This window comes from Lonchura striata, chromosome 21, assembly GCF_050655825.1.
Source record: "Lonchura striata isolate lonStrDom1 chromosome 21, ASM5065582v1, whole genome shotgun sequence".
NCBI classification, from domain to species: Eukaryota; Metazoa; Chordata; class Aves; order Passeriformes; family Estrildidae; genus Lonchura; species Lonchura striata.
The window spans coordinates 9,204,492-9,275,910 of record NC_140723.1 but is presented as its reverse complement, the minus strand read 5'-3'; the positions used below and the strand labels follow the sequence as shown (position 1 = coordinate 9,275,910).

The 71,419-nt window shown below is 47.6% G+C and overlaps 1 protein-coding gene across 1 annotated transcript; it reads left to right on the top strand.

Annotated features, from left to right (window-relative positions):
* Positions 1-25,669: 25,669 nt before the first annotated feature.
* ZBTB40 (zinc finger and BTB domain containing 40) lies at positions 25,670-65,098 on the top strand. Its single transcript, XM_085559092.1, is given in 22 exon segments — positions 25,670-25,685; positions 27,134-27,233; positions 29,230-29,824; positions 29,826-29,907; positions 30,504-30,637; positions 35,914-36,139; positions 36,641-36,736; positions 36,739-36,782; positions 44,973-45,061; positions 45,063-45,154; positions 50,357-50,405; positions 50,407-50,492; positions 54,328-54,585; positions 54,588-54,787; positions 54,789-54,835; positions 54,837-54,859; positions 56,158-56,337; positions 57,831-57,925; positions 59,407-59,614; positions 59,617-59,914; positions 60,483-60,578; positions 60,580-65,098. Coding segments are annotated over 22 exon segments (3,045 nt in total). The 3' UTR covers positions 60,611-65,098.
* The last annotated feature ends 6,321 nt before the right edge of the window (positions 65,099-71,419 follow it).

Here is a 71,419-nt window from a genome sequence, read left to right as displayed (position 1 = left end):
ATTTCATCAGCAATCCACCAGCCTCTGCCCAGGCTGCCCATCAGCAGACATGGGGCACAGGCTGCCCTGTGCTGTTCATGGATGAGAAAATGCAATTTATGGTCCACCAAACAGTTCACACAGTCTCAGCCCACCCCTCTCCTGGCCACATGCAGAGCCAAGTGGGAGACAGTAAAGGGCTCTGGGCTCAGACTGGTGGCTCTGGAACCCATCCAGCTTCTCTGCTGAAATCTAGCAGGTTGCCTATGGCTTCACAAGGGCTTGGGTTTGACACTGTCCTCTCAGCAATACAGCTCAAACAGGTACAATCCAGGTGACATTTCCATGCTCCTCCCTTGGCAAAGTACTTCATTCAAGGTCACCTCTTAACATCAAAGATATTTCTAAGTGCATTATTAAGAGGCAACAAAACCTCTTAAATACTTTGATAACTAAGAGACTTAACAGTGAGATGGGAAGGATCCCTGTGAGATGTGTAGTGAAGGGAGATGGAGGCAAATGTGAGCACCTGGGAGGGGAACAAGGGGTAACCACAGTCACAGTGCCTAGGGTGGGGTACACAGCAATGCTGCTGCCCTGGTTCCAGACATCCTGGGCCTGCAGGAGGATCCTGGGCTCTCCTAAAAGGTACATGCATGAATGGTGGACCAAGAATTTTGGGGGCTTGGAAGGCTGCATTTCATTGACTGTACAGCTTCCTAAGGAAACAATCTACATCTTCCTCACAAGTGTCAGTGGAGGGGCTGTTGCTGATCTCTACTCTCTGGTTACAGTGACAGGACCTTTCCCCAGAGGGTCGTGGAGCACTGCCCAGGCTCCCCAGGGAAGGGTCATGGCCCCAAGGCTGCCAGAGCTCCAGGAGCATTTGAACAATACTCTCAGGCACGGGGTGGGATCGTTGGGGTGTCTATGTAGGTCTAGGGGTTGGACTTCATGATCCCTGTGGGTCCCTTCCAGCTCAGAATATTCTGTGATTCCCTAGTTCTGTTATTCTTGTTTGCTAACTGAAAAATTTGACTTTGTCATTTGGCTTTGCCTCACTTTGCTGCCTAGTCTAGAAACTCTCTGGGAGTCTCTGCAGCTGGAGAAGAAATGTGGATCCCTCCAAATGGAAGGTCCTTTCAGTTCCTTTCAGTACTTTAGATGGTTTTTCAGAGTGGGATGCACTGTTTCTGCCAAGCCCATTATGCCCTTCCCAGAATGCAAATATTTGACTGTCAGTGATGCTACCTAAAACATTCTCATTTTAGAAATACCTAACTTAATGCTACAGAAATCACCTGGTCTGTACTGCAATGGGATAGCACAGATTTTCTTTCTCTTTTGGAAGCAACTGGTCTGCTGCAAGAACAAGAACATCAGGGGAAAATCTTGTTTATGGGATTACTGACAGCACATAATGGTTGTCTGGGATGGGATAAAACCTTATCTAAAGAAAAACACAGACAGATACTTGGTGGTAGAGGAAGAAATCAAGCTGGAGGGATGAGGGGTCCAGAGGGACTGGAATACAGAAAATCAGGGACACTTCAGTCAATATTTAACAATGGCTTGATATGAGATGTGCAGGCCACTCTGCCATGAGGGAATAGGGAGAACAGGGACTCCTATGAGGGTTCAGGCTTCAGCTGAAACCCAAGAACAGACAGTTACACTGCCACTAGGCTAGGCAGGACCTTGACATGCACAGACTGAGTAACATGGAGGTGGCACTGCTCCTGCACATGATTTTAGTGACATCATCTTATGCTTGAGAGTGACACTGAAAACTTGGAAAAGACTCAGGAAATAATGAGAAAATTATGCCAGGGCTAGAAATCATTCTCAGTGAGAGACAAGTGGAACATGAACTGTTTATTTTATCTAGTTTTTAAGAGGTGATTTAATTGTGGTCTGTGAAAACTGATGTGGGGGAGTACTTAGAGTGCAAAGGCTCTTTAAGAAGGCAGACAAAGACAGAAAAAGATCCAGGGATTGGAAAGAAAAGCTGGTGGTTGTTGGGCTTGAGATAAAGGAACTTTTTTAACAGTAGGAATAACTGACCATTGGAACAAGGGGCTGAGAGATGTGGTAAACTCTTCATCTCATACAGCCTTGGAATGCAGACTGGCCACTTTCCTGAGGATATGAACTGAATCATAAGCTGTTGGTCTTGATGAAGTTAAAAATGTGAATTTTCAGCTAAGAAAACCTGAAATGACCCATGGTGGTATGAGAGAGATATTCCATCCCTATCAGGCTGAGATGGTGGCAGGGCCAGGCTTACCTCCAGCTGACATTGGCAAAGGCAGACAAGCACAAATCTGCTCTTCCTGTGCACCGAAGTCCTACCTGAGACTGCAAGATTAACCTTCCTTGTAATACTTTCTTCTTTTCCATTAATGCAGTGTTCCTGGGTGCTTGTTCAAAAACTGGCAAATGTGAAAGAATACCTTTCTGCAGCTAACTGATATTTTGAAAATATATTTTCATGAGGAGAAAGTTCTATACAACACTTGAACAAAACTTGGTGAAATAGGAATGCCGTGGCTGGGACTTCTGGCAGTTCAGTTGCTCCTTCTCACACTCAGCCCAGCTTACAGGAGTGAACTGCTGTTACATGTTTCAGCCCAGCCTGACAAAGTTGATAACAGGAAGGTATTAAGGGCAGGATTTGATGAATATTCAGAGTGTCACCTTTGGAGAGGATTCTGGCTGATGACCCGTGGAAGGGAGAGTCCTCCTTTCCCTCAGCATGCAATACAGTTAATTTCCCCAGGCACTTCTGCAAGGCAGTCCCAAGGTTTCATTACTCCCAAACACACTGGGTTGCCTCATTTGAAATTTTCTGTAATTCTCCTAAAAGGCAGATCTAGAACAACAGAACCATACCTTATTCTAGGAATGCAACAGGTTAGGCTTCTCAGAACAAAACTGGAAATAACTTTCCTTAATTAAAATATTAAATTAGTTCAGCCTGAGCTTCTCTTGACATTGTCTGCTCAAGGATCAGCAGAGGGGATGCTGGGTCCTGCAGATACCCAGAACACACTTAGCTCAGGAATTCCCTCTTCCCAGTTTTATTAGGAGGGTTAATGATATTTTCATTTGGGGATTATGTCCTCCTACCCTTAGAAAGGAAAAATACATTTTTCATGAGTGTGGTGATGAAAACTGCTGGGCTGCAGCTGACACAGCAGAAGCTGCTTTGGCCCTGGAGGAGTCAGTGGACTCATCACTTCTCCAGGCACCTTCTGTGGCATCACAACAAATCAGAGTTTCTGAAATAGGGAGACTAGGAGATACTGCAGGAACTATCAGGGCATTGCTGGATGATATTACAACAATCACAGCATACAAATAATGTAGCTCTGCTCGGTGGGCATGGAGTCCCTCCTCTGTGTCTTAAGGTTCTAAGAGGGTTACAGCACTGCCACCAAAAGATATCTTCTGGTCAGTGAGATGAAGGTTTGTGTAGGTGGTCTTTGCATCTCAAACACCCTTTCTCTGATGTGGGAGGGCTCAGGCAAGCATCATAACAGGAATATGGCATCTGACATTAATGCAACTTAAATTGCAGGCTCCCCACATGGCAGCCAAGCTGGCCACCTTTCTGGTGCTCTGTCCAGCATGGAAGCTCATGCAAAGAGCAACCGTGGATGCTGGCACTGGCTGCAGGACAGAACAAACACACATCTGTGCTGGCTGCACCCACCTTCCTTCTGTTTGTGAAGATTCAGGCCCACCCAATCCATGATCACAGGCCACTGCATGTGGCCAAGCAGCCCACTCAGACAGTGTGGTGAATGAACAGCAAATAAGCAAAAAATATTCTCACAATAGTTTGAGGCTAAATATTGTTTGTCCAAGTTACTTGACCAAGACTCCTGACTGAGGGAGTCTCTGCCAGGAACTGAGGTCACCTGGGAAGGATTCGGAAGAGAGGGAAATTCATCAGCAGCTTTGTCTCACTGAACAATGGCAGCTTTTATTCCTGGCCAATCACATTTTGAAATGCATTTCACGCCTGAAAACAGGACCTTTCCCCAGTGGATGCTTTGGTCAAACTGAAAACCGGGGCTTGAACTGAACCCCTCCACTCACTGCTGCAGACAATTTTCACCTAAACATGTTACTGAAGCTGTGAGGAGTCCTGAATCCTGATACAGATGTGAAAAAACACAGCTGAATCCTTACACACAAGTTTCTGTGGCCTGGGAAGGACTTAAAATCTTCTAAATTACTCATCTGTGTAACTAGGAATATGTTGGAAACTGAGAGATGAAGACAGAACCTTCTTCCTAATCAAACCAAACCAATTTTACCCATCCCTAGCTGCTTCCTACATAACCTTATGAGCACTTTCTTGTCAAGGAACACTTGGAGTGAGATGGGTGCTCACTTGGCCGGGAAGATGGTTCATTATTATGATACCCTAGGTCTGTCTGAACATCACACCATGCCCCCTGTTCAGGAGACTCACAAAATCACATAACGGTTTATGCTGGATGGGACTTTAAAGACCCTCTTATTTCAGCTCTCTGCCATGGGCAGGGACACCTTCTACTAGACCAGGTTGTTCCAAGTCCCATCCAAAGTGTTCCAAATAATTTGGGAGAAACATATTGGAAAAGCAGATGGGTTATTTGCCTCTGCAAAGACCCTGAAAAGAAAAACCAAAAACTTCATGGCCTGCATGAGTCTGTATGGTATGTGGTACACACTCTGCTCATGGGTGTGCAGGATTTGTGCAACAATTGTATGTCCCCAGTGGACTCATACTGGTACAGATCTTGTCTGGACCTGGACAGCTTTAACCAGGGCCCGCATATTCTTTTTCAGGACGTGCTTGGGTTCCACCCTGGGCTTGCATCTTCCAAACAGAAGCACAGCAAGGGTCTGGTTCCAGTACATGACACAGGCAGTTCAGGGCTGTGCAGGCAAGAATCAAGCTGCCAAGGGCGTTACATATTTGTAGCTGAAGGAGGATGGTCTCACTGCCTGGACACAGGCACAGCACATGCTTCCCATCTGTTCCATCCCTATCAATAGGAGCTTGTCCTCATCATTATGAGGGTGGAGATTATCCCATGGGCTCAGTGCTGTTGCTGGGATGCCCCATTAGATGAGTGCTAACTAATGGAAAAATCCTGCAAAAGAAAATTGGAACAGAAAAGGGAATAGGAACCTCACTGGATCAGAGCTACAGCTGGTGTTGCCTGCATCTAGCAAAGGCAATAGGAGATGCTGTTTTGGGGGAGCCTTTTGCTGCCTAAGCACCTCCTACTTCAGCATTCATGGTCACTGGGCTTCAGACAGCAGAAGGCATATGTCTGACTGTTCCCTCTGATATTCCCTTATGGACCTGCTCTTCATTAGCTGGTCTAATCCCTTTCTGTCCATGCTGACAGCCTCTCGTGGCAGCAAATTCTTGAGATTTTACTCACTGCATGAAGAAATCTTTCCTTTTCTGTTTCAGATTGATAGCCTTCCAGTGCCACTGACTGCCCCTAGCTCTTGGCCTTGGGATTGATTTCAATTTCACCTGATTCACTCCCTTCAGTCACCTCAGTCATATCCCTCCTGGTTTTCTTATCTTCAGACTGATGAATACCAACCTTTTCAGTGCTTTTCACAAGACAACCCCTCCAGCCTCTTGATCATTTTAATTATTAATTGAACCACCCTTAGTATATGAAAATTAGAGACTGCAGGTTTGTTTCTATCCTCTGTTTAACTTAAGAGAAGATCTGGAGGATCTTCTCTTGGGCTCCAGCTGTGGTGTGTGAACATTCAGCTGCTTGAAAACATATCCTTGATGTGAGAACTCTAGCCTTGTTTTGGGGCTACATGTGGTGGTGAAATTCCTCCTCCAACCCGTGCTTCTAAAGAAAAACTCTGCAGGCTTAGCTGTTCAGTCTCAAGGCAGTTTATTGCTAGTTATCTAACAGATTATGTTCTTGGACTGCAGCTATTTGATCAGTGGCCTGGGTAGAGGCACACACACACCTTGACATCCTCTCTATCTGCTGTCTTCTTCGTCTCTCTCTTCGCCCAGGGTTGCTGCTATCTTTTATAAGATATATTACGTATAACATGTTTACAATTATTCCCCAATACCTACTACCTACGTTGCTAAGTGTTTTTCTACTCTAAACCAAACTGTGAGTGCCAACATCACCAAGAACATGGAGGTAAGGAAGAAGAAGGAAGAAGGATGGGTTCAGCCCACTTTCCTCCATCTTAGAACTTCTGACCCCCATGTACAAAGTGAAAACCCCTCTGTACATGTGCTAAAACCCCCCTGTACAATACTAAAAAAATTCCCCCTCTACTTCGTAACTACTTATACTATACTATCTAACCTTTTGTGATTGCTTGTTCTACCTCCAAAGTTGGTAATTCATTCCATGGCTCAAACTCAAAATCACAGTTGTTTTTTAGCTGTCTGCCAGGGTCTAGAATGCTTCTGACTAAGGCCTGGAACCTCTAAAAATGTCTGAGAGACATTTTGAGTTCCCACACTTAAAATATCAAATGCCTGGTTCGTAGGGTTGGCTACAGTAATTCTGAATTTATAGTTTCTTTACAGTGCATTGTTCTTGCTCCAGAAACCTGCATTAGTAGTTGCAGATGCAATTGACCTGCTGCTACAGCAAATGTCAGGAATTCTCTCAGCTCTGCAGAAAGGTCTTTTGTGGTTTAACCTCAAGGTGAGGAACAGCAAAATTGTGACAGCAACCTTAGATCAAATATCTCACAGGCCAATGTCCATGGCGGTTTACCATAAACATGCATTTATTTAACACTGGGGTGCATGTGGTCTTGGAGCATTTGCAGGAGAACGGGTATGTGTCTCACCCTGTTTCCAGAGTTGTCTGAAGATCCCAAGACTTTGCTCTGCAGGATTCTCAAGGCTCACTACAAAGGTTAAGTTGTATCAAAGGAAGATGTTTTTCCAGGGTCAGGGTCAAAGGACAGAGCTCTGGTTCACCAGCACACTTAAGTGTGGTTGTGATGGTCCATAAGAAGGACTTTGGGACAGAGAAGCTGAACATTTATTTGTAAAGCTTCTTTTCTCCTGAAATGCTCAGTGCCAAGAGAATGAATAAAAACCAATTCCCTGCCATGTTACATCTGCTTCAGCTTCTGCAAAAGCACAGATGATGGGGTAAGGTCATCTTGAGAATGGCATCAAGCTAAGCATCTTGCTGGCTTTATGTTCATCCCACAGCCCCTGCTCTGTCCTGGTCTCATGCTAGTATGGTCCTTCCCCTGTCAAAACCAGGCAGAGCTTGCAGTTGGCTCCTGAGCCTGGTGTCCACAGTGGCAGCTCTCCAGTGCAGATTCTGGTGGCTGGACACAGATGACCCTGTCCATTGCACGCAGCACAGTGTGTGCAGGACACCATGGGGCAGGAGGGGGGCACATCAGCTGCCCACTCTTTGCAAAAACCAGGTATGCAAGCAGGTGAGAGGAACCACTGCAGCGTGCAGGGACCATGGCACAGGGACTGCAGTGAAGGGACTCTTCCCATCAAGTGCTCTGTCCTGCATGCTTAGCCATGGCAGGTAAGCACCTCCATGGGCAGAAGATGTCTTGATCATCAGGGTCATAACTCTTGCAAAGCCCTTTTGCCACGGTCATTGACCCCATGGAGCAGAGCATGGCAGTTGAGGAAGTACCCATCTGGCCTATTCCCCTGCTTGGAGACTTCTGTGTCCCCTGTGGATAGATGCAGGCCAGACCTTGCTGTCCCCATGCAGACCCTGTGCAGCACAAGCAGTATACTGACCTCTCCCTGCACAAGGTTGGGCACAGCCTGTGCTCTGGGACCTGCTGACTCATGTATCTGAACTCACTCCAAGGCTGAATTTCCATTGCCATGAGTTAGTCTGTCCTGCCAACTCAAAAGACCTCCATCCATGTGGATCCTCTCCCTGGGGCAAGGACACTCAGCCCTGCACAGGTGAGCAGCAGGAGCACCAAGAATCACAGAAGTGTCTGACAAATTACAAATGGGTTCATGGTTTGGCTGCTGTGTGCCCTGCACACAGGTATAGCCTCTACTGGCTACCTGCTCCCTAGGCAGGGTAGCTCAAGAGCCCCACTTCAGCCTCTAGGGATAGCTCCCAGGAGGAAGCTGCCTGGGACAGGTGCTGTCTGACTGTTCCCACTTGCAGCTGCACAGCCTCAGCCCAGGGCTCCAGTCGGAGGTGTGCTCTGCTCCAGGCTGGCCACACACACCACCAGTGGAACACCTGGCTGGTGCTGCCTGGTGCTACAGACTGGCCTTTCTGCTCTCCCCTCTGCGACACGTGGGGACACATAGAGCAATTTGCCTTCCTCCTCAGGAAAGGATGCAGAGCCTTGCCCAGGTGGCAAAAGAGGCAGAGCTCAGGAAGAAAGGAGTGACCAGGATAGATGTGTGCCAGCCCAGAACTTGCTCTGGCTGCCTGGTAAGTGTGGATCACCTTGCCTTAGGATTTCCAGTGCACCCCGTGCTCCAAAGTGCATCTCACCAGAGATATCCCAGCACTTAGGAGATGCACAGTTGTCCAGGAAGGTGTCCTTCCAACAGGTCCCTGTGCTTGTTGTGAGAAACAGTTCTTCCCTTGGGATGAAAGAAAAGGATCCACCCCAAATCAAGAGAGTGCAGGATCGGCCCTTCATTTGTCCCTGCTGGTCTCAGGACTGAGGCCTCTTTAGCCTAGCTGTGTTCCCAGCATTGTTGGAGCAGCAAACCCACTGTGCTGAGGAGGGAGGACACACTGGGTCATGCTGAGCTGATTTGAGTTCAGTAGTAGGATCTCTGGGATGCTTGTAGTGCTGTCCTGGCACCTGCCAGCCCATACTGCCTGACACTTCACTGCTCAAAATGCTCACCAGACTGCAGTAACATTGAGAAGCTTGGTGCTGCTCCTGGGGCCTGGGAGGCTCTCCTGGGAGGATGATCAAATGCTCACTATCCATCTGGTCTGTTGTTCCTATGCCTGTCCTCTCCTATAGGTCAATATTAGGAAGAAATATCCTCAGCTGCTAGGTTAGGGCAAACAGAAAAATGTCTCTGAACATCTGTAGAGAGGATGACCTCTGATTCACAGCACCCTCCCAAGCTGCCCAGATAAATGAGCACAGGTTTGGTTTCTTCTGCTGACCCATTATGGTTATCTCTTTGATCTCTATTGTGCCCCCAGACAAGGCAGTCTTACCCACATATTTATGCAATTGTTGCTAGAGAGATGTCCACCACTGCTTGCAGAGGGATTACATGAATTTGAAATTTTGAAATTGAGTTGAATTTGAAACCATTTTACCATGACTGAACCAATTTCTCTTTCTGGAGGTCCCCATCCCAGGAGATCAGGCTAAATCTAGGTCTCTGCTTTTCACCTAGTGACCTTTCACATCCAAAAGCAGTGATCCAGCCCACCAAACATGTGGGTTCGACATATTCAACAACACTTCATCCTGGAGTAAAAGACCTGCAGAGGTTGACCCACAGGCTTGATAAGAAATGCTTAATCCACATAACCCACCTGGAGCCTTGCAAGCTTGCTGGAAACCTTTCACCACCCTATTTCTGAGTCTCCCCTCCATTTTTCCAGGTGGTGCAGGTGCCTGTGAAGTACAGAGGAGGTGCCAATGGAATTTTTACCAGAGGATGATTGTTGCTGGGTCTTGCATATTAGAAGACAGTGCAGCATGCAGCCAGCACATTGTTAGTGCTGCTCTGGGCCAGCTGTACTGGGGTGGGTGGTCATGCACAACCTGTCCCCAGTGCATGGGGACAGGCCTAAAACACTTTCCTTGCAAAGAGCTCTGTGACAGACAGACCTTTTCCATGTCTGCCCTGCTGGGAGAGATCCCAAAATAAATAACTCTGAGGCCTGAAGGCCCAAGGGAGACAAGCATGAGCAGGGAGTGGGCCCAGGCCAGAGCACTCAGCCCCACACACAGGGCAGCCATACAAATCTGTGCTGTTGACAGAGCCAAGAATAATTCCAGCATCTCTATTTAATGCTATTTAGAAAAACCTCCTGCTCCAAAATTGTGAACTTCCCCAAAGACAGGATCAATATTTATAAATGCCATGACTTCCATGCCCTTGTGATTTATCTCAGATCCAAGTTGGGCAGGGCTGCTGCAGCCCTGGCTGGGCCTGTGGGCAGGGACAGTATCCATAATTTTGGTTGTTCCCAGGGGAGCAGGATGGAGGCAGGCTGAGGAGGAGGTCTGGACTGTTCAGGGAGACTGCTGGGCAGCAGTAGCTCACAGAGAGCCTGAATTTCCCACATGAAAACATAATGAACTTTTGAGGGAATTCAGTGCCAACCCAATCAGGATAAAGTTGCCCTGTGTGGCTGGCTGGTTTCCCACATCAGAAAGGGCTGGGGGCTCCTCTGTGATAGCAGAAGGAGTGGGTGGTAACCGTGGATACAGGAAATTGACTTCATCCTCTCACATCCAGGCTTCAGGTCAGCTTTCTCCTTACCAGGAGCATGTTTTCTTGGAGGACAAAGATGATTTTACTAATTTCTCTCCTCTCTCTCATGCCTCGTCATCCCTGACACTGTTCCCATCCAGCTGACTGTGCCTGCTGTAGAAAGCAGATGGGGGTTATATTTACCCCTTCCTTGCTCTTAAATCTTCTCTAGGACTCAATCTTTAGCCCAAAGGAGTGAGCAGATGGCAGGGACATTACACTGTGGTTGAAGATGGAGAGATGATAATCAGGAACCCCATAAACTGATTTTTAAATAAAGCTTGCACTGCAACACCACTTCCCAAAATGTCCAGCCTGGCATTTGGACTGGGATAGTCAAGGGACAATATATGGGTGCATGTTGCTCTGCCTGCATCAGTTAGGGATGGATCTTACTTTGCTAGATGCCACCCATCAGGACCTCTCCCACTGGGCCTGCATGCATCCTATAACAGGACAGGTCCTGGTCCACAAGAAAGGACCCTTGTGAAGTGTTTGAGGTACTACTCCTCTGTGATGGAGGCCTGGAGGCTTGATGCTCCCCAGGCAGGTGCACAGGGCACAGATTCACCTGCTTGTCTGAGTGATGGAGAACATCCCTCTTGACAGGACTAGAAGGAATGGCTTTAAGCTGAAGGAGGATAGATTTAGGTTGGATGATAGGAAGAGATTTTCCCTATGACCGTGATGAGGCCCTGGCACTGGAAGCCCAAAGAAGTTGTAGCTGTCCCATCCCTGGAAGTGTTCAAGACAAGGCTAGACAGAGCTTGGAGCAATGTGGGATAGTTCCTGCCCATGAAAGGGGGGTGGAACAGAATGAGCTTTAAGCTATAACCCTTCCAACCCAAACTATTCTGTGATTCCATGATAAAACCCTTCTCTGTTCTGCAGCTCAACACTGCTGCCCAGAGAGGAGCTTCTGATCCAAATCATGGCACTACCTTGGAACCATCAGGGCACTGCAGGTGATTCCATCCTCTGCTCCTCCTGCTGAAAAAGCAAAGCACAAGCACAGAAAGCTGAGCATGCTCCCCGCTCCCAGCCAGCAGCCGGCACTGGTGTGCAGCTGCCTCCCTTTGCTGAGGGCCAAAAAGGGATTGGAAGTGCTCTGCCCCAGCAGGAACATGGTCCATGCCACGGCTAGGTTGGGACGTGCAGAGGGACATGTGCCATGGGGGGTAGTTTGGAGGGAGAGCAACTAAATCAGCAAGGGAACGCATGGCTGGAGCCCTGCCAGCACCTGCCACCTCTGGAAATAGCTCTTACAGAGTCCCAGGGTACAGGCATGAAGTCCCCTTCCCTTGGGTTATTACACAGCACAGGATACATGAAATATGTTGGCAGCAGTCAGTCTAGGGAGAATTAAGCACAGGAGGGAGGTAGATTAATAGGAAAACAAATCAGCACCTAGAAACAGAGCAAATGAACAACACATAGGGACCCAGACCACCAGGGATGCTGGATCACAGACAAACCCAGGCACATGCATGGAAGGAAACACAGGCTGCGAGAAGAGCTGGCCACCCAGAGCAAAGACAGGAAAATGAAAACACTTTATTATCTAAATGGGGATACGATTTCTGGAAGAACAGACTCTTCAGCCCAGGAATGGTGTTTGAAGCACTAGAACAGCTGAGAGAGGTGTTGATGGGGGCTGTCACCAGAAAAAACGAGTGTACGGAGATACTGTTTTTTACATAAAGCCAAGGCACGGGAGAAGAAATAGATACTCGGTTCTGAAGCCAGGAACTCTGCAGCAGCAAGGATCTGCAAAGGGAATAAAACAGTGGAAGAAGTGCTTGTGGTCAGTGCCCAGGGCAGTCTGCAGCTTGCAGATCTTGGAGCAGGGATCCTGCCAAGCCAGCAGTTTGCTGCTCTGCTAACAGCAGTGACAGAGAGGAGGGAGGTTGTGCTCACACAGAACAGGAGCTGTTGACTGCAGTCTCTGGCATGGGAGAACTGCCCAGTTCACTGCAGCACAGACGCTGAGCCATCCCTGCTTACCATGAAGCCCCTCTTGAGGAGTCTTGGAAAGAGGAAAGAGTTCAAGTGGAGCTGGGCATCCCTTTCACCACAAACAGATGAATCTTCAGTCCATTAGCTTGTGATAGTAGTGGTGTGGCTGGCAGGAGAGGCCCAAGGGATGTTTCAAAGATCCCAACAGACATGGATACTGAGGCAGGACAATAATTTGTACAGCAAGGTTGGTGAGATCACAACGAAAATCAATGTGACAGGTACCAATAGCTGCCTGTAGCAGGTAAGAGGTGAAGTCTGTGCCACATTTAATGTGGGATTTTGCTTAAGAGGCCAGGCACTCAATAGCAGGGGACTGGAGAGCTGACATCATGTATGGATGCCTAAGCATGCTGTGAGTGGAGGATGAAGGTATGCCTGGAGTGGTGCCAGGGCTGGATATTGATGCTTAGCTAAAGACAAGTGCTGTGCCCCATCCTGGAAGGAATCTCTGCAGCCTCCTGAAACTCCAACCTGTCTGTGGAAAGACTGGAAGAAACCTGATCGCATTTAGTAATGGACCACAGATACGTGATAGCTGCAATAGCAACCACGGAGCCTGGGAACTAGACCTTCTAGAGGCTACAGAAGTCAGAATCTGGTGGAGAAGCAGAAGATGGCCTTAAGAAAGCCTGATCTAAACATGTTCTGCTCAAACTGGACCACCACACTCAGCAACAGAATGAATACAGTTCATTATCCTGTGGGAAGCTGAACATAAGACTTCTTTCCCTATGGCAAATACCATGGAGATGGTCTCTCCAGGGAATTACTGCAATACAAAGTAATCAAGTCAAAAGCCAAGACAATTCATGGACCAGGAACTACAAGAAGGCATTACCAAGTCAGCCTGGGTGCCAGCAGTCCATGTCTTCAGGGAAACTTCACTTTGGCTGGAGAAACACAGAAGTAAAATATTTAAAATCCATTTACAGTCTTTGCTTCTTAATGGGAGCAGGGACTTCCCTTCCCCAAGACACCATCCAACTCAGTTTTGAGGGCAATTTAGGTAAAATAACAGGGCAACTTACAGTCTCTGAGTGCAAGCCTGGTATGTGCTGGCAAAGGCAAGAGTATGGTGCAAAGGGGGCCAGAAACTCCTCTGCCATGAACCAGCTGCTCCAGGGGCAGGAAGGAGAAGGACCAGGGTGGAAGGAAATTTGATTTGGTACCTGGAGAGTGTGCTTTGCTTGGTAACTCCCAGTGTGCCCTCTGGGACAACTTGGAGGGGTTGTGAATGGTGTTCCGCTCCATTAGCAATTCCTTTATGCCAGCACATGTAAATAATTATTCTGGCACAGGCTCCCAGTAGAGAGCTGTATGCAACCCTTCAGAGCCAGTACAGCACTGACCCCCATCACAGCCTGTGCTGCTGCCTTTCTTGGAGACTGGCACCATAAGCAAGGAGATTTGTGTTCACACACGGACAGGCTGCATGCCCCTGCATCATCAGTGCTTCTGAAAAATCAAATAATCTGTGCAGGTGAAGTATAACTCCATGTTATCAAACTCTCTGCATCCCTTCAAGAAGTTCATTGTGCAGCCCAGCCTTTTTTCTGAGATCTGACCCTCATGAGAGAAACCTTGGGGTTAAAGAGATAGGAGAAATATTTACAGGAAAAAAATAAGATCAAAGAAGTACACATGACTTGATATTTTTTGTGAAAGGTTTTGCCCAAAACAGAGCATGCAGGCCAAAGCTACAAACCCCTAAGAACAGAAGCCACAAAACTGATGTGCCTCTGCATGGTAAAACACTGAACAAGTATTTCGCCCCAGGAATCTGCCTCTTTCCAAACTCCAACAGTGCCCTCAAGTGCTCAAAGGAGAAGTCGCAAGCCAGGGATGGATTTTGCTACCACCCAGGCTGCGAGGCAGAGGAGACTTACGAACGTGGAGGGGAGGGAGGTGGTTGCATGACGTTAAGCGTGGCTCACTGCTCTCCCTGCCTGAGATAAGGTGAAATGTCTGTGTTTTTTCCTACTTCTTTTCCTCGAATGGGTAGAGCTGTGCCGATAGCCCATCTGTCACCAAGAGAAGCTCCAAGAGCATCAGAAACAGATTTAATGTCTGTGTTGCCTGGAAGAGATGCACACGTCACAAGCTTGTGGAAACAGCATAGTTTGGATTTGGCCACTGGAGTGATCCCACACAGGCAGACCTCCTGGATCCACTCCTTCTGAAGACATGACCTCGGGAGAGCAGAGGACTGCATCTCAGTGTCCCAGCTACAGAGGGGAGGTTGGGTTTCACCCCATCTGACTCCCTGCCGTGAGCTTTCCAAGCTGTGTGGATGCTGTTTTGGCAGAGCTATGCAGATCTGTTCTCACTTCTTCAGTGAGCTGGGTCTCTCAGAAGACACTCTTTCAAGGGACAGGAGATAAAGCCTGTTTGGATATGTGGGACTTCTGCCTGCTCCCAGTGAGAATGGTGGCTGGAAACATGGTACATGGTCACCTGCACTCCTTTGTGGGACACACAGGTGATCCCTAGCAGGATACTGAACTCAAGTCCAGCTCACCTTGCTCAGGTCATTCCCTGCGGGTTCCCTGGAGAGTCACCTGGTAGAGCTTTATCCTGCAGTCCTACACCTTGGGGAAAGGAAGCACTCAATGGTACAGCTCCACTCACCAGGACTTGCTGTATAAGAATTAAGATGTTTTCAAGGGACAACTGAATGTTACTGTGCTGGGAATTGACAAAGCTACACTGGGGACCTGAAGAGGTCCTATACCTGTTTCCTCACCCTTTTTCATATTTGGGGAGACTCCTGGATAACGGCATTGGTTTGATTTACATGGCATGGACAAAAATCCCATTGAGTTAAGCAGCAGAGGGCACAGAAACAGGGACATGGGGACAGGAACTTCTGAGTCTGTTTTTGTCCCTGTAGACAGAATGTCATGGTTCCTCTGACCACCTTACCGCAGCCTTTTCTCTGAAGGCATGTGTGTTCTCTTCCATCGCTGCTCATCATGCCACAGTCCAGTCACCTTCACACATCACCATCCATCCCCTCCAAGGTAGAAGACTGCTTTTCTAGCAGACCACTGTCATTCCATTGGGACCCCATGAATCACAGACGCCACCCAACAAACACCAATTTCAGTTCCAGAGCTGGTTTCAGCAAAGACCCACCCCTTTATGACTTTTTGTTTTACTGCCTTGATCTGAGCAGGGACATTCATCTTCTTCTTTTCTCTTATTCTGGCAAAAAAGCTGTTCCCACCAGTGCCTGCTACAGGTGCTTGTAGGAAGTAGTATCACAACACCAAAGACAGGCAGGCTCACAAACCTCACCCATTTTAGTGCCAGAGCTGCAAGTAGCTTGCATAAGGAACAATACTCAAGGTATCATGTCGGAATCTGAGGTATTAATGATTCCGAGGTTGTAGAAAGTCTCTGTCTTTCTGCCCCGCTGCCAAAGCAGAAGCCATAATTGGTCTGTGCTGGTTTCCAGGTTGTTTATTCTGTTTATCTCTCACATGTTCTGCTGCCCTGCCCAGCTCTGTCCTGCAGGGCAGCGTGTGGGGCTCTGCCCTCAGTGGGATGTGACAAACATTAAATACCAGAAACTCCCTGGGCTGCATTTACAAGAACGTGCCAATATCTGTCACCTACGTTGGACAGTGTGTCCCCAGCCTGAACCAACAGAAAAATGCCAACACCACAGTGAAACATGCAGGGCATGAAGAAGGAGAAAAAGGACAAGACACACCCAATTTCCTCCATCTTGACCCCTTTGGACCCCTCATCTAGAATCCTAAAATTTTACTTTTGCACCCATGCCACACTTAATTATTACTCATATCAAACACTCAGAGCTGGTAATTCATGCTGTAAGATTGAAAACTCTTTTCCATGGACAGGGATCACAGCCAGTGTCTCTGGGGGCTCTGTCCAGGGGGGTTCCTGACCCCCTGCCAGGGTCCCAGACCTTCCAGGGCAGCTAGAGGGAAGCTCTGAATTCCCACAGTATCAGAGATATCAGGACTCTTCTCTGCCATTAAGGATGGCCTTGCAGGAAAAGTTTTGCTTCTTCAGGGAAAGCACCTACTGCAACACACAGCTCCTGTTCTGCTGTGGCTCAGCATGCCTCAGACAGCATGAGATGGCCCTGCAGCAAGTGTAGATCTGATAGTGATGAAGATGTTGCTTTTAGTGTGGCAGCCACTGTCCTTCATCTCATCAATACTCTTTGGCAAAAGCCAGCCTGTCCCCCAGCAGCCTGGAGCAGGTCATTCTCACAGCTGGAGTGTCATCTCCAGGTCAGCTGCTGTCATCAGCCATAGAGCAAGAGTCACTGGTGACTTCTCAAGGTATCACCCTGCTGGTGATATCATTGGTGACTTCAAGGCATCACCTTGCTTTGATCACTAGCCTGGGGCTAAAAATAACCAGATCTGCGTCCAGGTCTCTCACAGGGATCTCTTCAACACATAGAATAAGAACACTCAGGAGAACTCGTGGAGTGACAATTGACAGCTGTAGCAAAGACAGCTTAGTGCAGGAGACTGGCAAAGGACCATAGTCTGAGCAAGTCCCCATGAACCTCTCTCTACACCTCCACAAGAAAACAGCCTGTCCTGCTTTTGTTGCATTCACCAAAAGTGACCTTGAAACCTGCTGCTGCGATGCCATTTCTATTATAACAGCAGAATAGCTGCCATGCCACTCTCAGCTGACAGGCTCACTAAAGAGGCATTTCCTTGGAAGAGCAGAGGCCCCAGAGCAGAACAGGTCTCATCATGAAATTGTGGTTTTCTAATTAATGCCCATTTGTCTGTAAGATGATTTACTTGACTACATGCCCGCCTCAGAATTTCATCATCTTCCCTGAGGACAGGGTTTGGCAGTTGCCAAGACCCGCAGTCCTAGGCCCTACTGCCTGCCTGCTGCTGGTCACCAGGTCACACACAGCCCAGGATATCACTCTCCACACCTCTGGACACCTATCTCAAAATTAGCACTTGTTCATGCAAATGAATCAGTTCATTGGCTCTCCTCTGCAATCTATCAATAGATGGAACAGATAACGCCCTTCCAGGCCTGGGAATGTGAATGACAACTACCTTGCTACTCTATGTACTGCCTGGTGAGATAGCATGGGGTTTTTTTATTATTTTTATTATTTTTCATATAAATTTCAGCCAAAATCTTTCTTCTTCTTCAATGACACAAGTCAGACAAAACCTCCCCAGATCTCTGCTAGAGCTGAGTACAGAGGGACCAGCAGCTTTCAGGTGTGCAACCATACAGAGAGCAGAGAATGCCTACTCCACTTTAGTGGGAGAGGAGTCTCTATGAGCCGGCCAGGGCACAGTCCCCATACAGCTGTGGCTTAGTGAGGCCACCGGGGACACTCGCTGCACTGGCTGTTGGTAGCAGGGCCAGTCCCACTCACTGAGGCCATCTGGAAGCTCTCAGAGCTGCTGAAAAAAATGCTGCTGGAGGCCCTTTGTGAGCCATAGGCTGGGTCAGGTTACCGACAGAGGGACAGGGAACAGAAATACAGCAAGGTCTCCTGGAGGAGCAAGGAGCTCTCCTACAATGGCAGAAATACAGATGGGGTCTCAGGGAGGAACAAGGAGTACCTCTGCTGTGGCAGAAACACAGACTGGGGTCTTGGGGAGGAACAAGGAGCATCCTTGCTATGGCAGAAATATAGACTGGGGTCTTGGGAAGGAACAAGGAGCACCCCTGCTATGACAGAAATATGGATCAGGGTCTTGTCACCCCTGCCCCAAGAACAGGAAGCTGGCAGAAGCTGGCATGTGGGCTGTGAGAACAGCCTGGTCCTACCCTGCATCCTGTTGCACACAGACTGACACATGGGCTGACATGCACAAAACATGGGCAAGCATGGTGGCATTCAACATCAGGGGGCTTCTTAGCTATTTGCATATCCTAGGGGCAGCCACACACCCCAGGGTCTCTGCCTGTGACACACGCAACCTTCAGCACCCCAATTCTAGACCTGCTGCCCCAGGTGACCCTGGTGCCTCAGGTGTCCTCCCCAGCACACCATAGTGAGATGCTGCCAGGAAGATGCAGGGAGCTGTGCCTGCAGCATGCAGGGGCAGGAAAAGGCTGGAAACCAGGCAAGCAGGTAATAGAGCAGCAGATCAGGACCAACAGCCACGGCTGTGTCCACCTTCCCCCTGTCCTGCAGCCAACACCCTAAAGTACACCCAGAGTGTGGGCTGGAAGGTCCAGCACTGCCCAAGCATTCCCTTGGCCCAGGCCAAGGCAGGTGACCCTGAGGCAGACATGTTTCCTGCTGCCTCAGCCCCACATGCCCCTCACTGCTGGCTGCTTGCCCACAGCCTGCACCCAGCCACCACTACCACCTCACCAGGGAATAAACCCTGGCTCTAACACAGGAAGGTGATATTTCATTACAGAATCACATGCCTCAGAGACCAAGTCCAACCTGTGATCTAACACCACCTTGTCAACTAGACCACGGCACTAAGCACAATGTCCAGTGTTTCCTTAAACAGCTCTAGAAACAGTGACTCCATAGCTTCCCTGGGCAACCCCTTGCAGAGTCCAATGGCAGCAGCATCATGAGGGCATGAGGTGGGGGTGTGACAGCAGTCAGCCATGGCCAGCGGGTCCCTCAGGGCTGCCTGGGAATGGGGCACCAGTGTTACTGGTTTAAGGAGCTCCCAAAACACAGACAAAACATCTAGCTCATAAAGGAGACATTGTTTAATCTGCACATGGTTTAAGATGGAGGTTTCCACAAATTAGGTACACCAAAGGGTAAGAAGCCGTATCTTTTATGCACTAACATTCACATGAACCTGCCTATCTAACACATATTCTCTGCCTACCTAAAGCATATTTAATTTTGGTGATGTGACTGTGCAATGCTTGAAACACAGAGTTATTTTCTTCATTAAGCAACTTCTGTTGTAGAAGTTATCTGATTACATCAGTTACATTTACAAAAGGTGAGAAAATTCAGCCAGGGGACATAAAATTCGGCTGGAAGACAGCAGGGCAGAGGCCGCGAGAGGCCCTGCTGTGGCCCTGTGATGGCGGTGCTGTGATGAGGAAACAGCCTGGACAGGGGAGGCCGTTGTTGAAGCTTTATTGTTCCCGCTGCTGCCGCTGCTGCCCGCTGTGTCCACTGCGCTGGGTCCAGTAAAGGCAAAACCATGGCTGGGGCTGCTCGGCATTGGGGGGTCAGGGCGGCTCGGCTCGGCTCCCCCGACGCCGCCGGCTGCCCCGGCTCCAGCCGCCCCTCGTGCCCCACCTTGGAGCCAGACCCGCGCAGGGGTTGGGGCGCTTCGCCTCGTGCTGGGGAGCCAGGGAGCCAGGCGGCGGGACGGACGGTGCCTCCCCCACTCGCAGAGAGGGACCAGCCCCTACGAAGCCTCTCCGGTGGATGAGGAGGTTGAGGGGGGCTGAAGGGTGCCTCTGCCTTCAACCTGGCCGGGTTCAGGGACCTCACACTCCACACATGTTAAATCAAAGTCAGTCTTGTAGGAGCTGACTACAAAAAATGCAGTCCTTCTCATTTTAAACACTCCCCACATCCCATCTGCCATCATTGCCTTGTGGCAGGGGACTTTCCTTTTGAAACCTACACATAAAAGTTGTTTCCTCTGAAATTTTGTCTCTTACCAGTGAGCCAAAGCCTGTCTGCTGGGTTCCATTACCCTCCAAAAGTGCTATATTACCTGTGCATTAGGGCTGTGCCACTGCTTGGGCAGGCGTGACCCTCCAAGAAGTTTTTAAAAGAGATGCATGGAAGGGGTTATCTTGTGCTTTGGTCACAGCAGATACTTCTCCTTGCTTTGAACCACTGCTCACATCTGTTCTTTGAGATGATCTATCAAGACTGACCCATCAAGAGACAAGTGAACAGTTTTTTTTTTTCACTACACCAAAAAAATGAGGAGTCTCATTTGGTTTCCTCTGTGATCTCCAGCTCTTCTGAGCTGCTGCAGGGGAGCAGGGAGAAGAGAGCTTCAGGGCTGTGTCTGTCCCCAGGCCAGGTGAGATGTGTTACCGAGAGATGCTGTGGTGGGTCCTGACTAGGACCCACCTCCTCCCTGCAGAGGGAGAAGCTGCACAGTGAGGTGAGGCTCAGGGGCAGTTTCTTCTACTGCACTGGTCAGGAAGGCTGACACACTTGATTTATGGGCCAGACATAACATAAGGCAGCAGGGTCCTGCAGGGTTTTGGTTAAGATATGCCAAGTGTTGTTGTATTGTGTTTTTATGTTTTATGCACGTATGCTGTAATGGTTTGCTCCTCTACCTCCCACTTACCCACAATAGTTTACCCCAAGTTCTCCCACTTCTTTCCCCAATGTCAATCATCCCCAAAACTGTCAATTCATTCCCCTGTCCCTTCCTTGGTTCCTTGTCTGTAACTTGGCTCCCCATCCCACTTCTCCAGAATATTCTTCCCTGGGTGTTGAGTGATTGGGCGAGAGCTAGGGGCCCCTCCCTTGCATTCCTCCCATGGGACCCTGTATATGCCTGTTCTCCCACCTTCCACTCCCCCAGATCCCTTCATTGGTCAGTGGGTGACCCCTTCCCCCTGTTTACACCCCCTCTTTATAAGTTGTTGCCAGAGCTTACTCTGGGCTCTTCTTCAGTTGTATCCTTCAGAGTAGACTCTGTACTTTTACCCTGATACAGCATCTGCTCCCTTCTTTCACAGATTGTCGCCTTGTCTCCTCTGTGTTAGGGCTGACTGCGTTGGTGCTCAGCCCTAGCTGGTCCCCCAGCCTCGTGCAGGCACAGGGGAGTGTCCCCCACAGCCAGCCATGCCTGAGCTGGTGGGCAAAGCCAGGGGGCTTCAGGTGGACACAGCAGCAAAGTGTCTCATGTTTGAGGAGGAATTTGGGTTTACACCCTTGTTCAAAGACAGGGTGGTGCAGGAACAACCTGTTGGAGTATGGACCAGAACAGAGAGGTCCTTTCCCAGCCTCCATGCCCTACTTATTCACTCTTGTTTCCTCTCTTTCCAGTATATTGTAACTGCCTGGATGTGCCACTTAAAGAAGGTGGCCAAAATGTCCCTGTTGTCCCTCAAAAAGCAGCTCAGCAATTATAAAATTCTTCCAGGAGATGGAGGAGGGCGTGTTGGCTTTGTGAGGCGAACCCTACTTGGCTTTCACAATGCTGCATCTTCCTCTGCTGTTTTGGAGCAGCTGCCCTCACATTTGAAGAGTTATTGGAAGTCCTTCTGTCTTAGTGGAGTTTTAGGGCTGAGGAGGTGCCTCTCTGATAGCCTGATGCAGGACGTGACAGTGATGGAACTCCAGGCGTCTTGAGAGACTCAGCTCCCAGTAAATCTGTGTACTTACTGAGAAGTCTGAGGGAATCAGACCCATTTAGGGGTAACCATGCCTGAGAAGTATAATTTTAAAGGCCTTTGCATCAAAGCGTCCTAGGGGTGTGTAAGAGCCATGTCTGCCCTTGGCTGTGGAACAAATGGCTCTTATACTTCTGCTGATGCAAAATGAGTCACAAAAACTGATCAAAGTAGTGTAGTTTTGTTTTTCTTAATAAGTCACTAAGCAATTGCAACATGCTGTGATGTAAACCTACCTGACAAAAAGCAGTTCAGATGCCCAGCTTTAGGTTTTTTGAGGATGTTCAGGGAACCTGCAAAATACAGTTAGCACTTTTGGTGTTCTTGGTCACAGTGATCCATGGCTGAGCAGTGACTGGAGCAAACTGTGGCTGTTTCTTTGGGTTTGTGCAGGTTTTCAATTGCACAATCTTTGCTTTTTGGGGCAACTCTTGGTTTGAAGAAAATTTGCCATTAAGAGTTGTAGCAGACCTGTTTGCTTTTTGATGTGTTGTATTTCTATTCAGAGCATCAGTGCAGACAGCCAGCCAAAATGTATGGGGTTTGAGTGGTATATTCTGCTGCCTTTAAAGACTGTGGAGTGCTGAATTTAGTCAAAAGTGTTGCTTATTTTCCTCTGTTACTAGTCTGCACTGATGATCTGAACTGCAACAAAATAGATTGAAAAACAAATTGGTATGCCCTGGTTCCTTGCGCTGGATTTAACATTATCCTTTGGGTGAGCTGCCTGTTCTGCCCCTTTAGAGCACCCCAGAGACAAGTAATGACCCCTTAGCCTCTTTCAGCACTTCAAAGGCTGAATTACTTTTTGTGGGAGAGGTAAGAAAATCGAATTGCAGTCCTTGATTTTCTGGCTTTCCAATAACCCTCAGTGTAAGATCATCATCTTGGTAACAAGAAAACAGGAAACTGGTAAAGAGGTGCAGAAAGTATTCAGATTGTGATTTAAGGCTGTCACAGCTCTTACCTCCCCAGAGCTAAAAACAGAACATTGCCCCCTCCCTCAGAGGCCATTGTCACTATATGCCCAAGGGACTTCAGGCCTGAGCAACAGAAGAGATGTATCCCAGCTTTTGGTCCTACTTCCTTCACTGATTTTGTGAGGGTTGTGAAATGAGCCTTTGATTGAGTTCAAATGGGCTGGGATGTGGCGACTTCTCACAGGGCAGGTAGCCTTCCTGGGCTGGCAAACACTCTCCTGCAATGACCACTTTGGATTTTAGCTCCCTAAGCAGAGAGCTGAGTATGGGGAACAGGAGGGTTGTGGGAGTGCTCCTATGAGCCCCTCTGCTGAGCTCCAACAAAAGTGGCATTAACTGAGGACGGATAAGTTGGATTCTTTCATTTTGCTTATCTCTTTCTGTCCTCTTTTTCCCCCTGCCTTCTTAATTTTAGCTTTTTAGAGCTTGCATAGGACTCCCCATCTTCTAGTTTTGCACCATGTGTGCAGGGTGATTTTATTCAGCATCATTATCCATGTGAGCACTGTAAGTTCTCTGTCTCTGTATGGCTGCTGCAGAGCAGTAGGTTGTGGGTCTGTGCCACACAGAACAAGTATGCTTGGACAGCTTCATCATTTGGCAGTGAGACAATAGTTGTTGGGTTTTTAATTTTTTTTTTGTTTGCTTTTTTAAAGCTGCAAAAAGCCCGCTCCATGTGCATCTCTGGTGAGAATTTCAGACACGGAATACATCCTCAAGCTAGCCACTGAGATGGATACAGGAAGAGCTTTTGTTGTTATGTTACTAATGACAGCAGCTGTGTTGAGCACACTTTGTAAAAGTCCTTAATTATATAGCAAGGGTTACACAGAATCCTTTTGCTTAAACCTTAGAGGCATTACATTTCTTCCTGTGCCTTGTGATGGATGTTCTGAAGGTATGGGTACTGTGGCAGCAGGAACTGTGAGGGAGGGATAGTCTCATCCGTGCACCTTTGGAGCACCTGTCTCTGTAGAGTCTGATTGCTAAAGTGCTTGGTCTTAAATTTCAATTATCTTTTGATGGACCTGGTGATGTGCATGGCTTTTGAGTCTGTTTGATCTAGGTGCAAGTAATTACATGAATAATGAAGAGAAGTGATTTAATTTGGGCACACTTTTCAGTTCTGTGGGTATAACTGGGTATCCCCTTTCCTCCTTCATTCTTCCTTCAACTTCCCCGAAGAAAGAAAGTTTGCTGCCTATCTATTCTGTTGTAGAAGATCTTTTTCCTCTTCTAATTTAGTTTAAAGAAAACAACATGATAGCCTCAAACTATGGAAGTGTGGGAGGAAGAAATAAGTGGAAAAAAAGCATAAAGAGCTGAAACTGGACAGTGGAGGGTGATGTTTTCTGCAGAAATCTTCTGGACCTCCTATACTTCTGCAGTTCGGAAGGAAAAGGGTAATGTTTGCTGAAGTGGGTGTCCTGAGAGCAGCTGCAGATGACAACTATTGCTGCTGAAGTATCAGTTACCTGCTCTCAGAGAGATTCCCACTTCTTCCCAGTCCCCCAGCCAAATCTCACAAAATCATCTAGAGGATGGCTGGGAGACATAGTCTCACAAACTCAGGTGAGAAGCCAGACATAAATTAACAGTGTAGCGATGGAGGGTACTCCACTTAAAAATCAGTTATCATGATTGGGCTCCTTACTGGAAGAGAGACATTAGCCAAACCTAAGTTACTGAGCCTGGAAATCTGGGAGGCAGTGATGAATGCGCAAGCAGATTGCTGATGGTGGTCCCCTCTGGCTCTTGGGTCCTCTGAATAGGGTGCAAATGCCTTGGGCCTGGTCTTGGCCAACACCCCTTGTTATAAATGCCTGTTCTCTTTGATGGTACTGAATGGTTTGGGTCCCTATAATTAAAGAAATAAAATGTATTTAAACAAATATATCTGTACTAATTACTCAGGGCACCTTTTCCAGTGCTCTGAGTTGCTGTCATGAAGAAGGTGAAATGCTAGCAGGCTGCTTAGAGCTTCACTGTTTTGAGCATTCATGAGCAAATATGTCTTCTGTATTCCTGCCAGGAATAGAGGGAGCAGACAGTGCTTGCCAGCAGTGCAAGCAATAAATTTCATGCAGGAGGCTATTCATGGCAAAGTGAGCAGATGTCTCTTCCAGGACATTTTTCCTGCTTATCATTTTGTAGGAAGAGCTGTAGCTATTATTATTTAATCAGCAGACCCAATTTCAACTCATCTGAAGAACTTCTAGTTGAAGTACTCCAGGGAAGGAGTGAGTGGACTAAAACCGCTATTACATGGAGTCTGGTAAAATAATCGGGTCTGTCTCTTCTCCCACAACCAGGAGCAACTCTGCTGATGGCAGCTTGGTTCCTTTTGATTTAAAATGGTGTGGGAGGAGAGCAGAGCCTGTGTGTTGGATTGAGGAAGCACAGGTGATTGGCCTTGTGCATGGGGGAGGGGGTGGATCTGGTACTTGGAAAGATGCGTGCTCGCCCTGACCACAGATCTTGAATCCACTCAGCCCCAGCTAGCTCTCCAAGGGGCGAGTAGGGCAGTGAGAAGCACTCCCTGTGGGACCCGGATGGGCTTTAGGGAGTGCCTCCATGGGTCCTGAGGTGTAGCTGACCCCACCAGCAAGTAACAGAGAGTCTCTTGTCAGGGGTAGAACTTCACAGCTTTATTGAGACTCCAAAGAGCCCAACCACATTTGAACACAACCTCCTGACAAGAACAGCAGGAGATGCATACCACAGATTAAGTACAGAGAGGGAGGGGAATCAACTAGCCAATGGGAAAACAGTAGGGAGTGGCTCTTGTACAAACTGACACCTATGATATCCAATGGGGGAGGAACAGGGGAGGGGCCCCAGGCCCTCATCCAACCTCCTGGCACCCGGGATGGAAGCTTCCAGATGTAAGGGAAGGGATGCCGAGTGATGGACAAGGCACCTGGGAGGAGACAGGGGAATGACTCTGCTCTTTTAGGGTGATAGACACATGAGGAGAGGTGGGAAAACTAGGGACAAACCAAAGGGGTACAGAGGGGTACAAGGGGATAAACCATTCTAAAATTGAAGTACAGTGAAAATACAATAAAGTATAAAAACACAACTCCACAGATGAGTTTCAGATCAGCCAGCCTTTGATAGTAATATGCCTGACGAAGCTGTGGGTCTGGGGGGGCAGTAGGGTGGGCCCACTCAGGTTTTTCTGCCTTCCAGAGAAGGATCCACTAACCCTGTGCTCTTGCTTCAGAAGTACTCAGAAGTACTGAGGAGTGTTACACATCTGCTTTGAGGTGATGTCAAAACCATTTGTGATCTTCTCCTGGTGCTTGAAAAACAAGTTTCATAGCACTTCATCTTTAAAGCCTGAGGGAGCCCTTGGCTGCACACGAGAGCTCTCCTACATTTCTGGTATGAACCAACCTTGTTGTTCAGCCTTCTGTAGCTCGGGATGAGGTGATGTCTCTACTCTCTTCTATTCTTCTATTCTCTGTGTTCCCACAGCCACCACAGGGAGTGCCATGCAAAAGGACGGCTGGGGTCCTGCCTGCCTGTGGACAGGAAGTCCTGCTTCCCACAAAAACTGAGCTCCAGAGGAGGTGGTGCCTTGAAGAAGTGAGATGTCGGCTCAGTCTGCACCCAACATCTGCTTATGTGATTTGGTACGAGCTGGGAGTTGCACTGAGCCTGATTTCATGCGAGGCAGAGCTTTGAGATTGGTGTATGTACATTGGAAGGTTAAAGCTCATAGCCTGGTGATAGGCTATACTAGTCCTGTTATCTATAAGAGGGCAGGAAGCTGAGTGCAAAATTGTTAAATGTTGAAGGTCATGTAATTCATGACTATCCAGGTGCTCTTTCTCTATTGCTCATACTGTTCTGTTTTGCCTACCATGCCAGTGTTAGGCATCCTAGTGTGTGCACAAGGCAGTAACATCTTTATCTTGTCTACCTTAGATTAAAAACTCCAGATGACCCACTGATAAAAATTCTATTAGCAGATGTCCTATCTGTTTTCCTTCCTGCAATGGGGTGGGGAAGGGTGGAGGTTAAAGAGGGGCTCTGGTAGATAGGATTAGGTTTATGGACTTCTCCCAAAAATTATATTTTAGGGGAAAAGACTCATAAATGAATGAGCTGAGACCATGGTGTGCTAAGAAAGGGATGCTGAAGGCCTTGGGCAGAGCCCTGTCTCTAATGTTCACGTGGCCCTGCTCATCTTACCAGTGATTTGGGGGAGAAAATGAACTGGTCCCAAATCCCTTAGTGCTTTGTAGGTTCCAGCTAACACCTCAGATTCTCCTCTGTGTTTGGGAGATGATCTGAACAGGTCTTCATGCTCTGCTTCCTGTTCCAGCACGTGTCCAACTGCTGGTGATCTCTCTGACGGGGCTAGCAGCAGAACAGCTGGAGATGGGTCACAACAAGTGGTGGAGAATGCGGGCACCCAACATGAGGTACTGAAGAGCATCAACCCCTCAGCAAATGTGGGGTATTGAGGATGGCACAGAGAGACTTCCAACGTGAGGTCCTAGAATACTGTGGGCTCTGGTACTTGGGAGCAAGGTTTTGTGAGGACGAGCAGAGAAGAGAGGGGATGTAAGCTTTCAATTTTAAGTCTTGCTTCCATTTAAAAGCTGCCAAAGAAGACCCTAAAACCATTACATCAACACTTTAAGATCAAAATAATCAACCCCCACTCCCCTCTAGAATTTTTCTTAAACAATTGATTTATTTTCAGATGCATTTATTGTGTTGTTGTTTTGTTACATTGTTAGGATGCTAAGAGATTATTTTTCATTTCAATAGGCAACAATCATTTCAATTTTCATTTTAATTGTACAATATTTAACAGACTTCCTTTCCCAGTTTTCGCATTCTGACCCCCATGTCCTTGAACCTACTGACCCTGAGAACAGAATGGGAGATGGAACCTGCCATAGAGCACATGCGAGCCACTTGCCGTCTGCCATCTCCCCTCCTTTTCTGTCCCCTACCCAGGACAGCACTGGCCACGCTGCCCTGCATTCTACCCTAACCTGCTTTCCATCAGCCCTCAACCCTACCCCCATTTTCCTGTTATATTAAATTGGCAGTTCCCGATTTTTGTTATAATTCATGTTGCAGAGATTGCCAATCTTTCCTGTTTAATTATGTCGGTGAGCCTCAGAGTTAGGCCAGTCTGCCCATTTGTTTAATTATTTTATTTATTTGGGTGATCCTCGGAGTTAGTCCAGTTGACCATTTGTTTATTTATTTAACTTTGCATCATGAACCCATCTGTTTAATTGTAAAGTTTATTTACAGTATTCTACATATTTTCGTTCTCAAGTTTAGCTAAATTGATTGCAAAGTCCATTAAGTAGAGTGTAGTTTTAGTTAAAATAAGACTATTATTTTTACTGTAATTGTTATACTTTTACATTTTAAATAAAAGAGGGGGAAGATGTGCAAGCTTGTCCTGGAGGGAACAGGATAGGGACTGGCCACACAGCCACACCCCAGACAACCAACATCAGGTGTCAAGAAAGACAAAGCCACAACTGATGACATCCAGGCAGCTTATGGTGAGAAGCAAAGGACTCGCAAAAGACTCTGGGACTAGTCAAGAATGGCCATGCAGATCAACAGCCCATGATTGGCCAGAAGGCTTCTAGAACATTCTGAGAGACTACATTCTGTGAGAGACTATATATATGCATGTTGGCTCCGCCTCGGGGTTTTCTGAAGCAGCCTCTTTATGTTTTGTTTTACACCCTTGTTTGTGCTCTTTTATTTATTTAATTAGTATCTTCAGTTTTGACACTTCAGCTGTACCTGTCCCTTCCTTGTTGCTGTGCTACTCAACCACACCATCGTTGAGCTTCCGAGACCAGAGGCTTTCCCCATGCACCCTGCATATCCCTCGGGTGTTGTTGCCGACCTTTCCCCAGCCGCTCCGCTGCTAGTTGCACCAGAGAACACCTGTGGTTGGACACATGCTGCAACAGCTTCCCCACCTGCCCTTTCAGAAACCAGCTGGTGAGTTCAGCATCAGCTCCAGCCCCTGGCTGCAGGCACAGCTTGAGACTGCAGTGCCTGATCTGATGGGCACTCACACCTCCGTGAGATGTATGGCACATCAGGGAGGCTCTACTCCCTTTTTATAGCTCCTAGGACTCAGTACTCAGTCCATATCTACTCATTTAGGTTTAAACACTATATAGACTCTTCAGGTGTCAGAGTAAGTTGCTGCATTTGAGGAGTGTGAGTTCAGAATGAGGACCTTGCTGTAACCAAAGAATTGAAGCATAGTAGACTTCTAAAACATGTAAACTGAAAAGTAATTTTCTTACTATTTCTTTCTGTCTTGTAGAGAGAAATGCTACCAGGACCCATTTCCTTTTAATTATTTGGGCTTTGTGAAAGCAGTGTGGAGACCAAAGCAAGAGGAGGCCAGTAGGAGCATCCCAGTTATGGCTGGCAGCTGCTGACCCAGTTGTACACTCTCTGCAAGGAGCAGCACTTCTGTGACTGCACGATCTTCATTGGGAATGTGCATTTTAGAGTGCACAAGGTGGTTTTGGTTCCTGCCAGCCTGCTGTTTGAATCTGTGTTGGACAGCACGCTAGACACCATCTCCCATTGATGCTTCTGTGGTAAAACTGAGGAGCTTCCACTCTTATTTGAGATTATGTATAGTGGCAAACTCCCACTGGGGAAACACAGTGTCTTGGAAATTATCTCTGTGGCAGACAGTCTGCAGATGTTTGATGTGGCTGTTAGTTCTAAGAACCTCCTCAGGGATCTCATAAGTTGTTCTGCTCAGGTCCAGGTAATGAAAGGAGTCTCCAGCCAGGAAGATTCATCTGGAAACCAAGCTGAAGCTAATTACCTGCCCCAGTCTGGAAGACCTGATGAAGAAAAAATATTTATCATCCTCACTCAGAGCATTTCTCCTTTACCCTATAGAAGCAGAAATGGAAGCAGATGTTACTGGGTTCATCAGGACACCATGTCGAGTGACTCCAGGTCCCTCCAGGAGGATTCAGGCTCTGGCCCTGACCAGCCCTGCCCATGCTGAATGGAGTGGCTGTATGGATGAGGAGCTTGCTGTGCTGCCAGAGGGGAAAGGGCAATCAAGGGATTTAGGTGAGATGTCATGGGTCTGGGCACATCATTGCCTCTTATTTGCAACACATTGGCTCATATTTGCCTGTTTTGGGGTATTTTTAGTTTCCATTTACTTTTTTTAGTTTGCCCTGGGTTAGGAGCAACAGCAGCATATCCCCCTGTTTTGCAGAGATTTTCTTCCTTTGGCTTTTGTAGTTGCTTCATGCTCATTGCTTTGCCAGAGCTGTAGTGAGCAAAACTTTTATTGCCCAGGCATGTGATTGCCATGCAGTGGAATCTGTGTGACTGCAGGACATAGGGCTGATTAGGCAATATGTCTAACAGCAAGTGAATAGAGTTGCTTGCTAATGCTACCTTATCCTTTAAACTCCTGTTCATCATGGGAGGAAAACAGAGGCTGTACTGAGTTTAAAATAAATGTTCCATTTATAACTGTGTTAAATAAACTGTTGGTTTTCCCTCCAGGCTGTGTGATGTCTTCAGAAGGGATTTATAAGTCACAGTTTTCCTTTTATAGCCAATGTGCTGGTTACAAACTGATGCCTTTCAATCACATCCTGCTTTCTGTGAATCCATTCAATTAGCAAATAACTCATCTTGTTTCCCTTGCACAGCAGCAGAGAGCAAAAGCTATAAAATGGGTTTCTTTGTTTGATCTGAAAATGTTTTCTCTGAGGCTCTTTCTGATGCCCAGGTTCTGCTGAAAAGTCTTGAGAAGTGCAGAGAAATTGATGCCTCTCAAAAGGAGGTAGGTGTGTTTACTTCCATAAATCATGCAAGTTTTTCTTCACCCTGTAATGAACAGGGCTTATGCCTTTATTAATGTTCAGATCTTTATTAAAAAGACACGGATCTCACCCCTGCTGTTGTAGCTTTCCGGGTAGCTGAAGGTGGAGAAGGCTGCAGAGTCTGTCCCTGGAGTCTCCGTGCCGGGGTAAAGATACCCCTAAATGAAGAACTAAACACAGTTGAGGTGGCTGGACAGGTACAATACGCTGGCTGAGGAAGAAGAAAACATATCCCTGATCGACATTTGACCTGTCGCCATAACCTGTGGAGGACAAGACTAGAGTGGGCTGTGGAAAGTCAGAGCAAAGAATCAAGAATTTTCTGGTGTTACTATGAGGAAAGGAAAGGGGACAGCTGCTGCTGGACTTCAGCAGCAGATTCTGCACATCTCACTTTTCAGCTGCCTGCGAGAGCTACAACAGTGGGGGCAAGTTCCCTGTCGAGCCCCTTGCCCAGCTGATCTGTTTAATAAAGAGCTGAGCACGAATAAAGGCATAAGCCCTGTTCATTTCAATGCTGACAGGTCCTGTTCCTGCCTCCCCGTACGGCTGGAGGCAGGGCAGAGCTGTGCTGGCAGAGTGCCCAGGCAGGTGAGCTGCAGCTTCTGCACTGCACGACAGCTTTGTTTGCTATTGCTTTGCCATCACTGCCGTTTCCTGCCATTTCGTGTTCCTTCACCACTTCAGACCCATTAGTGAAGGTTTACAGATCCATTCCTGGTCTTTTGTGCTCCCAAATGAGCTGTTACAGCAGGAGCCAAGGGAGAGGTTGTAGAGCTCAGAGCCAGTTTGGGTGTCTGACCGCACAGTGGTAGCTGGACAATTTTTCTGCAGGTATAAATAAGTGCTGAATAAATAAGAAATGTATTTTCTTTAAGGCTTCCTGAAAAATCACTTTTCAGCTGTGACAAGCATGAAAAGTGTCAGCCCCAGGGCAGTGGGAGAACAGGCTGGAGCCTGTTATAAGCAAGAGCTGAGCCAGATCTGTCCCTCTCTGATTACTGCTCTTCTGGGACCAGCAGGACCTGTGGACCTTAGCACTGAGAGTGTTTCCAGCACACAGAGCAGCTTTTCCCCACAAGAGCCTAGTGTTTCTTTGGGGGGAAACACAGCAGTGTATTTTTAAAGTCATGCTTGAAGTGCAAGTTCAGCTCCAAAGAGCCAAACTGGGATGTATAACAGGCTGAGGTTGTGCCAGTAGATGTCAATGGATTTTTTTTTTCTCTCATTTTTCCCCCTCCCTTTCTTTGTATTCTTTTGCTAGTCATTTGTTTGAAGTCTCGAGTGCATTGGGGCAAGTGAAAGTTGTCTGGAAGTCGGTGAGACACTGTTTCTGTGTAGAAAGCATTCTTGCTGGGTGTGCTTGCCCTGCTACAGGGGCGATTTCCCATTCCTCGGGAGTATTCTCTTGGGACCCTTCTGGAAGGAGCTGATCTCTCTAGGAAAGCACCAGTTATTTTGGGCAGTAAAGTTTTGGGGACTTTTGTCAGCCTGCCTATTGGCACCAAGGCTGTCCTGGTGTTCAGGCTCCGGTGGTTTTAGTGGAATTTGGCCTTGGATGCCTCTATTTATTTTCCTTTGCTGGTGAACTCATCCCTGCATGGTATGTTGTTCTGTGCAGCACTCTGGTCTGCTCCCCTCTACTGTTCCTGCCTATTTCTTCCTGCCTCCAGTGAAGACTCATTTTGTTGTAGGGTTTTTCCCCAACAAGGCTTGTGGGGCAGGGCTGGCTTTTGCGAGAACTGTTGCTTCTCTCTGAGTTTGATATTCTGTTCTGCTCCCCGTACTGAAAAATGCAGATGAATTGCATGTCAGTTTAGGGAGATGTGATTTTTGGGGTTGTTTCTGTTTTATAGTTTCTCTGTATATTTCACATAAACTATTCCTGTCTAATTTGGTTTTGGCTTAGATGAAATCTGCTTGGAAAGGAGAACAAGACTGAAATTGCAGTAATTTAGGGAAGCGCAGAAGAGCTTTGCTGATGTCAAGTCTTATCTTCCTGTGCTCTCTTAGAGAGACTCAATTCAAATTATTGCACAGCTCATTTGTTCTCTCTACTGCCAGGTTCAGATGAAGTGGGGGAGCATTGATTCTCCCATGTAGAATAAATGTCACTGTGTTTGTGGATCATTTCCATTGCCTGTGGGCCTGTCCAGTCATTGTCGCCTTTCATTTGCAGCTGCAGGGATTTCTGGATGAGGCAGAAGAAAGAAGTCTACTGTTATCTTTTGCATCCTGATTAGGAGAGATATCTTGTGAGGATTTGGTTTTGTTTTTTTTCATGGTGGCAGAGCTAGAGAACTTTTTTTCACTCTGATCTGGTGCATTTTTGTACAAGTTTGGGCTGAGCTTTTGTTCTTGTTGTGTGGACCAAGCAGGGGGTCAGTGTTTTCCAAAGAGCCTTCCTGGGGTCTCCCTCAAAAGTCATGTACAGATGCAGGCTTGAAAAAAAAAAATCCCTTTAGGTTTCTGAAGGAAAAACATGAACATAGTTCTTCTTTGATTATTGTATACACAATACAATAGTTGACTGATGGTTGATTGACTTAATGGTGGGGTCACAGCCAGGGGACTTCTCTGAGGATGAGGTGTGTGGAGCCAGTCCTGCAGTTGTCCATGCCACTGACCCTGTGAGCAGCAGCAGCCTAGGGAACAGTGCTGCCCAGCTTCCAAAGGTTGGATAACCATGGAGCCACAGAAGAGCCAGCAGTGAAATAGTCCGTAATCCTGCAGGTTTCCAATTGCTTTTTTATATTTTCATCACCTTCTGTACATCAAAACCCAAAGCAGTGTGCATTTACAGGGGACTGATGATTATGGCTGTGGAAGCTTCCCCACAGTCCTGCAGTGTACTGAAGTATCTCTCAGAGCTGAAGGGAGTCAACTTTTCCTGCCACCCTGAACATGTGTTTCCCAATCCATCTCTTGTAGATATGGATGCTTGCATTCACTCTAAAGCTGATGCTTGAAGGAGATCACTCAGAAATAGTCAATAAAGTGGCTTTTTGCTGGGATGTGCTCTCATGGTGGTAGCAGGAGCATGGATAAGGCATGAAAAGCCATAATTGTGCTCACCCACCTGCAGAATAGAGTTAATGGCCAGCTGGGCTAATGACTGTGCTGCGTGCCTTTCCTCTCTCCTCACGTCCCTCTTTAGTCTCAGTTATGGGCCACTGCACATTGCTCGGGGGGGGGGGGGGGTGTGTACATTATTTGCGCATGTGGTTGAGTCTCTGGAAAAACATTGAAGATGTGGAGATGCTATAGAGACAGAGATCTATCTATCCTTACCCTGCACATGTTCCTGTTCAGAACTTGCCATGGGGCTGCTGTGGACATAGGCATGTTTGAGATTAACTGGGAAGGCTGTTCTATGGTATGTGATGTGTTCCATGGTGCTGAGGTGGGAGTGCTTTGGCCACCAGAACTGATAGCCTCAGTGGGGGTGAGAATTCTGGAGTGGTATGGAATCTGTTTGGTGGCACAGCTCTGACACATAAGCCAGGTCTTGGTGGTGCAGTTTCCCGATGCAGAAGGCAGACTCTTCCTCGCATGTGGAAGCTGGATGTATGCTAATTGGTGCCAACTTGGCCATGAAGAATTTTACAGTGTCCCTGGCAGTGAAAGCCTGATGGATCAGGCTGTAATGTGGGGGGCACATTAGGACTAAGTAGAAGCTGGGATTCCTGCTGGTATCAGTATTTCTCCATTTTTTTTCCAGGATCTTTGGGAATTGTTAGTGCTTCAATGTAAGTGTGAAGTATACTGTGTGCTCTTTCACAACAGTGTTAAAAGGCTGTTGCTCCCACTGAGCAAAGTGTCAAAGGAAATGTCTTCTGGAAAGAGCCTATAAATAGCAGAATATTTCAGTTATTGAAAACTCAGTTCTATTAACCAAATCCATGTGCTGAGGAAGGGATGTTAACCTGGGGCTCTGGGTAGCAATGCTATTCTGATTTTAATTAAAAACCCTTAAAATTGAAAAATATATTGCAACAATGCAAGTTACTTTTCATCCATATTAGTGCAAACATGAATTTGGCAGGATCTGAACAACTTTAAGGTGGTGAGATTGGAGATATTTTGTGTTTTACATGCTCATTTTGATCTGGAAGGGGCCAGGCACATAAACCTTGAGAACAAACATGATCTGGTTATCAAGTCTCATTACAAATTATTGTTTGCATGTAAAAAATACCTTTGTATTTGTTCTTCAGCACATCTGCGTTTTCATTACACCAGAGCCCTTCACGTCCACGCTCTGTTCGGCAGGCAAACTGCTGTGAGTGGGAAGAGCTGGGACTGCTGCAGTTTTCCCTCTGCAATAGGTCATTGCACTGCCGAGCTGCCCTAATGTGTGAGCATTTACATCTGCTAGGAAAAGCCAGTCCAGCCCCTGGTGCGGCCCCAAGCAATTGCATACAGCCTTTTTATCATCAGAATAAAAATGACAATGACAGCAGAAAATGGCCGTTCTCCCTGGAGCAGAGCTGAACTTCCCACTTCAAAGGTACCTTTATCAAATCCCTGGAGTCTCCAATGAAGGCTGCCTGCTGCAAAACGCTGGCATCTCTCCTGGAGAGCTGGGAAGCATGTGTTTTCAGGGGCAATATTTACAGCATTAAAGGACTCTGGGGAAATGGGAGTAAGAGTTCCAGCTTATTTCTTTGCCTTTTATTTCCATATCTGTACAAGCACATCTGCCTCTGCTTGCTGTTTCAGATCACTGAAGTAGATTTTGGAGCTCTGGGTTTCATTGCCAGGTCTGCTGAGAGCCCATGGCATTCAGAGTTTGTGTGTCTTCTCTCCAGAGTTTTCTCTAGGAGACAGAATTCTATTGTGATTAAGAATGGAGATTCCTGAAAGTTCCACTTGAAATACCCTAGCTTTGCCTTCCAAAGTAGCAGTGTTAAATTCATGCTTTATCAGGTCTTTTACACTTAGTGGTCTTTGTCTAGTTGGACATGAGGAAACATTTGGTGCTGGAAGCTGCTCCAGTTTGTGGGATTTGCTGTATGGATAAGGGCTGGCAGCAGGGCTTGTTGTCCTGCTTCCCAGGGTGGGTGGTGACACACCAGAGTTTGCATTCAGTGGTGTGTGTCTGGGTGGTTATTTTTTTTTCCGTTTAATTTTTTTGTCCCCTGACCTAAACTCCAGGGTTCTTCTTGTTGTATCTGTCTGTATAGGGCAGTTGACTCTGCTCTGTAAACTTTCCTGCATTTCTGTTCTGCTGTAGGCTCTGGATGCCTGTCTGGGCAAGGCAGAAGAACATTCAGTGTTCAAGAAGCTGCTGGGCAAAGTTAAGGATGCTCACACTCAGGATAGTGACACTCGGGATGCTTGGCCCCTGGACACTCAGACCCTCGTGTCTTTTCTGAAGCTGTTTCAGGACACAAATCCTGAGCTGAGAGTGGCTTTGCTGGAGAGGGAACCGGGCAGCGGAGAAGCCCCACAGCAAGCAGGTAGGAAATTGGGTGCCACCTCAGGCAAAGTGAGTGGATGACCTTACAGAGCAACCCTGTATCCGGATGTGGGAGGTTTATCATGTGCTGGCCGAGATCCTGCAGCATTTCTGCCTGTAGCAGGAGGTGTGGCTGTGCCGGGCTCTCCTTACTGCTGCCTGGAGGGCTGGATTAATGGCTGGCAGCCAGTGTGAGTGCAGCTGAGGCTTGGGATTGAAAACTTCTTTTTTACTCGAGTTTGACACAAAACAGTGGCCTTGCAAACCTGGTGTTAACTTCCAGCTTGCTTTATGGCTTTGTGCTCTATTAGATAAACGAGACATTTTCCTTTCACTGAGTTTAAAGAGAATAGTAAAGTGATTTTCCTCTGCTGCTTGTGCTTGGGATGAGCTTTGCTATTCACTTAGATCTTTCAGAGAGTCTCCCTTACTTCAGGAACCTGTCAGTTTCTTCACACTGACTTATTTCTTGTCTTGTGTTTCTGAATCTTTTTCCCCGCAGAGAGCATAGCCGAAGAAGCGATGCTGAGTGCTCACTTGCTGTGCTGCAGGGAGGAGCTGATGCAGAGCGTGACACAGCTGAGCCCCATGACAGAGTTTTGGAGGCAGCAGAAGAGGGATTCCTGACTGCCTTAGAAAAGCGGGTAAAAAAATCTGAAATAGGCAAATTGTGTGGACAGGGTGGGGTGTGTGTGTCTTCAAGGTAGCATCATACACGTTTTACCAGATGATGGGCAAGCCTCACCTGGCACTTCCACCTGCCTTCTGCATAGCATCAACTGCACATATGTGTGGTCTCAGGTCCTTCTGTGCTGGACTGTGGGAATAGTGAAAACTGAGCAGTGAAGGCAATGGGAGATCAGGATCACTGTCAGACTACCCCTGCAATGGGAGCCTGGGCCAGAGGAGGTACCTGGTACTCCTCATACCCTGAAAAAGCCTTTTTGGGAACAAGGACAAGGCTCTATGGGGAAATTTGAGCAGAACCACCAATACCTCTCTGCTACCTGCTTGTCAGTTCCTGGTCAACAGCTTCCCTTTCAGCTGTCTCCCAGCTTTATGTCATTTTTGCAACTCTTACCACACAGTTGCCTACAAGACTAGAACATCCACTAAATAATTTAGTTTTATTTTTTATGTGTTGCAGGCAACAGTTGGTGGGGAGGACTGTTGCTTTCCTTTTCTGTAAGCAACTGCACTCTGTATGCTGATTTGCAGAAGTCATAAAGGACAAAATGCTGTTTGTAACCTGCTTTCCTTTGTCTTTGAGGGGAGCTAGCTGTACCCTGTGCAGCTGGAAATTACAGGGTGCCCTCACATGCTGTGATCAGGACACAGCTTGACCTCCTGTCCTAGTTTGTCACATCATTGAGCTCCCCTGACACAGGATTATGGTGAGTGGAAAGTTGTGCTCAGTGGCATGAATGATCTCTGCTTTCTCTCTGAGTAAGCCTGACCAGAGCCACAAGAGGTGGGCTGAGAACTTCTTCCCAGCTCATAAGCCCCTCAATTAAGGTTCCATGGTGCCTCACCACGTCCAGCGTGGAGAATCCCCAAGAACAGACATAGCTTGGAATAGGGTGCCTAAAAAGGTATTGCCAACAGAGGCATGTGTCCTGCCCTTGTGAGCTGGGGTACGACTGGTGTGACTGGGGTGTGACTGGTGACTGATGAACTTTTGCCTCTGAAAGTACACAGCTGAGCCTGGAATGGAGGTGTTAAGAGGAGAGAGCAGGGTATAAGTACAGCAAAGGAGTAGGCATTTGCTGGGGGCATTGTGGCTGTCAGCAGAGGCCCATGTGGGGGGCCTGGAGCTGAAGCTTCATCAGCAGTAGGAAGATTAGGTTTTTCACATATGCCTGTTTGTGTTGCAGTGCAGCCTTTCTTTTAAAGGCTTCACCTTTTCCCTGCTCTCTTCTCTTTGTCTTCATAGAATTAGGTGTTTAAAATTCAGCAATTCTTTTTCACCCTTCACATTGAAAAAACCAAACACAACACCCTAATAATAAACCAAAACCATTCTGCCATCATAATTCTGGTTCTTGGGAATAGGATACAGCCTGTAACTGCATCATCATGTACTGTAGAGCTCCTGCTTAGTTTGTGGAGGAGCAGTGTTTCTTTTCATCCTCACCAGATACTGTGTGCTCCGTTTGCTACAGAGCCCCCAAACCCTGCTCTGGATACAAAATCCTATTCCTCTGTATGGGATCCCTTCGTGCTCTTGTTTCAGCCCACAGTTTCTATCAAATGACAGATCTATTTGGGGAGCACTCCAGTGAGGCGGTGGGCAGAGCTCTGTCCTGCTGTGGCACAAGAAAACAAGAGAGAAATTGCCAAATGTAGACTGACCTTGGAGGGGTTTATTTGTTTAACTCCACTCTTTCTCCCCCAGAAAGTGGGGAAGTGTTTAATTATTCCAGAAATTAAACTGATTAAAATGATGGGCCCATGGCATGTATGCAGGTGGGATCCCTGGTGTTTCAGGTGTAGGACTGGGAAAACAAACATGGAATTATCAGCCACCTCTGAAGCTTTTGTCTTATCTGGTTCATCCAGTGTTGCACTGGAGCTCTGGGCTGGGAGGGATGGGATCCAGCTCTCCAAAGGTTCATAAAGATGAAGCTTTCCTTTTTCTTCTCACTGTCACTGCATCATTAGCTACACACTTATTCAGCAAGACAAGTATGAGTGTCTCATAGAACAGCCTTTTTTCATGGCAACTGGGTTCTTTCTGTAACTGATCCGACCTGTGCAATGGAGCAAGTTTGATTTTCTTTGCTGGAAAACCAGTACTTGATGTTTTGTGAAGCCTCTTTGTAAATCTCTGTTTTTTCCTGGATAACTTTTGCATCTAGCCTTTCTCTTTTTTGAGTGATTAACTTCTGTGGCTTTTTTGGTGTTTCTGTAATTGGGATGGGGTGGAGGAAGGATTTGGATACAGGTTATCACTTAAGAGAAATGAAGCGGATACAGAGGAAGAGTGGGTAACTTCTCCTGCATGGTGCACCACACCACTTAGGTTGTTTCAGAGTTCAGAGTGATCAGTCCACAATACAGCACTGAACCCAGAAAATCAGAGTAGGTAGTAGAACCATCAGCCCTTTCCTTCCGTTTAGGCTCTCTTCTAGAAGGCACCTGGGTATTCTGAGCTATGTGGCTTCTCTCCCTTTTGTCTCCAGTGCCTGCAGACCTTGATGCTCAAACCAAGCTGCTTCAGAGCTCAGACAGGTATTAGGGATAATACAAGCAAGTTGTTGGCCACTGCAGGAATCTTAACTGGGTACACTGGGAATGGAAAAATCCTACTGCAACCAGGATGGGGGCATCCTTTCTAATTTTGTCACCTGGTGGTGTCAAAATAAGTCTTAAAATGTCACCACTGCGTCTCCCACTACCAGGGACATCTCCTCTGCTTGGCAGCAGTGGTAGGTTACAGCAGGAGCTCCCCAAAGGATGCTGCTCTTGTACCTCTTCTTGTGTTTTCTCAGAAGAGGACTTCAGACTAGGGGATCTAGAGGCAGGTTGGTGTGAATTGAAAGGGAAAATACATCAGCAGGTTCACTAGCAGAGTTTGGTCTATAAAAGGAAAGATCTTCAGAAATGAGAGAAACTAATTAAGGAGTTCAGGTGCTCATTAGAGCGAAGGAGGAGCTGTTGGATTCGTTTCTTTTATGTTTAAGGTAGGGGAACTGTCTGAAGTTGTATCCTGAATGAGAGAGAAGATCTTATATGAGAGGTTATAGACATGAGTGAATAACTTGAGGAAGAACTTTAGGATGTTCTGGGAATGGCTGAAATGTCTGTCAGGCAAACAAACGTACTGTGGAGCTATGGAGAGGCTTGTGGCACATCAGGCTGCTGGGCATCACAGCAGATATTGTCTGACCAAGAAAAAGAATAAGGAGAGGAGATGACCTGCAAATTCATGGCTTAGACTGGAGCCTGATCCAGGAGAAACACAGAAACAGAAATTTCCTGCAGGTGAAGAAAAATCACAACTCAAATGACATCCCTCAACAACCCATTAGGACCAATCTGAAAACCTTCTATGATGGCATGGCAGGATGGGTTGATGAGGGGAGAGTGCTGGATGGTGTCTACCTCAGCTTCATCGAGGCTTTTGATATGGTCTCCCACAACATCCTCATAGGTATGCTCAGGCAATGTGGGTTAGATAAATGGACAGTGAGATGGATCAAAGAACTAGCAGAATGGCAGAGGATTGTGAAGAGTGGAATAGAATCCAGCTGGGGGGTCTGTAGTGAGTGGCATTCCCCAGGGATCAATACTTATTCAACTTATTTATCAATGCTCTGGACGAAGGGATAGAATTCTGGGCCCTGAGCAGGTTTGGTAATGATACAGAACTGGAGGGAGTGACTGATATACCTGAAGGCTGAGCTGCCATTCAGCAGGACCTTGATAGGCTGGAAAACTGGGTGGAGAGAAACCAAATTAGGTTCAGTAAGGGCAAGTGTAGGGTCCTGCACCTGGGGTAGGATAATGCCCAGTACCAGAACAGCTTGGGGGCTGAATTAGTGGAGAACAGCTCTGCTGAAAAGGCCCTGGGAATCTTGGTGACAAGCTGTCCATGAGCTGGTAGTGTGTCCTCTCAACCAGGAAGGCCAGTGGGATCCTGGAGGGCATCAGGAAGTCAAGGGAGGCCACCCTGCCCCTTCCACTTGTCCCTGGTGAGGAACACATGGAGTGCTGTGTCCAGTTCTGCCCAAGAAGGAAAAGGGGCTACTGGAGAGGTTCCAGCAGAAGTTACAAAGGTGAGGAGTGGCCTGCAGCATTTCTTTTTCAAGGAGAGACTGGGAGCTGGACATGGATAGTCTGGACAAGACTGAGAACAGATCATTAATGCATAGAAATATCTCAAAGGGAGGTGCCAAGAGGATGGTGCCAGACTGTTTAGTGGTGCCCAGTGACAGGACAAGAAGCAATGGCCATAAAATAAAACATAAGAAACTCCACCTCAACATGAGGAACAACTTATTTTCATTGAGGGTGGCAGACAACTGGAACAGGCTGCCCAGGGACGGTGTGGAGTCTCCCTCTCTGGAGACAATCCAAATGCCTGTGGATGAGTTACTGTGTCACCTGCTGTGGGTGATCCTTCCATGGCAGGGGGGTTGAACTAAATGATCTCCAGAGGTCACTTCCGGCCATAACTATTCTGTGATTCTGTGAACAGATGGGAAGAACTGACCCCTGTGCCATGCAAGTAACAGAAGACATCTTACTTATTGTTCTCCAAGTTGAGAGTGGTCCCGACAGTTGATGAGCAGGACCAGACATTTTGGAGAGAAAGGCAGTGATCTGAGCTCTTTGGGACAAGCAGGAGAGCACATCTAAGTGAAAGTTGTAAGGAAAAAAAAGAGAAAATGCAGTAAAGGATGTCGTCGTGTTCTGCTATAAAACGGGGAGGATTCTTCTAATGGATTTCTTGAACGAAAATAAAGTGCAAATACAACAGTATATCTGAGAACTGTTTATTCATAAAAACGGTTAAGTGTTCCTACTAAGGGGGATAGGAAAAGGAACAGAGAGGGCATAAGAGAGAAGTCGAAAGCAGACAGGGACACCGTTACCACAAGAACCCCGGTGGTCTGTCGGCATCAGCTTAGCAGGCAAAGCGTGTGTGCTGTGAACCGCCTTGCGTCTCCGTAGCTCCTCTGGTGGGCTGGGCATCATTTCCGAACAGTAGCAGAGTGCGTGTTCTTTAGGTCGGGGGTGCGGGCTGCTGCGGCCAGGGGCGCGGCCCTGGGGCAGCCGCGAGTGTTGGGGGTCGGGGCGGTGATGCGGGCGGTGCTGCGGGCGGTGCTGCGGGCGGTGCTGCGGTGCGGTGCTGCGGGTGGGGCGGTGATGCGGGCGGTGATGCGGGCGGTGATGCGGGCGGTGCTGCGGGTGGGGCGGTGATGCGGGCGGTGATGCGGGCGGGGCGGTGCTGCGGGCGGGGCGGTGATGCGGGCGGTGCTGCGGGCGGTGATGCGGGCGGTGCTGCGGGTGGGGCGGTGATGCGGGCGGTGATGCGGGCGGGGCGGTGCTGCGGGCGGGGCGGTGATGCGGGCGGTGCTGCGGGCGGTGATGCGGTGCGGTGATGCGGGCGGGGCGGTGCTGCGGGCGGTGATGCGGGCGGGGCGGTGATGCGGGCGGTGATACGGGCGGTGCTGCGGGCGGGGCGGTGATGCGGGCGGTGATACGGGCGGTGATGCGGGCGGGGCGGTGATGCGGGCGGTGCTGGGGGCGGTGATGCGGGCGGGGCGGTGATGCGGGCGGTGCTGGGGGCCCGGCGGGCGGCAGCGAACCCGGCGACAGCGAACACGGCTGGGTGCGGGCAGACTCGTGCTGCGGCCGGCGGCGGCTGTGCCCGGGAAGCACGAGGGCAGCCGGCCGCAGCAGCGCCTGCTTCAGTGCGGAGGCAGCAGAGACCGAGGGCGTGGCGGTGACAAGCTGGTTTTGCGGTGAAGCAGGGAAGCAGGACCACGGGGACGAAAAGGCGAGGAGGAGGGAGAAGGGTTGAGCGGACCCTACAGGCCAGCGCCCGCTCCCCCCAAGGTACCCAAAGAAGAAATGGGTCCTGTTGTGTTGCAGTTAGCTGCTTTTGTGTGCTCACGTGCCTCCCACAGTCTCATTTCCTGGGAATTCTTGGCCGGCATCCGGGCATTTGTCCCGCTGGCAAAGTGACGGGGCGTGGGGATGTGTGTATCACTCACGGTCCAACCGTGGAGGCTTTCTCTGCCTTGCTTGACTGCCAGGCGAAGCCTTCCTGGGGACAGGGTTGCAAGCACATATAAAGCCACTTTAAGAACATAACGTATGTTGAGGCATAAATAAAAATCAGATTTGTCCCTCTCAGGTCTTCACCGAATTGCTTCTGCTTGAACTGGTTTCTTTATTTGATGAGATAAAAATGGGGTTATTTTCCTGCCTTGGTCTAGATCTAGAGCAAATAATTTGAATTTCATGTGAGGAAGTTGTTATTCTAGGGGAAACAGGGATACTAAAAAGGATGCATTTCTTTGGGAGACAATGATAGGTTGTGCTGAAGGCAGGACTCACAACTTGTAGCAAGGTCACTATTGGTATTCTTGGAACATACTTAATATTAACACTTATGTTATGGACACAAAAATACCAAGGCATGTTTAGCAAATCTTGATGATGAGCACAATCAAAATCTTTTGTCCACACAGAGGAGGATGTGCAAGAGAGAGAAGAAGGAACTGTGCTCAATTTTGGGCCCCTCATGACAAAAAAGTCACTGACGAGCTGAAGTGTACAGAAAAGGAGCACAAGGAGTGGCTGAGGGAGCTGGGGCAGCTCAGCCTGGAGAAAAGGAGGCTCAGGAAGGACCTTCCCACTCTCTATAACTCCCTGAAAGGAGGTCCAAGCCAGGTCGGAGTTGGTTTCTTCTCCCATGTAGCAAGTAACAGGATAAGATAAAATAGCCTCAAGTTGTGCCAGGAGAGGTTTACACTGGATGTTAGGAAAAATTTATTCACTGTGAAGGTTATCAAACACTGGCATAGGCTGCCCAAGGCAGGGATCGTGGAGTCACCATCCCTAGAGAGGTTTAAAAGACAGGGGTTAAAGGTGAACATGGTAGTGGTGCTATTGATAGATGATCTTGATGATCCTGGAGGGCTTTTCCAGCCTAAATGATTCTATGATTATATGAGTTCCATGGCTGAGGAACTGAGTAGTGAGAACTGACCGATGTGGTGGTATGAAGTGAAGGGTGTGTGTTGGGTGCAGTAATAAGAACTAAGAGTTAAGACCTCACCCAAAGTTTCTGCTCCAGTCTGATTCAAAAAAGGTGAATTCACACTGAAACTTGACAGAACTGCAGTGGGAAGTCCAGGGGAGTGTAGAAGCTGTTTTATAAGAGGAGCTGCCTTATTTAGACAAGGGGAATGAAGACAGAGAGGGAATATGATCATGCTCTTGTAATGAAATCAAAGAGGAAAGGTAGGGTAAACGCCTCAGATAATTTAAAAGGCTTTTAACGCGAAAAGGTAATATTGGCACATGAACAAACAGACATACACTGTCCATGAATAAATTTCAGCTGAAAATTAGAAAAATCAGCAGGGGACTGAGGCTGTGGAAGAGTTTACCAGCCAGGAGAAAGGGAGCAAAAATGTACCTAGTTTCAGGATGGATCTTAATAATTTTATTGGCAGGACTCTGTAGTGCTTATTGACACCAGGGAACTGGGCTGGTGCCTCTACAGAGAGGTTCTGCTCAGGAGCACAGTGATAGTGGAAAGGAGGTCACCCTGTATTTGCAAGTGCTTCTCCCTTGTAGGAGCCTTGCAGGTATTTTACTGGCATCCTAGAGCTTTTCCAGACTACCATGGTGGCATCTCACATAAGAGATGTTTCGCGTGGCCTTGTCACAGAAATAATAGTTCAGTTAATAGGTGCTTATTTAAATAATAAGAGTATTTTCTTCTGGCCATCAATTTTTGGGGAAACGAGACTGACAGTTTTAAAAAGTATTTGCTAAAAATATTATGTGAAATGTTTTTAACAGTCTCTTTAAGTCAATTTTTTTTTTTTAAAGTAGTTTTTGCTAGTCAGCCACTTCCAAGAGCTGGACTTGGTGGAAGAACCCACTAGGTTTGTTTTCAAGGTGACATGTCTGTTACACCTTGACCATGTTTTGGTGTTCCTGTAACTGCCACCCTACAACCCCTTCCAGTTAAATTGTGTAAGCAGTGGGTAGTGCAGTATTGTGGTACTCTTGCTGTTTTTCTGATCTGTGTTCAAATCTAAGAGTTTGTAGGAAGCTGTCAGAGTTTTGTGGCTGTTTCTTTGTTACAGGTAGCTTTGGATTGCTGTGAAGGCAGCTCTCAGAGGGAAGCCATGGGCAATATGCTCAGGAAGGTGGATGAAGTGAAGACCCTGAAAGTGGAAACTTCTGGGGGCTGTGAAAGGATACTTCCCTGGACTCCAGCTTCTGCCAGACAACTTGGTGGCAAGTTTAAACATCTCTGATGGTAAAGGTATGAGTAAGCTAAGCTTCCATTGGTAACTTTACTGTATGGTAGCGACTGCCTTTGAAAACAAATACCTAAAAAATCCCCTAAACTGGAGATGTCTTGATGTTAAATACAGTGTCTTACTTGGAATTCCTTGTGATTGAGGAAGATGGGGGAAAAATTTATTTGGGCTGTGCTTCTTTCCTTGATCCAAGTAGCATTTCTGCTTGTGTTGGTCACTGACTCATGGTCCCCTGTGTGGAGCAGTGTGCTGATGGAAATCCTACACTTAGTGTCCCCATTACACATCATTCTGTTGGATGGCCAGGCCACTCCTCTTACTCATTTTGGTGAGATTTTATTGTTTGCTCTCTGCCTGTGATGGCTCAGGGACTCAGGAGCCCCCGTGTTTTGCCTATGGGACAACCTTCCAAGTTTAGATAGGTTTAGGCGCACCCTGAACAATTGAGATCAAGAGACTCTGAAGTCATATAAAATTTAAAACTAAATTAACATGCAGTGAAATGTAAATGAGGATTTAATAGAAAGCAAAACTGCACTCATAATGCTGATAATTTCCTCTGTAGCATACATTCCCAACAGGCACTTGGCTTTGTCATTTGTTAAGCACGATTGCTTTCTCAAAACCAGATTCCCAGCATGGTTAATTATCTCATGGTAATACCCATTCCAAGGAGGAGCATTACTTAATTACACAGAACTGAGTTTCCTTAAATTGCAGCTCGAACAAACAGAAGCACAGATATTTCTTACAATGAAAATGAAGAGGGAGGGGATGATTTGAGTCCGCTGGCAACTGATGAATTAACTGGTGGTACCTTTGGTGTCCCATGCTGTCCAGCTAATGGGGAGCAGGAGGTCCTGTACTGTGGCACATGGTATGTGCTGGTTCTTGAGATCACCTTGGCATGGTGGCAGAGCAGTGAGGGCATTCATAACAACTCAATTTTGTCATAAAATCAGAAGCATTCTGATGGGAGAAGAAGGAAAATATTTCATCTGTGAATTTCCCTCAGTTTTGCTGGGAATCAGATTGATGTCTCCAAGAAGTCTTTTTTCAGGGAGCTGTTCATAGTAGCTCAGAATCTTCCACTGAATATCCCCTGAGCCTGCTATTGCTTCCTTCCCATCCCAGGGAGTTTTCTCTTCTCTACATGGCACTGTGTATTTTCTGAGTCCCAGAGACTTTACCTTTATTTCCCAAGCTGTGCTTCCTGCTTTTCTCCCATGTAGTGCTGTGAGAATGATGGATTGTTCTGGTTGATACCAAACCAGAATGATTAAAAGACACAAGCACAAAAATCATGCATGGATATCTGGGATGAAGGTTTGCAGTTTGGTTTCTCCCACTGAAGTATAACTGTGTATCTTCTTCAACTTAGTAACTGTAATGGTGAAAAAATCTTTTTCAGATTAATATATTTGCCAATTTCCAGTTTTATTTATCAAGTGACAAGAACAATCCTAGATTACTTTTGGGACACAGTAGATTTTTCCCAAGTCTCTTCATTATCCTGGATAAACACTGTTCCTCTTCCTGACTTAGTCTATCATGTCCTGATGCTGAGGTGTCTTTAAGGGGTTGGGGAGTCATTATTTTTCTGATTCATTAAGGCAAATTCAGCAGATCAAGCTTAGAATTAGATAGGAGAAAGGAGTAAGGTTAAAGCTGCATTTATTTGGTGTAAGAGTGAGAAGAAGATACTACAGCTGCTCTGCAATTGCAAGTCTGGTTTGTGTTCCTTTAACATTTTCACCAAGGGCAACTCAGCCCACTGAGTTCTTGATTACCTTGGACCACCTGAGTGTTAAATGTTGTTGTGTTTGATAGTCATACAAGGTCATGAGAGGGACATGAGCCAGGGCATTTCTGAGCTCCTTCTCAGTCGAGTGGATCAAACACTGACTTACAGACCTCCTAAAATGAAACTCTAGTTAAGAGTCAGTAATGGAGTCTTTGTAATTCCAGGGTATCAGAAGAGGCTGGTAAACATCTTGAGGTGTTGGCAGTGTTGCCTTCACAGATATGGCAACATGTTCATCTGATGAACACTGACAATTTTTTCTCTGGGCTCAGACTGGGACTGATACTCAGGAGACATTTGCGTGCCAAAGATGCATTTCTGTTTGCGCGTGGGGATAGAAGATATTCTGTATGGTCTCTGCATTTGTCATGTTCATCCTCTTCTTGAAGATGAATCTGGGTGTGCCGAGCACAAAGCCCTGAGCGTTAGTGACCTAGGGAGGACTGGGTTCCTGGGCCTTTCCTGTCTCCCCTACCTTTGAAGCCCTTTGTGTCACTAGAGGACACGAGAAAGCACAACACAGTCACTGTTATTGTCACGATAAAGAGACTAATTTGACTCTAGCATTTATAGTTTTCCAAAGGTGACAGTGGATTGGAGGGTGAATGTGCCCCCTCTCCAATGACACTGGACAAACTACCAGTCCCTCAAATTTCTCTTTCTCTATGAAGGAATGCAAAACATTAGGTTATTTACAGAAAGTTGTGTGAGAAAATTTGCTACAAGAATGTAAACTGAGAAGGCTTTAGAAAATATTAAAAAATCAGGGTGACACTTTGGGAAGATGCTGCAAGCTGAGGTGTTCCTTTTTCCATTCACTGAATTCGGGCAAATGGAACCCAGAGGATTATAGGGCCAAACTGTTGTGACAATACTGAGAGAACTTTATGGAGCTCCTGAGGGACACTCAGGTGCTGCTGCCGGGCATCTCTGCTGCATGGAGCCTGGCTCCTGCAGAGACAGAGATGAACGGGCTCCTGCACTTGTGCAAGCAGATACAGAGTTTTCATCCCCATCTGGGGGGAAATACTGGAATTCTTAAAGACTTGATTTACTACTTGCCATTCTGGGTTTGGGGCAGTCCTCCAGCAGGACTTGGTTTAATGATTTTTTAGTATTCTGTAGTGGGAGTGAGGCAGGGTAATGTATATGAAGCTGAAAATTAGCAACTAAGAGTGGCTGATTTGGGCTCTAAGGAGAGATGCTTGTTCACAGCAAGCTGAGGGAATGGCTGATATGTTGAGGTTCAAAGTGGTCACCACTTCACCACTGTGAGCCAGGTCTGTAGCAGGTAGGAGCAAGGGCAGGCTGGGTCTAGATGAGCCTTGGTCATGCTCTTGTTCCTTTCAAGTCAGGATATTCTGTAGTTCTGGGGGATTCTGTGTCTGAGTGTGATGCATGAGCCAGGTGGGTGGGAGTCATATTAGTGCCTCCCCGAGGGTCTCTCCAAGGTGATGGAGCAGGTTGTAAGCAGGAGCTGGTGGTTTCACCTTCCTTGTGTTGGCAGAGCTGGAGCAGCAGTCCTTGTCTGTCTCTGCTGTTTGGCAGCTGCTAATGGCTGTGCAGAAATCTGCATCCCCAAAACTATTAATGAAGGATATCTAGAAACAACCCAGCTCGTAATTTTTCTTCTTCACAAGTGTTCTCCTACTCTTTCCCTGAGTTTGTCCTGCTGCTGGCAGCAGTTGCTTTCTAACACCTCATCCCTCCCTGGCCAGTAGCCTCTTTTCTTCCAGTGGCTCTCAACACCCATGTCCTTGGTGAAGCAATTATAGCTGGAAAAGGACTTTGGAAAACACAGCTGCTTTGCTTGTGGCTCTGTGCAGGTTTTATAATGAGCAAACCTTTGAGAGCTGGCCACCGTTCTGTGGTAACAGTCAGCTGGAGGCACATCAGTTTGAGAGCCCAGGGCTCATCGGACGTCTCTGTGTGTCGGAACTCAAAATGTCCCTCAGACATTTTTGGAGGTTCCAGGCCCAGGTCAGAAGCATTTGAGACCCTGGCAGGCAGCTGGGAACAGCTGTGATTTTGGATTTGAACCATGGAATGATTTACCAACCTTGCAGGAAGTACAAGAAGTCACAAAAGTTTAGATATTATAGTAGAAGTAGTCACAAAGTAAAGGGAAGAATTTTTGAGTGCTGTACAGGGGGGGTTTAGTTTTGTACATGGGGGTCAGAGGTTTTAAGCTGGATTTGGGATTTGGGCCTGTCCTGTCCTCCCGCTTTCTTCTTCCTTACCTCCATGTTCTTGGTGATGTTGGCACTCACAGATTGGTTTAAAGTAGAAAAGCACCATTTAATATAGGTAATAGGCATTGGGGAAAAACTGTAAACATGTAACACGTAATGTACATATAAAAGATAGAAAAGCACCATTTAATATAGGTAATAGGCACTGGGGAAAACTGTAACCATGTAACACGTAATGTACCATATAAAAGATAGAAAAGCACCATTTAATATAGGTAATAGGCATTGGGGAAAAACTGTAAACATGTAACACGTAATGTACATATAAAAGATAGAAAAGCACCATTTAATATAGGTAATAGGCACTGGGGAAAACTGTAACCATGTAACACGTAATGTACCATATAAAAGACAGCAGCAGCCCTGGGTGGGAGAGAAGAAGCAGTCGGGGTCAGAGAGGATGTCAGGGTGTGTGTGTGCCTCTGCCTGAGCTGTGAGCAAACCACAGCAGCCCCAGAAGAAAATCTTTTAGATAACTTACAATAAACTGCCTTGAGACCAAACAACAGAGACTGCTGAACCTTTCTTTGGAAGCTCGGGTGGGAGGAGAGACTTTTCCACCACACGGAGCCACCTCTGACCTAGAGGTGAGCTCTGGCATCTGTGCAGCAACCATCCTGCCCTCCCCATAGCCTTGGCTTTCAGTTTTCCTGGTTTAAAACCTAAACTGTGTTTGTACCTCTAAATTGTTGTCAAACTCTCACACAAGTGTGAGGAGTAGTCAGTTTGGTGGTCTCTGCAGCAGAGCCTGACTTTGTGTGTTGGCCCTGTGTTGGTCCTCAGATGAGGCAAATTGTGCCTAGGAATGCCTGTTCTCTGCAGAAGTTGGAATCTCTATAACTAGGGAAAGAAGAAATCCTGAGTCTTGGGAGAACCATGCCTTGCCTCTTGAAGTTGTCACTGTCTCTTTTAGCAATATATCTTGGAAAACCTGGTCTTCTTGCCTGAAGTTGGACAAGCAGTGAGAAGGGAGGTCTGCAAGGACCTCATGCTGGATGTCAGTGCTGCAATTAGTACAGCCAAAGCTTGAATGTGGTAGTTTGCTGTTTTCTGTGCCATGCAGAAATCATTCCTGTTAACAGGTCAGCTTCAGGTTCTTCTTGGGTTTGTGCGTTCTTAATACCTTTGCTTTTTATTTTCACCTTCAGTGTCCATCAGTGAGAGCACAGCCACTGAGATCATTCTGCGCATGGCAAGCTGATCTTCAGGGCATCCAGCAAAGAGAGGACCTGAAGGGCTCGGCTTTGGGGGAAGCAGGGCTCAGGGAAGCAGTGAAAGAGGTATGATGGGATGTTCTCAAAGGGTGGACAGGTCCCAAGGTGCCCTAAGATCAAGGGTCATTGCTTAAGCTAGGGAAGCCATCTGAAGTTGGAAGTGCCCCTTTGCTGAAGTGAGAGTATCTGGATATTTTATTGGGTGTTTTATATAAATGAGGGCGTACAGAAAGGCTGGAGAGGGACTTCTTTTACAGGCAAGGAGTGACAAGACCAGGCCAAATGGCCTTAAGCTGACGGAAGGCAGATTCAGATTAGTTATGCGGAGGAAAGGTCATGACAGAGCACACTCGTCTAGTGCAAAGATGACCATGACAATGCAGTTTGTAGTCCCAGACTATTTTCTGAGTTAATTTTCTTAGAATGCTTTGATTTGGTCTTGCTCTGTATGCACTTTACAGATGAATACCCCCCTATTATGGTCTGACAGCAGTAGGACAGTGTTGCATGCTATACTAGTTTGGCAAAGTTATGGACAATACAGATACAGATAGCAATTTTTTAACTCCAGAAAAAAATGCAGAACAATAACCACAGGTAAGTCCTACCCTGAGCTTTCCAGCTGAGCCCAATTGTAACTTTGCATCCATCATTTGAAGGAAAAATGCTTAACTGAATTTGGTGCTTTAATGACAGGGATACCAGAGGGTCAGGAAGGAAATTGCAGGTGTGTGTTTTCCTGGAAAGGGTGCAAATGTGACTTGCTTATTCTGTTTGCTTACATATATTTTCATCTGTTTGCCAGCATATCCCGATTATTTGGACTGCAGAATCCTCTGGGATGTGCACAGTGTGGTTTTTAGCCAAGTACAGGCTCAATCCATTCCTATTTTCTCATGGTGCCAGAGCTGCTTAGCTGATAAGCAGTGTGAAAATGCCATCAGATTGCTGGGGAGTTAGAACAAAAAGCAGTTTGCTGTTAATGTGTTGGGGTTTTTTAGGGATAGAAGATTTGATTACTTTATCTGCAAATTTGGGTCAAGGCCACTGGTCTTTATGAATGAGCACAAGTCTTGTGCTTTGAGACTTGCCATCATTTCATGGGTAGCAGGGACAGGCAAAGCCTGTCCCCCATGTGCTGGGGGCAGGTCTTGTTGGCCTGCCTATGGTCTGGAGCAGTGAGGAAGTGCTGCTGGAGTGGAAGGTGGGAGTGGGTGACTGGGAGCAGGGCAATAGGTAGAAGAAACCAAGGATTTTGATTGTACAAAGCAACATGACGCAGAGTCCCCAGGCAGGTGCAAAGGAGAGCTGCTTCATTGGAAAAACCAGGCCTTTTTACACAGTTAGGACATTATCAGTTACATTCCATTGAAGTATAACAGATATAATTCAACCAGCCACTGTAAACCACTGTGTGAGCACATAATGGTTATATAACTTGTTTTTCTACCTCCAATTCAGCTGAGTCACTTTCCCATAGTCCCCTTCTGCTTAGCCAAAGTAGCAGGCCTGAGCTGTGATTTTACAAGGGTAACAAAGCCTTTATTTTATAAGGTTTTACCTATATTCAACACATGATGACAGCTGTAGTTGTAGGGCTTGAAGGATGACAGCACATGCTCCATTCCCATTCCTTGCCTCAGGTCTCCTGAGAGAGGTCCTATGCTGCAAATCCAGTATTCATTCCCAGTTCAGATCTACGTCCTCTCTTCTAGCTGTACCAAGAGCTGCCACCAATCCAGCTGGCATTTTCACCTGGTCATGGCTTTGATTTCTAGGGAAAGGGTGACTCTTTCTTATCTGCCATTGATTCTGTCCCTTTCTGATGCTGCAGGCACTTGTCCCAGTCCCCCTGACTCTGTGTGTCTGTGGGATGGGCCAGGGCTGATGCCCTGATGACTCTGGAGCAGATGAGCCAACAATTCATGTGTCTGTGAATGCACAGCCTGAGTGAACTCCTGGACACCTTGGTGTGTGCAGCAGAGGGGCCCGGGGAGTCAGTGGGACTGCTCTGGCAGCTGCTGCCTCTCTGGCAGCAATATCAAAGAGAGCAGACTGCTGCCACTGCATGGCTTTTCAGGGCTTCGAGCCAAGGTTGAGATGAAATCAAGCAAGAGCATCATCAAAAACAAAAGCCTTGGAAAATATTATTTACTTGGCAAAAACATCTATTCTAGATGAAGTGTCCAGAAGAGGATTTCCAGGTACCAGCTTCTTTCTGAAATCCTACAGATCTTTCCACTGAATTTCCGTATCTTAATTTCGAGGCCAGCCTACTCAGCTCTGACATCACTGCTTACCAGGCCCACACATTGCAGGTGACTTTATGGACCTTGTAGCTTTTGGCATGAGATATGAGTGATAACTGCAGGCCTCATGTCAGAGAGGTGTGAGCTTCCTATTAAAGCTGAGAAGACCTTACATTTCTGAGAATGTATGTGCTGCATGGAGATACGTTCCATTTGCACATCCACAGGAAAACAACAGTTTTTGCATCTCTACTGCAAAAAAACCTCAAAAATTTCTGGTAATTAAGTTAGGTGAACTGAAGCATTTGGAAGACATAGAGCATCCCTGTGGAAGAAACTGCATCCATCTCCCACTATGCTTAGCACTGCAAGTAATTAACTGGTTTCTTTGGTAGAGGTACAACATGGAATCTCTTGGTTTCTCCTTTGAACCCTGCTGTAGTCAGAGCACTGTCACTCTTGGCAGCTGGTGCATGTAAGGGCAGGTTTTGGCTCCTTCAGCCAACTCCATAACCTCCTCCGCAGCCATCTGCTTCTAGGGCTCTCTAGTCATTTAGGAGATCATGTTTGTCAAGACTGCTCTTATTCTCAAATATCAGAAATGTGTCAAGAGCTCTATAAAAAAGCCTTTTTCTCTCCATGGTCTTGCTTTTAAAAAAAAGGACAGTTACCATCTCACTGGTAGATTGAAAAATCATTCTTCACTTAGTCAGAAAAACTGACAGGGCTGGTTGAAGGGATGTGGAAAGAAATCTTAGAGGTCACAAGTTAGTGATTTTGACAGGAACAGGACACACTGGAAACCAGTTTTCCAGTTTGCTGTTCTCCCTTTATGTATTTGCAGATTATGGATCACCACTTACTGTCTTAAGATTTCCAGGTCCATTGAAATATGTCATCTGGTCTTTAACTGGTTGGAAATCTGGGACAGTGGTGCTGTGTGAGGGGACACTGTGCTGAGCTCTTCCCATAGAGAGGAAGGAAGAGATGACGTTTTTCAAGCACAGGCTGTGTTTTCCTGTATAGTGGCAAAAGGAGAAGTCTGTGCCAGTTTCCACGGCCACACAGTTCTGGGTTCTCATTATAGTAAAGAAGACAAATGTATCTGTTAGTATTTTGATTTCTCCCATACATACATTTCCTGTGGGTCTTTTTGGTAGATTGAGATTGTGGGTGAATTTTCTTGCTTGTGCTTTTTGAGGTGATGGTGTTAGAGGGACTCAGGAAGGCATTTTTGCTTTCTCAGAAATGAACACAATAACTGGTTTAAAATACCTCAGGGCCCTGAGCAGAGGACTCAAAAAGGTTGTAGCAAGACTTTATGTTCCTTTTCAAAGGGATTGTGTTTGTGGAGTGTTTCTGAGATTTCTTGTAATTAAGGGCTGGATATCCACTCTTAGTGACAGATTTTGACAGTATCATATCTGAGGCTCAGGTCTGCAAACATGGCTATAAACTTCTTGTGTCTGAGCAGGAGGCAAATGCTTAAAAACAAGAGTTTCAGAAACAAGCTTTTAGGAAAATCTGGCCCTGGCTCTTAGCATCTTATGCAGACCCTTGCATGTGTGGTGGAGAAATTCAAGGATCAGTCTTTATGTTTCTAACTGTGCATGGCCAGAACCACTTCTGCACAGAGCTGTGTGTCACCATTGTGATGGGACAACATGTCTGATGCATGTCTGCTGCATCTGAGCAGGGAAAACTATGTAGGAGCATTCAGGAGATGGAAGACTGAAGGACAGGTGCTCAGTCCTACTGGTCACCACCAAAACAGTAATTATACAGGTCTCTTGATTGAGGGAAGAGGGCAGAAACCTGGAATCAGGAGGTGGATGGTGAACAATGAATCCCAGTTTGAAGTTCTGGACAAAGATAAGGAAAAGGCAGGAGGTGCCAGTGCCAAAGAAGCAAAGGAATCCAAGAAGCTTCTTCCAAGAAGAGTTTTGTCTGCAAAGCCTGTGATAAGGTCTTTCACTTCTACTGCTGCATGAAAGTGCACATGAAATACTGTCAAGTTGCCAGAGGAAAGCAGATCCAGTGTAAAGAGTGTGGGGAGGTCAAACTGACAAAAAATGAGCTGGAGAAAAGCCAGCTGGAGGTCCACGGTGGGGATGGCCAAGAAGAAAAAGAAAAAGAAGAGGCTCCCCATGGCATGTGACATCTGCAAGAGAGTTTGCTTATGCCTCAGGTAGGGTTGCTGGGAGCAGAGGTGTTTAGACAGAAGTTTGGACAATTTAATAAAGTAATAGTCTGAAATCTTGTCCTCTTCCTTCCTTCAGCTCTGTGTGAGAGAAACGTGCTCCATGTGTGAGAAACACAGCTCAGCTCATTTTTCCTGCCCCACTGGCACAACCACTTTCTAATTAGTTCTTCCCTAATTAGTTCTTCCACATAGCTCATCAAGGAAAAGTAGGGCTACTGGCAAATTTGAAAGTCTCCAAAAATAACCAAGCTGTTCCAGTTCCTGGCTGCTTTACCAGGATGTGTGTGAGGGGCCAAATCTCTTTGCCCTTCCTGGGGCAGCTCACAATGTTGTGGCAGACCTCCACATTGCTGCAAGGGAACAAGAATTCACACCAAAAGGAGACCTGCAGTGCATGAGACAAGGATCAGCTGTATTCAGCTGTATTCAGGTCATCAGGGACAATGGAGAAACAGAGTGAGGTGTTAGTGCTTGTCCAGTGGAAGGACAAGGAGGTCTTGTATCTGCTGAGCACAACTTCCCTGTTATGTTGTTTTCCAATGGTCTCTGGATGCCATGCTGTCCCTGCAACAGAATCATAGAATGTCAGAGTTGGTTGGGTTGGAAGAGACCTTAAAGCTCATCTTGTTCCACTCCGTGCCATGGGCAGGGACACTGTCCACTAGCCCAGGTTGCTCTAAGCCCCATCCAGCCTGGTCTTGGAGTCTTCCAGGGATGGGGTATCGGAAATCAGGTGACCCCCAATGGGAAGAAATGATGATGTCTGGCTCCACATCAGAAGGCTGAAGGATTGCTTTATTAAAACTATACTATATTACATTAATATACTATTTTAAAGAGATACTGTATCATACTTACTTACTTACTGTCAACTACTGCTAACAAAACTCGGGACTCTCTCTGCTCAAGAGTCCCACATAGCTGGATTCAATTGGTCCATGAATCCAAACAACCTTCACCGGAATCCAATCAAGCAGTCACCCTGGGTAAACAATCTCCATACCACATTCCATGTGAGGCAAACATAGGAGCAGATAAGAATTGTTTTCTCTTGTTCTCTCTGAGGCTTCTCACTGCCTTTCCCAGTAAATCCTTGGGAAAAAGTTGTGCCATGCTTTTCTGTGTAAAGAGAAATGAAGCAACAATGGGGCAGTCACAGGTTCTCTGAGCAACCTGTGCCAGGGTCTCACCACCCTCCCAGGGAAGAATTCCTTCCCAGTATCCCATCTGAACCTGCTCTCTTTCGGTTTAAATCCAACAGCTCTAGATGGTGACTGTGGTTTGATCCTTGTCATTGCAGCAGTTGTCAGGGCTATGTTATCACAACAGGGCTCACCACCCCGATGTCTTTGCAGCTCAGAATCACTACTCCTCCAAGTTCTCCTCCCTGTGGTGCAGCTGCTGTGACAAAACCTTCACCAGCACTGCTGCTCTCCAAAAACACGTCAAGGCAGAACACACAGGTAAGAATCCATTGTGACTGCTTGGAGAGAGAGAATCACATAGTCATTTAGGTTGAAAAAGCTCTCTGGGATCTAGTCCTACCATTAACCCAACACTGCCATGTGCACCAGCAAACCTTGTCCCCAAGTGTGACATCCACACATTTTTGAATGCTTCCAGGGATGGTGACTCCACCATTGCCCTGGGCAGTTTGTTCCAATGCCAGACCATGCTTTTCATGAAGAAGTTTTCCCTGATCACAGAATATGCTGAGTTAGAAGGGACCTACAAGGATCATTGAGTCTGATTTCCTAACCCTGCACAGCACCATCTCCAAGACTTATACCATGTGCCCAAGGGTATTTTCCAAATGCTTCTTGATCACTGTCAGGTTTGGTGCTGGAGCCACTTCTTTGGGGAGCATGTTCCAGTGCCCAACTACTCTCTAGGTGAAAAGCAAGTTTCCTGATATCCAACCTGAATTTCCCCTGACACAACTTCAGGCCATTCCCTCAAGTCCTGTCACTGGTCACCACAGAGAAGAGATTAGTGTCTGCCCCTCCTCTTCCACTCATGAGGAAGTGGTAGATTGTGATGAGGTCTGACCTCAGTCTCCTCCAGGCTGAATAGACAAAGTGCCCTCACCAGCTCTTCACATGGATTCTGCTCAAGGCCCTCCACCATTGCTATGACCCTCCTTTGAACACACTCTAAATAGTTTAATATCTTTCTTACTTTGTGGTGCTCCAGGACTTGAGGTGAGACTGCCCCACTGCAGAGCACAGCTCCCCTCCCTTGCCTGGCTGCCAGTGCTGTCCCTGATGTCCTCCAGGACACGGGTGGCCCTCCTGGCTGCCAGGGCATTGCTGACTCAGATCCAGCTGGCCCCTGACCAGGACCCCAGGTCCTTTCCTGTAGCTGATCTCCAGCCTCTTGTTCCCTGGTCCACCCACACATCCAGGGTTGCCCCATGGCCAGTAAGAATCTGGCACTTTCCCTTGTTGAGCTTCACATGGTTGGTGATGGCCCAGTCCTCTGTGCTGTCGAGGTCTCTCTGCAGGGCCTCCCTGCCTTTGAGGGAGGCAGCAGCTCCTCCCAGTTTTGTATCTTCTGTGAACTTGCCTCATATTCCTTCCAGTCCTATCTCCAAGTCATTTATAAAAATGTGGAAGAGCACAGAGCCTAATCCTCCCCTGGTGCTACTTTTAGCCATATCCTTTTGTCCCATCACTTGCTATGTGGGAGAAGAGACCAATTCAGTAATAACTCTGATAGCACAAGGTTGCACATCCCATTTTCATGCATGTCACAGTAGATTCTTGTGAACTGTAGTAGTCTCTTCTGGCTCATCTCAGTATCTTTCAGCTCGCTTGCTCCTGGCTGCTCCTCTGAGGATGATACCTATGCCTGTGTGCAGGTGTGGTGGTGATGAAATGCTGGAGAGCTATGGTCCAGAAGGTCTCTTGTAAAAGACCCTGAGAGCATATTTTTGTGTTCTTGGCTTTGTTTGCAGATGTGAAGTTCCATGAGTGTGAGTCATGCATGAAGCTGTTCCCCACACTGGCTCTCCTGCAAGCACTCAGCTCTGTCACTTTTGCTGGTGTTCAGGTTACCTGTTGAGCAGTGATGGTTTCTATTGGTGATGTCAGAAATGTAAACAGGAGGGTGAAGTGGGACATGGTAAGGAAAAAGTGTGAAGAAACAGAAAGTAAGGATGAACTGGAAAACACTGGGTTTGGGACATGTAAAGCCTTTGGCCCTACTGGAATAATGGAAAGTAATGCTTTTGATTGTTACAGTACAGAAGAGACGTAAGTGTAGGTGAGGACACAACAGCATGAGGAAATGATGGATGGAACCCCAAGAACTGGGTTTGTCTACATAGTTAGTGGGAGACTGAAGAAAAAGGGAGTGTAGCACTAGAAAGATGAGAGACAAACCTGGGCTTGGGGACACCACATCAAGGACCCTTTAAATCATAGAATTTTGGTTTGGGTTGGAAGGGACTTCAAAAATCACCCAGTTTCATGCTTTGGCAAGTTTGCAAGCTGTAAGGGCAGAGTGAAGTGGCAGATGGTGGGTCCCCATGGCGGAGCATAGGATAGCAAGAGAGAATACAAACCAGGAGACACTGGCACTGGAGAGAGCAGTGTCACTGCGCCTTCCCACGTCTCAGCTAGCACTGGTACCCCTGCCGGGAATTGCACCCGGGCTGCGGCGTGGCAGGGGGGAATGCTGGAATGCTACTGCGGAGCCACCAGGGCAGTTACTGCCTTCCCACGTTCTCGGCTAGCCAGTACGTTTAGCACTGCGGCAGCAAAGGCCTCTCATGGCCCGCTGTGGGCACGAGATATGGCCAGTGGGAAGACAAAGCCACCAGACTGAAAGACACACAGAGCGACTCAGACAAAAGCAAAGAGCCGTCCTTCTGGGGGTAGCTGTGTTCCGAGTTTATTGGCTCGAAGAAGATAAGCACCAAAAGGCAATGGGCACCGTGTGCCCTGCTTGTTAAAGAGGGGTGGTATAACACCTGGGGGTGGTAACAGGGGTGACACACAGGGGAAACTTCCAATGAGGTAGGAGGGAGGGAGGGGACGGAGACCAGTTTATCACTCAAGGCCCTGGATGGAACTTTCTAGGTGGAAGGGAGAGGTCTCTGAGAGACAGACAGGCTCCAGGGTGAGGTTGGGGTGGATAACTCAGCAGGAATACAATGAACTGGGTGGAGGGAGGAATGACAGGCAGATTGAGGGGGGAGGAAAGGGAAGCTGGACCATTTTGCAAAAAGGGGGAGAGGGAGCAACCATGACTGGGGGGAAACTTAAAACACACTCCAACAGAGCAGCCAACAGCAGCCTAGAGAATGACGAAGAAGACCTAGAAAAAGCTCTCTGAAAGTGGAGAACTGCTGGATTGTGTAATGATTTTGGAATAGCTGGATCAGAAGATGCAAGCTAGGCCAACAAAGAACAATGCTGGATGGTGTGAGGGAACAGGAAGAAGGGATTCCTGTGAGCAGGAACAAGCACAGCTGCAGGTAAACCAGCCGGACTTCTTAATGCCAGTGCTGCAGGAAGCCAAAATGAACCCAAGCAGCCATAAACTGTTTGATAGGCAGTGGTGCAGCCAGGAGAAGGGACACTAGCACATGCCAGTTCCTCCTGGGTTTCAGCCCTGTGTGCCCTGGCCACTGCAGCTCCCTGTGCTCTCAGGCTGGCACTGGCTGTCCCAGGCCAGACTCAGACAGTACTTCTCCCACAGCTTCCCAAACGTGCTGCTTGTACTGCTTCATGGCCTTCTGCTCCCTGGGGCCCTGCAGAGCCACATCACCAGCCAGCACTTCACACAGATAGCACCTTCGTCGGTGAGCTCCCCCTCCCAGAGCAAGCTGGAGGGGCCCCTCAGCACTGAGCATCCCAAGGTGGCCTTCTCCCAGGCACCACTGCCCAGACTATGCAGGTCAGCACTGCTCTGTGTCAGAGCCACTTCACTGTTCACCCATCCTCCTCTCCCATGCTCTTATTCTTCCCACATCCACCCTGTGGGCCCTGTTTCCCTTCTGCTCCATGATTTCCCATTCTTGGAGGGGTCTATGAGGTAAACCCCCAGCCCACAGTACTCTGGGATTTCTGTGAAGCAGGTTTGCTGGAGGGAAAGCAGCTCAGTCATGACTTTAGGAGCTGAGGAGGAGGATTGGCAGTATGTGTGGAGGTGCCTGGTTACTCAGGGGTTATTAACATCTCAATGACACCCCATGACACTGCAGCTGTTTTGTTGGAGGCCCAGTGCTAGGTTTGAACCCAGCCTCATCCTCTTCAACATCTCATCCATCAGTCAAGAAGAGTTCCTTGGATGAAGGAGCCCAGTGTGCAAGGTACCCTGGGATGGCATTCCTTCAGTGGATAATCATAGAATATTTACTTTCTACAATTGCTTGTGGAGCTAAATTATAGCAATTTGTAGAGAGAAATATTTAAATTACTCTCCTGTCTTCTTTTACATCACTGGTGTGTGTGGTTTGGTATTTCCTATTAGTCTCATGCCTGTTGTAATTGCAGAAGCTGTAGTGTAAAGCTAAATGTTATTACTTGAGCTGAGGCTGGGAAAGGTGTGAGCAGCAAAGGGATCCAGGGGAACGTGGTGCTGTATGTGTCTGACTCTTGGGTTTTGATGATGCCAAACATGTGATGTTGCCCAAATCCCAAGTGAGCCAAACTGGCTCTGAGGTGGTGGCAGTGACTAAAGAGAAGTTGTTTGGTGACAATCGCTCTGATGTGTGAAGAAATCGAGTGAGGGACAGGGGAGGTTGCCTGGGCCTGGCACATGGTATCCACTAGGCTTGTTCAGGAGCTCAGTGTCCTGCTCCACCTGGGAGATTTGGGGCTCCTTTGGGAAAGCAATCCCAGGCATGCAGCAAGCACAGCATAACCACGGACAGGACACGGTTCATGGACATTCACTGCCTGAGAATTTCTCCTGCACTCAGCGACTCGTAGAACACTTGTCTCCCCTAACACATGAGAAATAAAGCAGCGGAGGAAAAGATGGGAATCAGTTGTGATCCTCCACTGCTGTGAATAGAGAGCAGAGGACTGGTACAGGACAAAGCTGGGGCTTATGGATACGGGAAACCAAAATAAGCTGTCCTGAGAATTTAGGTTGGAGATTTTTATGGCTGAATCAGTGACATGCTCACAGGTATCTTCTTCTGCAAGGTGTAAGGGCTGCTTTGTTTCTTCTCCTCTCACCTGCATTGTTGTGCAGCTGGAAAACTCTTCTAGCACAGAGCTGAAGAGCTGACCTTTGGGCCTCTTTTCTCCAGTAGAGACTTCCTGGGAGTTGTGCTAAATTACTTCAGCACTGTTTGGATGGCACCTGGTGCCACACAGGTCTGATCCCATCCATGTTTCTGCTGTGGATCTGTTAGGAAGAAGGGTCCCAGGCATGTCTGGGCACAGCCGTCCTTTCTGTGAGCAAACAGCCCTGAGATTTGCCACCCTCTAGTTCACCGAGGACATGCTGAAAAAAGGGAAGGAGCTGTCCCTGTGTGCCAGTGTCCCTTGTGGTGTGGTACTAATGAAGGTGTTAGAGTGTGAGGTAGCTGCTATGACTGCATGTGAACCTTCCCCTGGCACACAGGGCACTGCCTTGTAAAATGCACTCAGTACCTGCTGTAAAGTTTGCTTCTCTGGTACTGGCATAATACAACAGCTTCATTGTGCACACCAGTTCCTTTGAGACTAAATTTCATAAAGCTTTTTTATCTGCAGCTTCCTAAAATATAATCTGATAATTAATGGCTTGCTGAATCCATTATGAAGTGTAATTAGATGCAGGATTCCTGTGGCTCGGGGGGGGGAACTGGTAGCATTTATCTTCCTTTTCCTTGTGCCAAAAGGTTGAACCCTGCCACTGTGATATTTACACACAGAGTGGTGATCCTGCTGGATCCTGGAGCCCAGGAACACACTGTGAGCAGTGCCTGTTGTATTCTGCTGCCCAGAGCCACAGCAGCACAGGAGGGGGACAGATTGGAGCTTTCCAGAAGCATCTTGCACCAGCTGCTCAGTGCCACCAGGCAGAGATGGTGGCACAGGAGTGTGCCAATGTGGCTATGCCAGTGTGAGAGTTTGTTCCCGTTAAAACTTGGAAGGAAGAAGAGAGCAGCAGAGCTGTCAGGAGAGGGGCTGGGGGAGCTCATGGCATTCTGTGTGTCTGGCAGCAAACATAAGAATAACCCTGCTGAAGTGCTGCACCTCTCAAAGGGCTCCCAATTATGGTTTGTCCCCGCAAACTTTGCAAGGACGGTGACACAGAGGAAATAATGAGGTTAAGTTGCCACTAAATCCATGAATGACCAGGAGATGGTGCTCAAGGCCTTGAGGATTAGTGCTAGTGCCCAGGTGCACCTTTGTGGAAGGTCCTCTGAGCCTTCCCAGACCTTCCCCAGCTCCTCGGCTGCCACCTGTGCAGAAATCTTGAGTTACTGCCAGGCTGAAGGAAAACTCCAAGCCCTGGACAGGTCACCTCCAAACCCTGAATATCACTGCTTAAAGAGCCTGAAACTGGGATTTGGCCACCTGTAGAGAGAGTGAAATGCACTCTCTCTACAGGTGAAGAGGTGAAAAACCAGGGATGCCCCTTGCCCAAGAGGAGAGGTGCCAGAGGGTGAACTGCTGGAGCCCATCTCCTGCCTGCCTGGGCACTGTGCATACCACTTTGGATGAGCAGTGAGGATAATGACAGAACAAGCAACTATGTCTTGGTGGATTCAGAACAGATGTGTTGGGAAGAAAGCAGTGGATTTTGGCCCACAGGCTGGTGAAATTGGAAACTGTTCCCCATTTTCTGACTTTGTAGGGTCTGGGAGTTGTGGAAGTCCTAAACAAGCTGTGGGACTGCTTTGGTGTCCTGGCCTTTATGTGTGAGTCAATATCTGCAGGGAGCACTACAGTGAATCTGATGTCTCTTTGTTCCTGAAAAACTGTGAAGGGAGGAAAAAGGTTCAGCAGAGCTTGAGGAGAAGTTGCTTTATTTCTAGTCCTGTCCTAGGGCAGAGGCAGCTCAGACAGGGCAGAACATGAGCATGGAGCCTGTTGGCTGTGCCTTTGGGCCTTGTTACTGGAGTGTTACCGTAGCTGAAAGAGGACAATGTAGATGTTTACATCAGGAGTGGCTCAGGCTCATCTGTCCTGTTTGGGGCTGTCTCTCCTGCCTTTCTGCCCAGCAACATCCTGTATGGATGTATCCTCAGCAGAGTTGTGCAGCTTTACAGAGTCCATTGAGCATCTCCCATATTATTATGAAGAGATAATAATTCACATCCCCCCATTCCAGTTCCTTCTTGATGGATGAGATGCACACAGCAGAGCAAATTTCAGCATTAGCAACACCTATGTTTTACCCAGGAGGGAAATTAATTTCCCAGGACATGTCCTGGTCTGGTGTGTACCACACTGGACATACTGAGTGCTGGTGGTCTTCAGAGATCCCTCGTCTCCATCCATCCAAACTGTCCTGGAGTCCAGCGCTTCTCACAGATGGTTTCTTGTTACGCTGTGATATTTATTTTTTTTTTCCGTGTAAAATAAAATATGGTGAAGGAGAGATGTATCTGTGGAGTTTCATGTGAAGCAATTCTCTGGAAGGAAAAATCCTTCATTTTTGAAAACATGATTTTTTCAACTCTTGTCCTGGGTGTTGGGTGACCTGTTGAGTTTTGGGGAGGGTCCTGTGCCCCTCTTTACTTTGGTGTCATCCTCTAAGGAGGCAGAGAAGTTGTTATAAGGTCAGGCTAGACCATGAGATCATCTGGCCCTTCACTGTGTCCTGTTGCAGCTGCCAGATGCATTTGGGGAAATGGCAGAGTGCCTGTAACAAACTGGGAAGTGACATCCCATGGAGGATGTTAGATCAGGTAATGGTGGAATGACAGGACAAAGGGGAATGCCTTTAAGCTGAAAGAAGGTAGATTTAAAATGGAAATTAGGAAAGAATTCTTCCCTGTGAGGGCGGGGAGGTCCTGGCACAGATTACCCTGAGAAGCTGTGGCTGCCCCTGGATCCCTGGAAGTGTCCAAGCCCAGGTTGGATGGGGATTGGAGCAACCTCAGATAGTGGAAAGTGTGCCTGCTATAGCAGGGGTGGGACTAGCTGAGCTTTAAGGTCCTTTCCAACCCAGATGATCCTATGATTCTATGACTTATACATCTCTGTCCTGGTTTAACCCCAGCCTGCAGCCAAACCCCTCGCAGCTACTCGCTCACTCCCCCACCAGTGGTATCGGGGAGAGAATTTGAAGGGTAAAAGCTGGAGAACCCATGGGTTGAGATAAAGACGGTTCAACAGGGAAACTGAAAGTTACACACACAAGCAAAGAAAAACGGAATTAAGTCCCTGCTTCCCATGAGCAGGCAGGTATTCAACACTCCCAGGAGAGCGGGCCCTATCCCATGGAACAGCAGCTTGGGAAGACAAGCTGTAAGAGACGGTCCCAAGTTCCCCTCATTTTTGCCTCACATTTACCGCAATGGCAGAGACTGAGATCCTGTAGACCCCGACTGGGGTTCCGGCTTGGAGAGGTGGATGATTATTTTTGCAGGTATATTTGCCGTACCCCCATGGACCACTGCTTCGAGCAGGACCTGGCAAGGACCCGGCAAGGAGTGGCTTGTTCTACGTGCTCACACCTGCTTCACCCACCTGCTCAACCCACGGACTTTCCCACCTCTTGGCCAAATGAACTTTGGGGTAACTCTGGTGATCTCCCATGGAAGACCCCTCATCTGCCTCCTGATCACTGTGACAGATGGAGATTGAAGCCTCTCCCAAGGACTGAGACTGAGACCCCCACCACAAGGAGCAGGGCTGGCCTGATCATTGCGAGATGTTTGCCCAGGTGTGGTTGATGGACCAAGAAGACAATGGCTCTCACTCACTGCTGATCTGTTCCCCCTTGGTGGCTTCAATGGACTTATTTCTTCATTCTGCCTGTTCCCTCTCAATGATTTCAATAGACTTTCATTGTCTTTTGCCTGTTCCCCTCTTCGATGGAGGACTATAAAAGAGCCCTGAGATAACCAAGACTTCCAAGATTCTCCCCAGTGTGGCAAGACAGATCTCCATTGTCGTGACCAGTGAGGATTTAGTCTGTGTTGGTAGCTATAATCCCCTTTCCCCCTTCTTTTTTTCCTTTTGTCTCCTTTTCTGATCCCTCTATCTCATTTGCTGTTGGCACTCTATACTAAAGGTGCATTTGTTGTGATTAAACTGATGGTCTCCTGCTGTTTGCCTTTTGCATTTTTGGGATCAGTAAATGAACCATCACAACACCTCCGAGCAGATCATGACACAAGCACCATAATTACAAATGTCCCCCCCTTCCTCCTTCTTCCCTCCAGCTTTATATATTGAACATGATGTCATGTGGTCTGGAATATCCCTTTGGTCAGTTTGGGTCACCTGTCCTGGCTGTGCCTCCTCCCAGCCTCCCATGCACCCCCAACTTCTTCCCCAGCATGGCCTTAAGAAAAGCAGAGCAGGCTCTGGCCCTGTGTAAGCCCCTGTGTAATAACAAAAACACCTCTATATTATCAACCCTGTGTTCAGCACAAATTCAAAACACAGCCCCACATCAGCTATGAGGACAGTTAACTCCATCCCAGCCAAAACCAGCACAATCTCCTTGCAGGACTAAGCCTGTGACCATCAGGAAATGTCTGTTTTCTTCACAACTCCCATTTGTGATCCAGTGTCTGTCCTGTTGCTGTGGGATCCTTTGGAAGAAGGCAGAGTACCCTGGATACACTAGTGGCCCTGAGCAGCCCTCACTTGACATTTTCCATGTAAAGTGTAATTTCACAGCCCCCAGGTGTTATTTTAACACAGTATATGCAAATTTGTTGTTCTAGGCTTCATTTTGGGGTTAAGGTTTTATAATTTTAAAATCCAACTTGTCTGTAATTAGGTGCAAAGATTTGCTGCTTGCTCAGAAGTGAGGTATGGCGGTGGTGGGAGCACAGAGGCCTTGAAGCCTCTTGTGAGGGAAAGCAGGAGAAAAATGGATACCAGTGGTCTGAAAACCCTTCTTGTGATTTGGACAAACCCCAGCAGCCCCAGCTGATGCTGATGTCTTGGCAAATTTTATTATTTATCTGGCAGACTGCCAGCATGTCCCCAGTTAATTTGGGTACTGGAAAAGGGAAGTGATGTCTCCAGTGGCCTACATCCAGCTCAGCAAACCTGAGTGTCCTTTCACAACACAGACATGAACTGCTTCAGCAGCCAGAGGGACTTCCCAAAATTTTGGTGGTTTGCTGCAGAGCGTGAGATCTGAGGCATATCCCCAGGAGATGGGCTCCATGACCTGTCCTGGGGAAGAGCAGGCTGGCTGATGGGTGCTCAGCTGTGTCTCCAATTTATGTACCTGAACCCCCAGTATCATCAGCTGCATGGGGCCCCCTTCAGTAAGTCACCATAATTCCTGATATCCTGTGTTAACACAGTAATTCCTTTTATTGGGAGCAGAAGCTCTCACTTTTTTTTTCCGTGCACTGTGTTCACTCAAAGTAGGAAATCTACCCAGACTTCTAATCACTTTAAGCAAACTTGATAAAGTGTAGTTCTTAGTACATGTAATAGTACATGTACATAGACATATGGATGCTCTGTAAGTTGAGATACATAGCTCTCATCTGCAATGGGGTCGGGCCATGGCACTTGTTTCTGTGATCAGCAAGGCAGCAGAAAGCCCTTGCTGAGACAGAGGCTGAAGGAGCAGTAGGATCTGAATTGCCCAGCACGTGGACACAGTTGAGCAGCTCAGCACTGCTAAATGTCAGACCATCTGCCTGGGAAGAAGTAATGCTGGCTGCATGGGGACAGGAGGGAACTGGTCAGATGTTGTCTTGGTTCGACAAGACAGGAGTCTGTGAAAGAGGGCAAAGCCTCCTGTGCAATGGAGAACGGCAAACCCCCCTCCCTCTGAATTACCAGGATCTTTAAATTAAAAGGCTCTCAGGCAAAGATGTGGGAATGGGAGTAACAATTCTTTACTAGGAGAAAACTAGACAACAATTTAAAAAGGCAAATGCAATCGGTACAAACAAAACCAGTGAAAAAAGTCCAGAACCTGAGGAGTCGGGGTGCCAGTAGCAGTTCTGCTGGTACAATTGATCCCCTTGCAATGGTTGATGAATTGCAGCTGAAGTGGTGATCTTTAGAAGGGTATAGTTTTCCTCTGAAGATCTGGTGGCAGTGGGGCCGGTCTTCCTCTGTGCCGGGGTTGCCTCCGAGCTCCGCCGCCGCCGCCTCAGCGTGCTCCGGCTGCTTCGCTGCGAGAGCCGCCAAAGAAAGCTGCTTCCCTGGGAATCCCGCGAAGAGAGAGAGCCAACTGCCTCTCTCCCCAAAAGCTACCCCTTTAAACCATAATAGAGTGCTTGGCTTCCCCCTCTGGGTGGGACCCCTCACAATAGGATGGTGTTACATTTACTAGCCCGGCAGTGAGTCAGTCAATAGTGTATAAACAAACCATTGCCTCTACGGGGCAAACCATTGTCTCTGAGAGAGATAACAAAAACCTGTCCAACCGGTTTGCCTTCAACAGATGGCAAATGGAATACAAGCTTATCTTACAACCCAGGACAGATGTGTAACTGCATCCTGAGGGCGGCTGGTCAGAGCTAGAGGCATGCAGAGTCCTGAGCTATGTTTGTGAGCTTTAGGAGCTGCTTTTGGCAGGTCAGAAGGCATTCTCTGCTGCCCCTGCTCTGAGTGTTGCTGCAATGACATGTCATTGCCTACAGCTGCTCACCACAGCAGCATGTGAGATGTAAATGACAAACTGGAGACTGTTTAGGAAACAACTACCAGCACGAGTCAAGAGCTAGGAAATCTGCCAAAGAGTACAAGAGTGAAGGATCTCACACTGCTTGGCATGGCTGAGGAGTGAACTGGTGGCAGCCTTAACCCCTATGCTGGTGCTCACTGCCATCTCTGCTCTCTGGCAAGTGCTGAAGAGCATCAACAGTAGTCAGGGATGATCTATGCAGAGCGCAAATGCTTAGACTGGTCTTATTTCCCTTGTCTTGGACACCCTGGAGATACCCAGCATTGTGGGCAGTCCAGACAGTGACCTTTCCACCTCTAATGGGAGTAGATCAGTCTGTGTCTTGCTCCCAGGGAGCTGTGGGTCAAGTTTGTTGGCCTGTGTTCCTTCATCCCATGGATCAGGGATGCTTAGAGGCCTGCAGCATACAGAAAGGATGGTTCTGGTGTGCATATCCTCACTAGCAGCACAAAGGAGCTGCCAACAAATGGGTCTGTCTGGATAGATTAGATCTAGCTTGTAACTGTGCAAAATTGTCTCAGCTCATAGGTTTTCCACCCACTGGAGGCTTCCTGCTGGAAATGGAGTTTGCCCTCCTCCTCTTGGCTGAAATAAGGTAAGCAGAGCCCTGCCTCAGGTTTCAGGTTGCCTGGGGAGATAATCTGTGCCCCTCCAGCTGTGCTGAACCTGCTGATGGCTTTCCCTAACATGTGAATCTGTCTTTGTCTGCCCAAGGAGGCCAAGGCCATAAGTCACCTACATGATGACCTTGACCTTCTGGCCACCACTTTGGTAGGGAAAAGTTAAACTCCAGCCCTTGCCAGCCATCCTCGTCCCTCCACTTTGCTGTTCTTCCCCTGAACTAGGTCCCCTGCTGACTCACCCCAGCCCTCCAACCACATTCCCCTGGTCTGCCATGACCCAGATCTTCTTCCAACAGCATGGGCTTTGGGAAGAGGCTTCAAGGAACATGTGCCTGCCCATGCTCTGCTCTCTGTAGAGATGTGTAGAGGCCCATCTGGAAAGTCTACAGCTGCAGGTAAATAGTTTTCATTCTGGCCTTCTGCAAGAGTCACAAGGAGAGCTCTGTGCTGAGTAGAAGATGGGGGGGTTAACTGGAAAAAAACCTTTGGCAATTACAAGTGAGGGGGTTGTTCCCTTTATCCAACTTGTGTTCTTTTTATTTTTTCCAGCTCAGAGAGTCCAGTGGGACATTGCTTAGACCGGAGCTGCCCCATCTGTTCATCCTTAATGCCATACTAGCATCACCTTGGTTTAGTACATTGCACTTCAGACCTGAAGTTGCTTCTTTAGTCTCTGAGCATGTAAAGCTGTTATTATTGAGCTGTGCGGTAGATAGGGTCTTTCTCCAGCAGGATTATAGATGATGGTGACTTTGGTGGCACTCAGGAGCAGGTCAGATGATCCCCATGGTGCGTGTGAACTCCTGTTTATCCCCACTGTGTTCCCCTTGCTACACAGCCGGTCTCTGTGAGCAGTGAAATCCCTCTGCAGAGGGCTGGAGGGCTGGAGGGAATTCCCTCCAGCCTCTCACACAGACTAACCCAGATAATCCTTTGCTATCTGCCACATCTCAGTAGATCTATTAAATACACACGAGTTCTTGTGTCTTTGTGTGTAACCAGGATATGCTCAAAGATTTCAAATCCCCCAGTGTAGGATTCTTATCAAAGTTTTGGTCAAAGTCTAAATAAATACACCCCTTGTACTCATTCATTTCTCTGTGGCTCTGAGGGTTTTTGTGTTTTAAAGGCAAGGCATTGCTGTTCCCCCTGATGAGCTGGTTCACATCATTGGTGGTACAGCTGGCCAAGAGCTGATGCAGCTGATGGAAATCCATGGTAGGGAATTGGATTTGGGATTCCAGGAGCTTTGCACAAGTGAGGCTGGGTCTCCCTACAGCTCTAGTGGAGGATGAGGACAGAGTGGACTTGCTTTGGGATTGACAGTGACTCATTTCATGGTGATGAAACTAAACCCTCAGCCTTGCCATGGATGTGCCCAGGTGTTTGCCAAGTGTTGGCACTTAGGAGGGCCAGCAGAGCAGATAGCATGGAGAGCTCATTCCTACTGATACTTTCCTTGCTGGGTGCCAGTACCTGTCCCTACCTCCCTGGCTCTCTGCAAAGGACTCTACTACTCCTGCATTCCTAATGCAAATATTGCAGGAAGATGATGCAGCACTTGGCAAATAATTGCAGATGCTCCAGGGATTATTTTGAGCATATTAGAGCAGCTCTGGGAAGCGATGGGATGCTCAGGTCCCTGCACTTCTCCATGTGCCAGCCACAGCCCACGCAGGGATGTGGGACATTGCCCTGGGACAGCCCCACACACTACTGACTACTGTGCTCCTGTCCCTGATCCTGCCCGGCTGCTCTCCCCCTTCCAAAACCCTTCAATGCCGGCAGGGATCCTGCACTTCCCTTTCCCCTCAGGGAGCAGGCAGATCATCTTGCCAGAGTGATCAAACACAATTTCCTTTTTCTTTATCACAAGCTCGTTCCTGGGGTTGTGCTCAGGCCAGGTGCTTGCAGGGAGAGCTCTCCTGTTGGGAACAATGCATTCCCCTGCTCTGGGGGGATTCCTCTGGCTGTATTTTGAGTGGGGACTAACTGGTGTTGGTTTAAATATGGAAACTCCTGTCTGCCATGATGGGAAGCAAAAGGAATCCAAAAGCAGCTGGAATCAATGACTGAATGTCAGGGGATAAACGGAGTCCCAAGCTGGTGATAGGCTTCAGCAGGAGTTGTGGGATCTTCTCATCCCTTGGGGACACTGGCTGGACCCTGAGGGTTCAGACACTCGCATCTCCAGTGATTTCTGATCCTCAGAGTACCTCTGCTGGCTTGGCCCTGTGCCCCGCTGAGCCCCAGCACTGACAGCAGTGCCTTGGAGGAAACCACACTGCTGGAGCTCTGGCGACCCTGAGCAAGGCTTTGGCAGTTTCACCTGCAGAAGCTCTTTAATTTGGGGCAGTGATGAGGGCTGGCACAGTCTTCCTCCCTGCTCTGAGGGGGACTATCCCCACCCTCTGCTCTTGTGTGTTTGACTCAGGACTCTGCTCAATGAGGGGTTGCTCCATTTTCTTCTGTCGCTGCCCACCGTGCCATGTCACTCCCTGACTTCAGAGAGCTCTCATGCCAAGTCTTCCTCCATGCTCTTTACTGCATGTGCTGGACAGGCTGGAAGAGGTTTCCCCTCACAACCCTGTGGAATCATGGCCTGCATGATTCCACTGTCTGCTGAGCCTCTTTACTTCTTGCCTCGTCCTGGCATTGCTGATTGCCCAGTTGGCACAGAGAACAGGGAATCAGCGTGGTCACTCTGCCCTGGAGGCAGCAGGGAGATGATGGGAGGCTAGGAGTTTCCCACCTCCCGCCTAAGGGATGGTCTAGGACGGCATCTTATATGCATGCACAGGTGGATCAGGGCACTGGATGGCTCCAAGGGGAAAGAGGGGAGCAGGAAGGTGCACACACGAGCCTGTCCTCAGAGGAGGAGCAGGGGCAGACCCAAGCGGCTGTTGCTGGGCAGGATGATGGAAGAGGATTATGACAAACAGTATTAACAGAGCGTGCTTCCCCCGCCTCACTTTTTTTTTTTTTTTTTTTTTTTTTTTTTTTTTTAATACATGCTCAGATAATGCAGGACACAGCCACAGAGATTTTGTCTCAGATTTCCCCAAAAAACCCTGTGTGAAGCTTGAGACATCTCTGGCACAAAGAGTTGAGTTTTTTTAAAGTCATCAACACC